Source organism: Palaemon carinicauda, chromosome 7 (genome assembly GCF_036898095.1).
Source record: "Palaemon carinicauda isolate YSFRI2023 chromosome 7, ASM3689809v2, whole genome shotgun sequence".
Taxonomy (NCBI): Eukaryota; Metazoa; Arthropoda; class Malacostraca; order Decapoda; family Palaemonidae; genus Palaemon; species Palaemon carinicauda.
In genome coordinates, this window is record NC_090731.1 from 173,730,079 (window position 1) to 173,791,102 (window position 61,024).

General features: G+C 39.4%; 1 protein-coding gene across 1 annotated transcript; it reads left to right on the forward strand.

Moving 5' to 3' along the window:
- The first annotated feature begins 1,520 nt into the window (after positions 1-1,520).
- LOC137644187 (uncharacterized) lies at positions 1,521-39,585 on the forward strand. Its single transcript, XM_068377188.1, has 7 exons — positions 1,521-1,613; positions 19,586-19,685; positions 23,259-28,695; positions 29,247-29,325; positions 32,501-32,621; positions 35,323-38,484; positions 38,733-39,585. The coding sequence occupies exons 2-7, from the start codon at positions 19,614-19,616 to the stop codon at positions 38,910-38,912; spliced, it is 9,051 nt and encodes a 3,016-aa protein (XP_068233289.1). The 5' UTR covers positions 1,521-1,613; positions 19,586-19,613; the 3' UTR covers positions 38,913-39,585.
- Positions 39,586-61,024: the final 21,439 nt, after the last annotated feature.

The window sequence follows — 61,024 nt, forward strand, 5'->3', positions numbered from 1 at the left end:
AAATTTAGACGATGATGATGATGATATTTTACATCATAGTTCATGATATGTACATCAATTAGTACATACTGCTTCATTATTAACACTATTATACATTTTACTATTGTAAGTCCAATGCTAAAGATCATGTTCTAAGAAAATTGAACATAAGAATAAAATAACTTTTAGTTCCCAACTTGAAAAAAATGGAGATAAATTGGTATCCATAGATATGAAGTGTGCACTATTTTCACCATAAATTAATAGAAAAACACAAGGCAAAATCAAACTACATAAGGCGCAACACTACATAGTATTCTAGAAGTTTTATTCCAGCTGTGATCAGATTGTGGAACGATCTTCATAACCAGTGGAACTTAAGAATTTCAAACTTCCAGCTAGATTTGAAGTTGATCAGGCTGACATAAGTCCCTCTTCATAGTTTATATACAACAGATCTATTTTAACGTTGTTACTTATCTTAATATACCGGTATTTTATATTCTTTATTAATTACTTTTCATATAGTTTACTTATTTTCAAGTTTCCTTTCCTCAATGGGGCCATTTTTCCCTATTGAAGCCCTTGGGCTTATAGCATCCTGTTTTTCCAACTTGGATTGTAGCCTAGAATAATAATAATAATAATAATAATAATAATAATAATAATAATAATAAAATATTTCCTTTCCTCACTGGGCTATTTTTCCCTGTTAGAGCCCTTGGGCTTATAGCATCCCGCTTTTTCAACTAGAATTGTAGCCTAGCTAGTAATAATAAATATTAACAACAACAACAACAACAACAACAACAATAATAATAATAACAATAATAATATATTTCCTTTTCTCACTGGGGTATTTTTCCATGTTGGAACCCTTGGCCTTATAGCATCCTGCTTTTCTAAATAGGATTGTGGCCTAGCTAATAATAATAATAATAATAATAATAATAATAATAATAATAATAATAATAATAATAATAATAATAATAAAGAAAATAATAATAATATTTCCTTTCCTCACAGGGCTTTTTTCCCCTTAGGCTTATAGCATCCTGCTTTTCCAACTAGGATTGTAGCCTGGCTAGTAATAATAAATAATATTAACAACAGCAACAACAGCTGCAGCAGCAACAACAACAACAACAACAACAACAACAACAATAATAATGATAATAATAATAATAAAATATTTCCTTTCCTCACTATGCTATTTTTCCCTATTGGAGCCCCTGGACTTATAGGATCCTGTTTTTCCAACTAGGATTGTAGCCTAGCTGCTAATAATAATAATAATAATAATAATAATAATAATAATAATAATAATAATAAACGTAGAAAATATTACATTATTGAGGGGCGTTTCTTTGTAATATTTACTACGTTAAGTGGTTTTATTATTATTATTATTATTATTATTATTATTATTATTATTATTATTATTATTAGCTAGGATGCTATAAGCCCAAGGGCTCCAAGAGAGAAAAAGTAGCCCAACGAGGAAAGGAAATGACCTAAATAAACGCAACCAAAGTCATGAGCAAAAGTAAACAAAACCTTCTGGTGCCTCTTCATGAAATTCAGCAATTTCAGCAATTTCTTCGAGATTTCCGGGAAAACAGTTCATGAAATGTGTATGTATCCATTATACACCAAGTTTGCGAGTAGCATGTGTATATATAAGTATATTTGTGTATATATACCATTATATACGTATATTGAGTCATTTATTGATATAGTCTTGTGTATTGTAGGGTGTAGTGCCTTGGCCAATATAGGTTTAGATGATCTGTGTGTTATAATAGCGTATTTAGCCGTGATTAAACCGTAATTTTAGCCTTTTAAGGCTTAATATATCTTTCATTAAACGTCCTTAAGGTGGAAGTGAAGATTACTTGTGGTCCTTAAATCCACAAATCGAGTAGGCTAGGCCAGGCCGGTGTGACGGTCTGAACGATCCCCCGGTCTCAGAATTCTCCTTGATAATCTGCGCATGCGCGAACATTACCGTTTGCCAGTGCATGCAAGGTTGATGTTTTATTTTCCTGTAATGTTAGCGTGCGCAGCTCAACATTACCGCTTGCCAGTACATACGAGCTTGATGTTTTATTTTCATGCGAGCGAAGCGAGCTAATGGCGGAAAAGAACCATTATACAATGTCAAGGAGAATTCTGAGACCGGGGGATCGTTCAGACCGTCACACCGGGCCATGAATGTCAAACAACGGTTTGTTATTCAATTAACTAAATGGGTCATTGAATTATTCAAAGCGTTCCATATTATTTTGAAGAATTGGACATAAATTTGTATGGGATGGTTCCTTTAGTCAATTAGTTTTAGTGAGACACATTTACACCGACTTGCAGAGGTGCCCTTTTCGCTCGGAAAAGTTTCCTAATCGGTAAATATTTCTAAGAAAACCATACGATTATTTGGGTATTATTGTACTTTATTACAGGGTAATATTACCTAGGGAAAAAACTACTTTTTTCTAAGGAAAAAGGTCTGTTCTCTTCGAAAACGACACTCATTCCTGGCAAAACTACCACTTTTAGCATTGAAAAAAAAAAAAAAAAACGCTGTAATTATCGGTGTTTTGAACGTTTTTAATGCTACCCGCGTCAGGGTGCAGATCAAAACCGGACTTAGAAAATTTCAGAGAGGTAGGCGAAACAACATTTTTTTTATTTTGACCAACCGCCTCTAATTTAATTGTGAAAACTAATGAACTAGTAGTGATTAATTGATATATGCTGATTAAAATCATGTGGGGAACATTTTGTTGTTGTAAAATAAAACCTGTCGAACAACCACTTGTTATTCTGATAGGTGATAACCCAATTAACTAAATGTGTCATTGAATTATTCAAAGCGTTCCATATTATTTTGAAGAATTGGACATTCATTTGTATGGGATGGTTCCTAGTTCCTAACTCAACGAAATAAATTTGCGTGCACTCCATCGCATTATAGCTTATTTTACCTGTACCATAAATAAATTAATGGGGTGTATGTATGATAGCGGCCACCTGTATGTATTATTATGGCTAACTTAAAATACGGCAGTGTAAGAGGGGTCGCAGCGGGGCGTTAAACACCCCCCCCCCCCCAGGTAAGTAGGTAAGGACACGGCTTATAGGTTAGGTTAGGGGGGGAAAGTTTAAGTTAGTTGATGTGCATTTTTAATCCACGCGGGAGGAACTGACCGCTGATATACAAAGGCTCCAAACAACCACTTGTTATTCTGATAGGTGGTAACCCAGTTAACTAAATGTGTCAATGAATTATTCAAAGTATTCCATATTATTTTGAAGAATTGTTCATTCATTTGTATGGGATGGTGCCTGGTTCCAAATTGCTCGCTCCGCAAAATAAGTTTGCGTGCATTTTATCGCATTATAGCTTATTTTACCTGTACCATAAATAAATTAATAATGAGGAAAGTGCTACTGGGTTACTAAGGGACCGTAGTTCTAGTCCGACGATCCAATAGCCGTGACGGAAAGTATTTTGATATGTTAATTATCTGGTAAATAACTTAGTTCAATTGGTGCTTCACTCGCAATTTAACATCATCTTTTTTCAATATTAAACTTACCCGATAATCATGTAGCTGTCAACTCCGTTGCCCGACAGAATTCTATGGAGGGATACGCCAGCTATCACAATACTAGAAGGGGGTGTATTTACCAGCGCCACCTGTGGCCAGGTACTCAAGTACTTCTTGTTGACACCTCCTCAATTATTCCTCTGTCGTGCTTCCGGCAAGACGTTCTGGGATACGCTTATGTTCTTGGAGTATTTTCACGACTTTGGTGAAGTATTTCTCTTTGATTTCGGCTGTCGCTTTACTGGAAACTTCTATATTAGCTTAGTTAGCTTTTGGAATTATTTTGATTAATTATGGTGACGAAGAGAGTATGAACTCTCGTTCACCTTTCAATGGCCGACCCTTCCCTTAGACGGAAGTGTTGGTGTCTAAGAGAGTATAGACTCTCTTTCTTAATTTTGCTTAACAAAAGTTATAGATTTATTTTATATCTCTCCGCCTCTTATAGGCCTCTTCGATTAACTTCCTTTTATTATAAACTTATTAAAATTAATTTTTATATTTGTTTATATTCGACCTTCCTAATAGTAGGCGGTCTTTTCTTGGTACCGAAGTTAATTAACATTGAGCCCGTCATTTCGGTTTTACCTGTTAACATATTATGCTATTTCCGCCACAGAGTTTGAAAGAATTTCTTTGATAGTCTCGTACTTTTTCAAAGTTGAACTAACGTTTTGTTTTGTCTCTGCAGTTGTTGACGTTCAGAACGTTCAACTTGCACTCTATCGTTACGATAGAGAAAGAATGTTCACGGTTTCACGTTGCAGTAAGAGTAACCGTGTCTAGCGTTTTGTTCATTCTTTCTTAACTTAATGGTTTTGATCCTAATAAAGGAACTTTTCATTTTGGGAAATATTTCAGTTTTTTCCTTTAACAATAATATGTTTTAACGATATATATGATTGGGCTCTTCTCTCAGGTTCTAAGTCAAGAGAGAGAGAGAGAGAGAGAGAGAGATAGAGACGGAGGGAGAAAAATAGGATAAACGTTTCTTTCAAGCCTGCCAGGCGTACGAGTAACGTCGTTATCGTTTTTGCTCTTCTCCCTAGTCTCTTTAGGGGAAGAAACTAAACGTTTCTAGAGTGATCTAGTGTTTAGTCTCTTTCCAGCCACTGAATTATCTTTCATTAGATTTTTCTGTTACATTGTAATTCTGTTTTCGCAATTACTAACTTTTGAGAAAGGATAGAATTGCGTGTTTCAGGTACAAACCACTTAAAGTTTCGAGTTCAGTGAAATAAGTGCAAACAGAAATCAAAGTGATAAGTGATTAGCGCAAAGTATGTCAGTGTTGTGCGTGAGGGTACTTCTGTGCGCGCCAGTCGTCCTCCCAGTCCGGGACCTCTTGCAAGCTCCCAAGCCCAGGGGAGAAGCAATGTCGAAGGGCATAAGGGTTCAGCAGGCCTTGATCGGCGCACAGAAGTATCCTCGGTGGTTGTGGGCGTGTCTTACCGAGACCGTCACTCCCACCCGCAGACGATTGTGTCCTTATTTTGCTCGTCTGCAGAAGAGATTTAGGGGAGAAAATAAAGGCAGAGTAACGCTGGTCTCAGGTCTCAAGACCTCTTAACGTAAAGTCCAGACCTATGCCAGACGTACGAAGTTAAAGTTCAACAACCCGGATGCAGTCATTGGGTTAGCTCTGACTCTCCTCAGTCATCAGTTGAATGCACTCCGCCTAAGAGGAGTAAGGTTCTGCCGCAACAGATCTCTGCTGTTAAGGCTTTACCTCAGCAGACCTTAGTGTCTGCCGACCCCAAGTTGACTCTACTGCAGTCCATGCAGTCACAACTTTCGGTCTTGATGCGTGAGTGTCGGGCTGAGAGTGTTGCGCCTCCGCCTCCGCCTACACTCCCTCCGCCTACGCTCGCTCCGCCTGATCGCAGTACCACCTGCCAGGCGTACGATGTTGTGGACTCTACTACAGTCCATGCAAGCACAGCTTTCGGACTTGATGCGTGAGTTTCGGGCTGAGAGTGTTGCTCCTCCGCCTCCGCCTACACTCGCTCCGCCTACGCTCGCTCCGCCTGATCGCAGTACCACCTGCCAGGCGTACGATGTTGAGCCACGTGCTGAGTTTGCTGTTCCCAGTGGTGTTCAGCCTCCGCCTTTCTTACTTATTATTATATATAAAATAAATAAGGTTTTCACAGAAACACTTTCGTAAGTTCTTAAGCCATATAATAAGTGAAAGTAATCAAAATAAACGTAATACACTGGAGGAGCTGTGAACAGTGGCGGGCTACGGGAAAGACTGCTTGCAATAATACCAGATAATTAGAATATGAAATGCATGCCACATGAGATAATATAAATGCTACATAGTATTCCCTAAGCTCCAATAAACAAGAATACTTGCATACATGTATTCCTAACACAACATATATGCTGAATGTGTATTAGCAATAAAGGTACATATAACAATGATACAGTAATCATATATATGGAAATAATTATAATGATAATCCATCACCTCCCCCTCCCCTTTGCGTTCAATGAGCTATATGAACGGGTATGGCGTCTCGGTGAACGCCGATACTCAGCTTGAGTGCCACTTTGCTGTTGTTGACTAGTAGCAGGGACAACATCCTTCTTCTTTGGAGATTGCTGTGTCTCGTCAGGCAAATGTGAAGGAGAATGAGGTACAGGGCGTAAGAAACGGCGGTTACGCCATAATATTCTTCCTGAGGGTAACTTCACATGGTAGTCTCGTGACCTACCGATGCCCATAATAATGCCAGTCTTATCCCATCGCTTGGAGATAGGGTCTTGGATACGGACATTATCATTGAGTTTGAGTGGTTCCAAAGGGTGTGCACGACTGTCGTACCTTATTTTGGCTGCTTCTGTACGTGATGCTACACGAAGGTCATATTCATTTGCTTTTTCTTGCCACTCCTGCTTGAATGATGATGCATGGGCTGGGATGCATGATCGAAGGGCTTGGCCATATAATATCTGCGCTGGAGAAAGGCCAGCATAGTTAGGAGTATTCCGTATTTCCAATAATCCTTTGTCGAAATCTTCGGTGTTGATGTTCCCAGAAGGTGCTACTTTTAGGATAAAATGTTTGACCTTCTTCACGGCTGCTTCGGCATGGCCATTACTTTGGGGATAGTAAGGTGTGGATATCACATGTTGAACACCCCATCGGGTAAGAAAATTCTTGAATTCTGAGCTGGTGAACTGAGGTCCACCATCTGTCCTCAGCCTTACTGGAACACCTAAGTCTCGGAAGATGTGACTGAAGTGTCGTGTTGTTACTTCCGCTGTAGTATTGGTACCAAATTTTACAACTACAGGCCATCCAGATAGTCTGTCTACATACACCAGGAAAGATTTCCCAGCAACACTGAAGAAATCAGCCGATACTGATTCGAAGGGGCGAGAGGGGTTTTCGTTGCATAATAGTGGTTCCTGCTGTTGGCTTGGCTGCATTATCTGACATGGCTCGCAGGCATGGACAGTATTTGCTATGTCTGAATTAATACCAGGCCAATATACAGTCTGCTTAGCCCGACGCTTAGTCGCCTCCACTCCACAATGGCTGTCATGAAGGCGTCTTAAAATGCTGCGTCGCATAGCTAAGGGAATTACTATTCGGCTACCATATAGGACAAGGTCATCATCGGTATATAAATCCTCCCTTATTTTCCAATAGGGTAGTAGGTCATTGTGGAGATTGTAACGGTGACTGGGGAATCCGTTGGCAACGTTCTGGAGGAGTCTTGTGTACGAGGGGTCCTCACGTGCTGCGGTGCGAATCTCTTCCAAGATAAGATCTTGTGTATCTAATGTCTTCGCTTCTGAAATTGCATCCACAGTCTTGGCTACAACACTCCTGAGGGAAAGATGGGTTTCACTATTTAACATATCATCTTCAGGCGTTGGGTGGCTCACCGGGGAACGTGAAAGGGCATCAGGGATGCAATGTTCCTTGCCTTTACGCCATACTGCAGTGAAGATATAGGGTGAAATTTTCTCTTTCAGACGCTGAATACGTGTGTTTTCTATTGCATCCAATGTATATGTATTCAAGATGGGTATCAGGGGTCTATGGTCAGTCACCAATGTGAAATGGGGCAATCCAAGTAAGTAATGGCGACATTTATTCATAGCCCAAACTGAAGCTAAACATTCTAGCTCAATGGTGGCCCACCTAGTTTCTGCATCAGCCAAAAATCTTGAACCACATTGGACCATGCGGAAACGGCCTTCTCCATGGTCTTGTAGAAGTGCGTATCCTAAACCATATAAACGAGAAGCATCCGTTTGTAGTACAGTGGGGCACGTCGGGTCGAAATGAGCCAGCACGGGTGGCTGAGAGAGAGCCTTTTTAACACTGGCAAAGGCGGCATCATGATCTGCTGTCCACGTGAAGGATCTCTTAGGGCTCATTAGCGGCCGAAGCGGATCTGCTGCAGCTGCAAGATTGGGTGAAAATTCTGTTAATAGGTTAGTAAGGCCCATGAATGACCTTAAATCTGTCAGATTTGCTGGCTTTGGAAACTCTGATATAGCTCGAACTTTCTCCTTGTCGGCTGCAATTCCATTTTCAGATAACGTATACCCACAAAAAGATACAGTAGGGCTAGCAATAACAAACTTTTCTGCATTTAAAGTGATACCATGAGTTCTACAGCGAGACAAAACTTTGTTGAGCCTGCATAAGTGAGAATAATAATCCTTATCATATACAAGGATATCATCCACAACCTTGACACAATGTTGGATGCCTTGAAGAGCGATATCACCTCTCCTGCAGTAGGCATCTCCTGAAGCGCTGAATCCCATGGGTGAACGACGATAGCGATACCGACCGTAGGGCGTGATGAATGTTGTAAGAGCTTGGTCTTCCTCTGCTAGTGGGATCTGCCAGTACCCACACAATGCATCCATAGTGGAGAAATACCTTGAATTAGGATCAATACTCCTAATTGCACCAAATGGTGATGGTGAAGGATGTGCAGGCCTTAAAACCTGTGAATTTAACTTGCTTAAATCTGTGGTGACACGAACACCACCTGTAGGTTTGGCCACGACCACTAAGGGGTGACACCATGGGGATGGCTGATCCCCAACAGGTTCAATGATGCCTTGTGCTACCATTGTCTCCAACTCGGTCTTGACGTCCTCTTGAAAGGCTAGTGGTATAAGACGTGGAGTGTAGATAGCAAAGGGTTTCACATCCTCTTTTAGGTGAATACGCATAGGTGGTCCAGTCATTGGCTTGAGTTGTGCTCCTTGATGAAACTGCTCCTTTGTCATTAGCACATCGCTATATTCCTTAAGAAAGTATCGCCTGGCTTCCTCAGGTGAGGATGTGGCTGGAGGTGGAGGAACAACGGACGTTTGATCACATGTATTAACCTGGCTGACTGGGACCTGACTGGTTCCTGCTGAAGTCCTGCTAAGTTTCCTCTCTTGCATTTGACGTGGGAAGTCCCAGGGAATGATCCTTAGGTGGCGGAGGGCATCATAACACAGTAATGGTGTTGGGAGAGAACTAAGAACATCAATATATCCCTTGTATGAGATATCACCATAAGTCATGACGGCCTCCATTGATCCCAAAACGTTACCTTCCATGGGTGATCCATCGGCGTTGGAAAACTGCAACTCAGGGGGCGGAGACAATTCCTTGACATCAATGCCCAATGCTTGTAAGTGTTGCACTCCAAAAACAGTGGTATCTGCACCAGTATCAGGGATAACATTGATCTTCCCTGATTTACTGCCATATGTGACATGTAAATTAATAGGTGGTGAGGGACAACTTAGGGGACGTAAATTAACTGAACGTATGGCTGGAGAAGATATCTTGACAGTGTTCAATTTGGTGTCCTTTAAATCTTTCGACTCCCTTGGTCCCTTTGACTTTCTCTGTGCACAACAAACATCATAGTGGCCAAATTTATGGCAAATTCGGCACTCCTTAGCCAATGCTGGGCATGCGGCAGTATATGGGAAATGGCCAGTTTTAGCACAGTTCCTGCACTTGTGGGATACTGCCTTACATGTGTCACTATTATGCTGTTGACCACAATTCTTGCATCTGCTACTTGAAGAAGGAGTTTTCTCTTGATGATAAATTTTCTTAGGTTGCTCCGGTTTAGCAAATGCCTTCTTTAACTTCTTGTAGTTTGACACGGCACGCACTGAAGTCTGTGGAGCTTTAAGCTCTGTCGTTGTCTTCTTTGCAGCCTCAAAAGCCCTGCAAGTCAGCTTCACTTCCTCAAGTGTTGTTGTTGTAGGCATGCTAATGAGCTTCTTGGTAAGTTCTTCATTCCTTATGCCAACCAAAATAGCATGTTTCATTTGGGCCTCCACACAGTTAACACCTTGACATAAATCAACCTCCTCTGAGAGCTGTTGTAAACGGACGAAAAAATCTGTTAATGACTCGCCTTCTGCTTGCTTGCATTGAGTAAAAGCTAACCGACGAAGTGCTTCATTCTGCTGACCCTTTATATAAGTTTCGATATGAGATAAAACATCATCCAAAAGCATAGTTGAGTCTGGTGGAATACCCAAATTGTGTTCTAATAAGCGTCTCATCTCGACACTGAGACATGCCCTTAGCTGTATCAACTGCTTAGGTTGAGGTAAATTATCCAAATCTACCATAACAGCATAATCCTTCCATCTCTGCTTCCATTCTGTGTATTGTCTATAAGTAACATCATGGGTTAATGGTGGAGGCAAATTTACTGTCACCTTAGGTGTCTGCACAGCTGAATTAGGCACTTGGAGAACACTTGCAGACGATGGTGCTGGGGTAGGGGGCCCTATACCACTTGCTTGGGGTAGGGTATGCCTGGGACCAGTCATAGCTTCAATTAATGCTTTGAATTCTTCCTGATGTCTGACATTGTCTTCTTTTCTTCTTTCTTCATCCTGTTTTCTTCTTTCTTCATCTTTTTTATCCATGTATTCAAACATTTTGCTGATTAAATCCATGGTTGAAGGGGTTGATGAAGGAGAAATAGATCTTGAATGCGTTGGAGATGACGTCATGTCAGTTGGGGTTGGGGATGATGGGGGAGAAACCTCAGAAGTCTTTGGTCTCCTTCCTTTATCGTGTTTCGGCGGCATAAATAGAAAAATCTCACGAAATCAAAGAGAAAATATCACTCAATGCCGTCAGTGGTAACGTCACAATGACGTCACAAACGGTAGCCAATCACCGAGTACAATAGCTCGAGGCAACAGAGCTATGCTGTATCTGGTAACACTGTGACTGCCGCGGCTGTTGCATGCACAGCGAGTGCCGTTAGTCTCCCCTCGAACGCAGCTGAGTATAAATGTGACGCTCTTGTTCCGGCCTCTACATATGGCCGACGCACATTAGCTCTAATCTCAGATTGCTAAAATAAACACAGCCCTATATAGAGTCACTGTAATCACAAAACAAAGTCACTGCCAGTGTATACATCCAAACAAAGTTATGGTTCACAACTGCTAACGAACTTGGTTACGATGAACACAAACACTTCTTGCATTGTCCAGGCCGGTTGGATAAGTTCACTAAATGATCAAAATTCACTTATGGCAAATCAATCACTGCGCCATCTTACTTATTATTATATATAAAATAAATAAGGTTTTCACAGAAACACTTTCGTAAGTTCTTAAGCCATATAATAAGTGAAAGTAATCAAAATAAACGTAATACACTGGAGGAGCTGTGAACAGTGGCGGGCTACGGGAAAGACTGCTTGCAATAATACCAGATAATTAGAATATGAAATGCATGCCACATGAGATAATATAAATGCTACATAGTATTCCCTAAGCTCCAATAAACAAGAATACTTGCATACATGTATTCCTAACACAACATATATGCTGAATGTGTATTAGTAATAAAGGTACATATAACAATGATACAGTAATCATATATATGGAAATAATTATAATGATAATCCATCAGCCTTCCTTAAGGCAACCTTTACAATGGGATCAGGAGGATTATACCTCTCTTCCTCCGCCTCCACTTGCTGCTCCACCAGTGATGCAACACTCGGTTGAGGTACAACAACCTCTCCCGTCCATGAGTCAGTCTCCTCAGCTCTCGCTGCAGCGAGCTCAACCCTCCACAAGGCAAGCACCACAACACCTTAGCCTTGCGCCTCAGGAGCCTCAGCTTGCGAGACATTTACCTTGTTCTGCGCAGCCTCTTCCTCATCGCGCTCCGCTCACACCACAGGAACTGGAACTTGCTACTCCGCTTCCGCCAACCGCTCAGCAAGCGCAACCCTTGGGTTCAACCACTCATGCTAGGAGTCAGCCTCCTCCACCCATGCGCCTTCCTTCTGCTTGTCTTTTATTCAGCCTTTGCAGACTGAGCCTCAGGTGTTCCCTCAACAGAGTCTTGAAGAGGAAACCACAACTATTGTTGTTCCAGCTCGTTCTGACTCTGCTGTTCAGCATACCTTACCTCCATTTTCAAACCATATGATAATGGAGGTTATTTGTATTTCTTATAAAAATATATTTGTATTCCTTGCAATATATTTTTAACAAGATCGCAAAATATGGCAAAAATATGAATCATGAGTTATGAATGTAAGGTAAATATTATGTTGATATTAAAACCCCATGCAAGCATGCATAAAGCACTCTAGCACTGGTCATGGAATTTCTGAGAAATGTTAAACGCCATGCACACGCTCTGCTTTCCTTACAGCAGGCTCTGCTTACAGCAGGCTCTGCTTACTACATGCTCTGCATACAGCATGCTCTGCATACAGCATGCTCTGCATACAACATGCTCTGCATACAGCATGCTCTGCATTCAGCATGCTCTGCATACAACATGCTCTACATACAGCATGCTCTGCAGACAGCATACTCTGCATACATCATGCTCTGCATACCTTACCGCATGCTTCTCAGTCACACATCTTTGGTTGTTGCCAACTCACTAGACTGTCAAGCAGTTTCATAACGTTGCCTTCTAGTCTGCTGCTTTTGCACCAGTGAACCCTCACTGAGAGAACTTAGCTTTTCTAGGATATGGTCCCTGTAGATGAGAAAGTTCTTTTCTCCCTCCTTCTGATATTCCCTTGAGGACTCTGTCATTTGGAGGGAGCCTTTAGCTGCATAACCTCTTATGGACTTTTATTTAAGCATAACATGCTTCCAGGGAAGGTAATGGTTCCACTTCAGTCGCTAATCCCGTCTGTTACCACACCTGCTCCCATAGACCTTGAACTGTGTTGCATGACATGCAGTCCAAGCTTAGTCCTTGTTAGAGGATTTTTTGTTTACGGAGTCAATGTGTCACGGGGAAGACGTTCAACAACCAACAGAAGTGACTTGTTGTGACGCAGTGCGGCAACCTCAGCAACCCGATAAGGAGTTGTCTGTACGACCCAGACAGTCTAGACAGATTCGGGTTGTCACTGTACTTCCTCGCTTGCCCATGATTGACAGTTCACAGACTGTGCAGCAGTATCATGATCTTGTGTCCGGCTCCGTCAGACGACTGGCTTTTAAGAGCTCCCACAAGTCGTCGCTGTCTGGAGATTTTCAAATGGACTATGGATCTGACCAAGGAACTGGGCCTCCTGGTCAATTTTGAGAAGTCTCAGCTCGTTCCATCCCAGACCATTGTCTCCTTGGGTATGGATCTTCAGAGTCGAGCTTTTCGGACTTTTCCGTCGGCCCCAAGGATCTTCCAAGCCCTAGAATGCATCCAGAGCATGCTGAGAAGGAACCGATGCTCAGTCAGGTAGTGGATGAGTCTAACAGGGACACTTTCATCGCTGGCCCTGTTCATCGTGTTAGGGAGACTCCACCTTCCCCCCCTTCAGTATCATCTAGCTGCTCACTGGATAAAGGACATGACGCTAGAGACGGTCTCAGTTCCTGTTTCCGAAGAGAGGAGGTCTTCTCTCACGTGGTGTAAGAACAGCTTTCTTCTCAAGGAAGTCTACCTTTGGCTGTTCAGAAACACGACCGCCGTCTCCTCTCGGACGCATCAGACATGGGCTGGGGTGCGACTTTGGACGGACAAGAATGCTCGGGAACATGGAATCAGGAGCAAAGGACACTTCACATCATTTGCAAGAAGTTGTTGGCGGTTATTCTGGCCTTGATAAACTTCAAGTCCCTCCAGCTTAACAAAGTGGTGGAGGTGGACTCTGACAACACCACAGCCCTGGCTTACATCTTCAAGCAGGGAGGGACTCTTTCGTGGAAGTTGTTCTAGATCGCAAGGGACCTACTCATCTGGTCTTAAGATCGAAAGCTAACTGGTAACGAGGTTCATTCAGGGCGGTATGAATGTCATGGCAGATCACCTCAGACGGAAGGGTCAGGTCATCCCCACAGAGTGGACCCTTCTCAAGAATGTTTGCAACAGACTTTGGGCCCTGTGGGGTCAGCCAACCATAGATCTGTTCACTACCTCGATAACCTAGAGACTCCTGTTGTATTGTTCTCCGATTCCAGACCCAGCAGCAGTTCACGTGGATGCTTTTCTGCTGGATTGGTTCCACCTCGACCTGTATGCATTCCCGCCGTTCAAGATTGTCAACAGGGTACTTCAGAAGTTCTCCTCTCACAAAGGGACACGGCTGACGTTGGTTGGCTCCGCTCTGGTCCGCGAGAGAATGGTTCTTAGAGGTACTGCATGGCTGGTCGACATTCCCAGGACTCTTCCTCTAGGAGTGAACCTTCTAAGTCTACCTCACGTAAAGAAGGTACACCCAATCCTCCACGCTCTTCGTCTGACTGCCTTCAGACTTTCGAAACACTCTCAAGAGCTAGGGGCTTTTCGAAGGAGGCAGCCAGAGCGATTGCCAAAGCAAGGAGAACATCCACTCTCAGAATCTATCAGTCTCAAGGGGAAGTCTTCCGTAGCTGGTACAAGACCAATGCAGTTTCCTCAACCAGTACCACTGTAACCCAGATTGCTGACTTCCTGTTATATCTAAGGAAAGTAAGATCCCTTTCAGCTCCTACGATCAAGGGTTACAGAAGTATGTTGGCAGCGGTTTTCCGCCACAGAGGCTTGGATCTTTCCACCAACAAAGATCTACAGGACCTCCCTAGGTCTTTTGAGACCTCAAAGGAACGTCGGTTGTCCACTCCAGGCTGGAATCTAGACGTGGTCCTAAGGTTCCTTATGTCATCAAGATTTGAACCTCTCCAATCAGCCTCTTTTTAGGACCTCACATTAAAAACACTTTTCCTCGTGTGCTTGACAACAGCTAAAAGAGTAAGTGAGATCCACGCCTTCAGCAGGATCATTGTTTTCACATCTGAAACGGCTACATGTTCCTTGCAGCTCGGTTTTTGCTAAACGAGCTTCCTTCACGTCCTTGGCCTAAGTCGTTCGAGATCCCAAGCCTGTCCAACTTGGTGGGGAATGATCTGAAGAGAGTACTTTGCCCAGTTAGAGCTCTTAGGTACTATCTAAAAAGGTCTTAACCTTTACAAGGACAATCAGAAGCCTTACAGTGTGCTATCAAGAAACCTTCTTTTCCAAGTTCTAAGAACTCAGTTTCTTACTATTCAGGCTTCTGATTAGAGAAACACATTCTCATCTGAAGGAAGAAGACCTTGCTTTGCTGAAGGTAAGGACACATGAAGTGGGAGCTGTGGCTACTTCAGTGGCCTTCAAACAGAACCATTCTCTGCAGAGTGTTATGGATGCAACCTATTGGAGAAGCAAGTCAGTGTTCGCATCATTCTATCTCAAAGATGTCCAGTCTCTTTACGAGTACTGCTACACCCTGGGATCATTCGTAGCAACGAATGCAGTAGTAGGCGAGGGCTCAGCCACTACATTCCCATAATCCCATAACCTTTTAACCTTTCTCTTGAATACTTTTTATGGGTTGTACGGTCGGCTAAGAAGCCTTCCACATCCTTGTTGATTTGGCGGGTGGTCAATTCTTTCTTGAGAAGCGCCGAGGTTAAAGGTTGTGATGAGGTCCTTTAGTATGGGTTGCAGCCCTGTATACTTTAGCACCTTTGAGTTGATTCAGCCTCCCAAGAGGAACGCTGCGCTCAGTAAGGAAGACGATCTTATTAAAGGCAGAGTAACGGTTCAAGTCGACTTCCTTACCAGGTACTTATTATTTCATTGTTATTGTGGATAACTGATTATATGAAATACGGGATACTTAGCTATCCTTTAGTCTTGTACACTGGTTTTTCACCCACCCCCCTGGGTGTGAATCAGCTACATGATTATCGGGTAAGTTTAATATTGAAAAATGTTATTTTTATTAGTAAAATAAATTTTTGAATATACTTACCCGATAATCATGATTTAATCGACCCTCCCTTCCTCCCCATAGAGAACCAGTGGACCGAGGAATAATTGAGGAGGTGTCAACAAGAAGTACTTGAGTACCTGGCCACAGGTGGCGCTGGTAAATACACCCCCTTCTAGTATTGTGATAGCTGGCGTATCCCTCCATAGAATTCTGTCGGGCAACGGAGTTGACAGCTACATGATTATCGGGTAAGTATATTCAAAAATTTATTTTACTAATAAAAATAACATATTGCTCCCGTGTTATGGTAAGCGGTACAGGGATGTGCTGTACACACTAGCCTCGTGGACAAATATTTTGACTTTCGGACTAAAGAGGTGTTGGACTCTCACGCGGAAACTGGTTATAAACCCTCCTTTCCCTAAATATAATTAGGAATAATCAAGGTTACCAAGGAATTTTGGGTGTGGGAAACAGACAAGAGAAACTGTAGAAGGGTGGACGGATTCTACTACAGCTTTGGTAATAAGCCGAAAACCTCTAAAAATTTATGTCTTTGAGTTTCGTTTGGTGAAGTAGAATTTTAAATATAGTGTAAATCTGCATTAATAATTTAAAATAGAAAATATAGCAATTGCTATTGCCTAATAAATGATGTTGGCTAGCTATTCCATAAAAAAAAAAAAAAAAAAAGCACTTTTTCGGCGGTAGGAAAAAAACAAGTAAGAGAAACTTGAAGGAATTTCTCATTTTTTATGCAAATCATTGCGTAATGTTTCCATATACTGTACTAGCTTGAACACAATCTGACCTGTTGTTCTGCAATGATATGTCTATCTTATTAGACATGTGCCTGAACCCAGACTTCATTACAAAATCGTCCAATCCAGATTATTCTAACCTAACCTCAATATCATGCTTAAGTAGTCAGGACGGAGTTCCTAGCTAGGTCTTTTGCCCGGGACTTCCATAAACTGTGACCAATTATTGTAACAATGAAACATTTGGTTTGAACACATGCATCGACCACGTACAACCCACCCTAATCGGACAATCCTGATGTAACCCAACCTTGTCAACATACTCAGTGGGGGGCTAAGTGCCAAATGCCTTTTAAATACAATGCATAACTAAAAAGAGTGCATTACTGATTTTATTTAGTCTCTGTAGTCAAAGTCATCAGGGCAGAAAATCTTTCCCCTCATAGTATGTTGTTGCTTTGGTCCATGAGATAGATGAAGAGGAGATGCACAATCTTGATTAGATCTCATTGACTTAAATTCTAACCAGTTACCTTGCTATTCATCATTTCAGAACATAGTACAAACTATCTCATCATTATCATCCCCTCCCATGATTTCACCAGTCGTCTCTGTCTTGAGCTTTTAAATCAATACTTCGCCATTCATCATCTCCAACTTCACACTTCATAGTCCTCAGCCATGTAAGCCTGGGTCTTCCAACTCATCTAGTGCTTTGTGGAGCCCAGCTGAAAATTTGGTGAACTATCTAAATGAGTGAAATTCATGCTGTACTTTAAATATGTACCAGTATCTGTGCCTGTGATCCTATAAATTTTGTTTGGATAGAAGAATTGCCTATGATTTGGCCTAGTTTGATTGAAAATCGAATTGATTAGTTTTAAAATAATTGCGGCTCAACTCGCCGTGATCAGCAATCTATTTTTTTTCCATTTAAATACTATGGGACAGAGCAGTCTATGGTCATAAGAAAGACCTTGAGAGAACCTAGTAATTTTTTGTACATCTAGAAAATTGGTACTATTCAAAAATTGAAAAGTCAATGGGGTAAGACCATAGTTGGAGGTTTAAGTACTGTAAATACTAATTGAATTTTACTGTTGTTTATGTACAAGATTTTCCAATAAAACAAATACCTCATGAGATATGGGTCATGTTTTCCACTCCACAAAATACCCCACAGAAATCTGTGGCATATAGTGATGATTCTTAATCTAACTTTCTTCACCTAAATTAACTCAGGATGTCACATCCTACTTGGTTGTGAGGTGGGCAGCAGAACCTAACCATTACCGAACTTGAACATGGTGGCCATATCAGACATTTGGTTACATACTTTTGTTTTTGTCCTCGTATTCAGTATCACCAATTCTTGTACATAGCCTAATAGACAAGCTAGTGTTAACTGGGAAAAATGATGTCACTCTTACCACAAGGTACTTGTATAGAAATTGGTCCAGCCAGATCGAGACTGACAAGATTAACTTCTGGTTACTACCTATACTAGGGTACTTGACATAGTTAGCTAGATATTAATACAGTGATACCTCTGGATACGAAAGTTTCTGCTTACGAAAAATTCAGGATACGAAAAGCGATACAAAGATTTTTATGCCCCAGTATACGAAAAAATTTTCAGGATACGAAAAGCTTACGAGATCCCAACTCGTCACCGAGAATACAGTACCTTTTTTTTCAGGGTGTCAACCCTTAATTTAGGTGTACAGGTAACAATACACCTTCACTGATCCAAATGCTTTACATACAGTACCGTAACTTTTATACAGTAGTAAAGAAAATGGACCGTTTTCTTAGGGCTTGGAGGGGATAACTAGGCTATAACTACATTATTGAATAATCTCATGGTGGTTTCTGGAATGAATTAGGCTGTTTTTAACGGTTGGGTTAATTATTGAATGATAGAAATGGCTGCATTGCATGTTTATTACTACAGTTTAGCGTGTTTATGAAAGAAAAGGTGACTTTTTGTAAGGCTTGGAACGGATTAGGCTATTTACATGTAAAACGCGACTCAGGATACGAAAAAATCAGGATACGAAACCGTATCCTGAACGGATTACTTTCGTATCCTGAGGCATCACTGTACAGTATAGTGTAACTGATTCTTACTTCCGTAATCTAGAATAGCATTCTATAGTCGCAATTATTCATAATTGAAAAAAAGTACCACTTATGTTTGAAAGTCTGAGAAAATTAGCTGTTAACATCTTTACAGTAACAGTTAAGTGATTCATTATTGAGACTGCAAAATCTTCATTCTTTATTTAAGAATATTCTCTTGTACCAGCAAGAATGGGTCCCTGAAAGCTTGTAATCAAGATCAAATAGCAGCAGCAGATAGGTGAAGGGTAGCAGGTACTCCCTATTAACTTTCCATTTTACTTCAGCCATTACAAATAGTGATCTCCCTACAGCTGATAAACTACATTACTGTTTGTTTAAACATGGATGCAAATCACTGTCTTTTATGTACGGAGTATGTTTTCAGCTAGGAAAAATAAATAACTTTAAAAAATTGTGATTTTTGTTATTTAGAAGTACAGTATGGTATTCATATGATTGCACATAAACATTTTTATTTTCTATTTTGTCCATATCATTGTGTTCATCAGCAAATCAGGTTATTGGGCTTTGTAGTAGATAGAACAGTATGAACACTGCTTTCATGGTCACTGGAATTCCATTACCAATCTCTGCGTTAAGTCTTATCACTTCAAGTTCAAGTGCTTGGGCTTCTCTGCATCTTGTATTAAGCTCTGTATCTTGCTGTTCTTTAAGAAACAATGTTTGACACATTAACATAGTGTAAAACACTACTAAATCTCAGTTGGTTTGTACAGTATATAAAGTTATTCATTAGTAAAATAAAATTGTTCAAATTAATTCAATATCATTTGAAATGAAATGCGCATCCTCTTCCGTTTTTTGTCTTAGCTTTTGAAAGGGTTGAACTTCATACTTATCTTTTTTTTCCCAACAGATGACACATAGCAGTTCAAGTTAGGATCATGAATGGCACTATGAACACTTACAGGCCAGTCATAAAGTACCTTTTCCAAAATCAAGAGAGGATTTGCAAGGTAAGTTATGAACTATCAAGAAGGTTTTGTTCCTACATGTATATAAACCCTCGTCCTTTAATTGAAGTATAATTCAGTGCCGCTGGAATGCGGTTTTTGAAAGTTTAAAACAAGGTGTCGGTAGTTCCTGGCAAGTGGCGAGGAAGCCCTGGCCCCTCCTATCAGCACAATGAGTAACTACTTTGATTTCAGCTACAGGGAAGTAGTATACCTTACATGTATTCTCTTCGGTTTGCAGAGCTTGACTGTTATTAGGTTACAGTTTTTCTTCACTTCTTTTCAGTGTATCAGTGTGATTGTTATGAAGGTGCAATGTGTAGGCATGCAGTCATGCCCCAGTAAACCTGGCTGTAATTATAGCAGGTTTATGTCCCGGCAGGAGGTAGACCTCATTCTTTATGCCCCTGTTTCTTGGAGTTATGACTATTCACAGTCATCCCTGTGATGAGTGTAGGGTCTCGCCGTCTTTGCAATGATCAGCAAAAGGAAGAAGTAGTCATAGTAATATTCTTTGCCTTCAGGGTCTTCCCCCTTGCCAAAAAAGTCCTTGGGCTCTTTTTCACCCAACGGGGATCAGACTTTTGCTTTCCCTACAGGAGAAAGACAGAAGAAGGAAGGCGACCCCGCTCTTCCCTCGTGGCAAGCTTCAGGAGAGCCAGACTTCTCCCATTGGAGGTGAGGGGCCCCACCCTACTGATCCTGAAATCGTTGATGCTAAAGACGACCCCTCTAGGGACCAGGCACCTTGTACCTTATAACCTTCATTTGGGTATTGAAGGCATTCCTTCTACATAGAATCTCCTTGAGGCCTTAGCTGGTTCTGCAGTGGCCAAGCCTGCCACTGCAGAAGAGGCCCTTGATATCAAGGCTGCCACCCCCTTCACAGCCCAAGGTAGCCACTATTGATGTTTTATTCTTGACCTCCCTAGGTCACCTACATCAGTGGTAATTTCACCGACAGAGACCTCATCCTCCTTCCCCTTCTAGACGTGTTCTGTACGGTCGTACTTAACATCTGATGCTGACCCTTTGACTGTTTCACTCGCTTCAGTCCCTCTTCATGTAAGCGTGAAAGAGTTGAACCTCCTAATGAAGACATCAGCTTTCCTACAGAAAGCGCTAGAAAGACACTCCCTTCTTCAGACAGCAACCCTCATACAGTACATCCAGATGTAGAAAATGGAAAGAATCATCTCCGAGGAAGAATCGTCATGCGAGACCTTTGCCATCTGACTTCACCGTCGTTTTCGCACTCGCCAAGTGCACGTTCGTACATACGCAAATAAGATCTTTTCAGAAGAATTCAGCTGAGGGTTCTAGGAAATCACTTGAGGTGTCCCCATGCGTAGGATCCTCACAAACAAGGGATGAACATGATCGGTCTTCACAAAGGAGAACTTCATATTCAGAGTACTGTATGTGTAGACTGAGAGTTAACAAGACCATGAGGAACTCTTAGGGAGGTTAAGCCATAAGGAACCTTTCTCAAGCTCACAGGCATCTCAAGCGATTCTCGCTCGAACCCGCAGGACTGATGGCAAATAAGGCTTCGACCCTCGGGACTGTCCTTGGCTAGCCTGATTCTGACAATGCAAATAGGAAACGGCATAAGTATTCCTGTGTTACAAGCCATTTTGAAGGTTAGAGAATCTCTATCATCTTGATTCATGAGTTCGCGTTCAGGACCTTAAACCCAGCCATTCATGACTTGAAAATTAAAAACCTTCTTCATGTCTTCCCTACTAGTAGTGACTAGCAAAGACCATATGACTTGCCTTCCTGTTTTGGGAGGATACTAAAATTCCTGATACAGCAATGGAAGGAATAAAGAAAAGATGCTTAAACACCCTTTCTTTCTGGCTTCGTAAGACAATCAAATGTCCTTTTAGTGCAGATGAGGAGATGAAAGGACCATCCCCGATTTGTGCACAGGAAGTCAGACATATCAGATCTATCCCAGCCTTTAGGAAGAACCTTTCAGGGGTGCAATTCTTGAAGACATGAGTCAGGTAACGACAGATCTTCTATACCCATTATCTTTGGGAGTATACTCACATGTCTTTGGATATCAGCATCCTTGACCTAGCAGTAGTTGCTCTACAGATGCGCAGCAAACCTAGCTCCTTCAAGACAAAAAACATCTCACCTAAGATTGCAGTTGCGATGTAAGTAAAAATCAGTGGTGAGATCGACTGGCCCTTCTACCTATTCATTTTCCCCTTCCTTAGGGTACAGCAGTTGCTCCGTTATTTGCTGGATTGGATACTAGATGTAGTGGAGCCACACGAAATAGAGCAAATATTTGTAACAATTAAGTTTTACTTACTTTACTTTAAGGGCTGCTTATCCGGCACTGTACAGCAGGGGAATCCTACTCTCTACAGGACCTCCACAGTTGTTTTATGATGTTCATTCAAGATCATTCAGCATTTCACATCGCATATTGCTCGCTCACTGTTAAATCAAAATTGTCGAACCACTCACAGAATAAGAAAGCCTTCAATTTCCTCATGAAAGCTTTAATATCTTCAATCATTCGGATGTCTCGTGGGAGTTTTGTTAGAATTTTCTTCCCAATCCTCCCAGTCAAGAGGGAGGATAGTCAAATGCATGCAAGCAAACACATTACTCATAATGAACATAAATTCTGACAACATAACCTCCATACGGATACTGTACTGGATAAGATTTTCCTTTACTGTCTGTCAGTTCCTGTTGGTGACTGCCTATTGCCGCATCTTCCTACCCAGTTAGTTCGGATGTTGATAAAAGTCATCACTTTTGCTCTTGTACAGAATCAACTGCTTTGACATTTCCCAGAATGGTAAACTAGCCTGTTTGATGGTAGGGGCTTCTTCTCCCTTTAGCCCTTTAGGGTAAGTATCCTATTAAAGGACAAAGATTTTTATTCATTTAGGAACAAATCACAAATTTCATGAAATAATTTATAATTTTCTTAAATTTACAAACCTGGGTCCTTCAAGTTTTTCTTCCAAGGTAAAGGTCAAAGTGGCTTTAAAGTGGCTACTGAGTGGGGTGCCAAGGATAAGTGGCTTTCCATCCAACCGCCAGTAACTGCTGACCTCTTTATAAATCATTAACAGCTGATTTCAAGTTTTGCTGATAATATTCTCCAAGTAAAGGCTTTGGTTTGTATACAGGTAGTTTATGGTGATGATGATGAAAGAACATCCATCCATTGTCATGTAAAAATTTGGTTTTTGTGTTTTAATATTAGCAAAATTTTAGTTGCTCTTACATTTTTGTGTTGCCTAAGATTAAAACTATCAGTGCTACTCTTGTATATCATTATATAATAATTTTCGTAGGCCTCATGATACCTGTGTCTGTAAAAGATAAACCCTAGAAGTACAGTAAACTACCAAATCATAATTTCAAACAGAGGTAGCGGTTGCATTATTTAGTTGCACAGTGTAGTTTATGACAGATGGCCATTATAAATTAATAAATAAGAGAAAGTTGTTAGATTAAATAACACTAACTGTAACCAATGTCATTGTTTAGTAAAATATAATAACAGCATGTATGTACTGTACTATATTTTATTTGCAGGAATTGGAGAAATGTGTTCGAGAAGATCTCACGACAAGAAAAATTGGGCTTAAATTATCCAACGAAGCCTGCGCTGCACTCCGTGACAAACTCTTGTCACATCCGCTTGAAACAGCAGAGCTACTACATCTGTTGCTCGTCAGTGGAAGGAGATCAAATTCTAAAGATGGAAGTAACACTAGTACAAAAGTCATTGCTAAGGTGGCTAGTGGAGAAATCAGAGATGGTGGAATGGACGATATGTCCCGGCTAAATGAAAGTTATTCCAAACTTGAGAATATTTTCATAGAGTGTTTAGACCATCTGATGAGGAGAATTGAAGATCTGGATGAAAAACTATTGCTACTGGAAAGAGAACTACAAGTGTTGTTGGAAAGGTACGGAAATAACGGTTCACCGAGAAGAACAAATTTTGGAAATGGGTCGGAATCTATTGAGGTTGTGAGGATGAAGGAGAGGATTCAATTATCATGTTCTGAGAAACAAAGAAGTATTAATCTGTTTTATCTGTTGATTGCAATTTCAAGTGATGTTAACATTGACATTTTGAAAGACCTTTATCTCAGAATGGTTACAATTTGCCATGATAAGGCCTTAATAAACACAGAGCAACTTTATTTTTCCAACTTATCCTGCTCTGATGAAGGATTCCAGTCATTTTGTGATGTGGAAGCTGAATATTTGGTAAGAAGACCTATCAAGACATCCAACAACATCGAACGTTTGAGTTCAACAGTTTTGAATGTTAGAGACTTATATTTTGATTGCACTAGTAACTCTCGACATGTTTTGCAAGTCATATTTGAAATGCTAGTTCATGATCCTGTTGAAAGTATAAAATCCTTGCAAAGGGAAGAGGAGGGATCCAGTTGGTTAGTGCCTTTTTGTCCTGTGATATTTTTAAATTCATGGTCAACCTCCTTGGATAAGTTAGAAAGCTTACTGGCAGTTGCCAAGGTTTGGGAAGGACAACCAAAAGCTGTCGACCCTCTGATGTTGAATACTTGTAACGAGTTGAAACGGGATTTAAATTTTGTTAATTGGTGTGTGGCGCGAAACACAAATGTGAAAATGCTACCCCTTTTGCTGTTGATAAGGGATCACTCGCCATTGTACACCCTATACAGATCTCTCCCGTTGCACGACCTAAAGCCCGAGGAAGTGAATCAGCTCCTAAATGAGCACTGTCAAGTTAGAGATCCAAGTGGACAACTGTTATCTTCCTGCACTAGTACTTACCAAGCCTTTTGCATACTAAATGAAATGTTTCAGATAATTGCTGCTGGTATGCAATTGGATAATTCTGTTGCTGGGTGGAAAGCGAGATGCAAGTTGCTTGGTGATAAAATATCATTGGAGGCTAAAAATTTCGATTTGACAAATAGTGATAGCAGTGATTATCGCAACAAGCAGTCTTTAGTGTCCTTTTATCAGAAGAACATTGTGGAAAAGTTATTGGGCGTCAAGAAAAAGATTGATGAATTACATCCTTTGGAAAATAGAATGGAAATTATGGAAAATATATTTTCTTTGCTGTTTGTTAGACATAGCGATATGAGTGATGAAAGCCACAGTGAATCAGGCGGCGAAGAGGCTGATTTGGAAAGATCCATTCTATTTCATCAGAATGGCTCGGGGAGTCCAACGAGTACCGTCGCTACTTCTAATCCTATCATAGAATCGGGTAACATTTCTGAAAGACAAGAAGAACCTTCCAAAGTCAAGAAAGTTTTATTACTTGATTTTGTTGAGGAAGCCCTAGCTAGTGACCAGATTTCAAATACAGAGCCTCTTTTTCAAGAAGATCTGTGTTATTCAGAGGATGATTCAAGTAACAACGCAAGTAATGGATCACCTATGTCGGTCTCCCCAGATACGCCCGCCCAGTCATGGAAGGCCTCTTGGCACGCTACGGCACCTGGGCAGTTGCAAGCAGAGAGTCATCACTGCTCATCGCAGAGTGGAACAGCACCACAGCATCAGAGTAGTTGCACAGTGAGTGGTAAAAGCACTGCCTCAAGTGTGGGAGAGCTGCCTCGAACAGGTTACATAATAAATTCCTTAGTTGCTTGGGACATTCTGATATTATTGCATGAGTCTTTGTTGGCAACATCTGCTGAAAGGTATTCTCAAAAGGCAAATCAGTCAAGTCTCTGTGAAGATGGTGTATTAGGACAAGTCATGCATAGTCGAATTTCTCATTTGTCCCGCCACGTCAGTGAAGGCCTTTGGCGACTTCAGGTGTTGGTTCCTTGTCATCGCAAGATTGGATCTTTAGAACATTTTGGTGAATATGTGGAGGGAAAGTTGTTTCTGAGAGATGTGAATGAGACTGAATATGAAACTAATGCTCAAAAAATTTTGGAAAGAGCAAATGCTTCTCTACCAGTGAAGAAAAGGCATGAAACCTCTGAAGGAAGGCTGTCATTAGTTGATGATACCAGTGTCATAAATTATCTTTTAGCACCTCCACCTTGTTTAGTAACCTTGGCTCTTACTAATGGGAACTTGACACAGGCAGAACAAGTCATAAAGATGTATAAAATTGGAGACACCACTGAATGTCGAGAAGTTTGCCTTGTAGCTCGGCTTAATCAACTAAAACCTCGATTATTAAGTGCAAGTCAGCGAGCACACAAGGGTAAAGGAAATAAGGTTACGCATTCGAAAGGGAGCACTGAACAGGGATTGCTAACCCTTGGACTTGTTGCAAGAGAGGCATCAGCACAAGCGGCGGCTGCGAGTTTGGTTCACGAGCTTTTGAGTACTTTGTCACCCCCAATACCAACTGGCATTTCTGTCATTGCATCTAATACAAAGTGCCCTGTTATTGCCTCCTTCCTGAATCCACAGTCTATGGTGCTGAGTGATCTGGCTCTTACAATCGATTTAAATGAGAGTTCATCATCATCTTTGCTGGAGCAAGCTCTTCAGAGGCACAGGGCTCATGTTGAAAGTAATATGACATTACCTGAGCAGTCCAAGACAGGCACTGATGCTATAGGGTTTATTTCTTTTACACAACAATTGGCAGCTACATGTAATACTATCATCACCCTTAGAAATTCAGAAGTAAAAATAAGTAGTAACTGTGGTACTCAGGAAGTATCATTGGATATCTGTGAAAGAATAGGCCCATCTTTTGCAAGTCCATTGTCCTTGCTGTTGTCATCGTATCCAGTGAATGAACTTCCCATGAAAAATTACATTCTGAGTTGGTCAAGAGTTCTTCACAGCATGTCAACCCTCCAGGGTGTATTGCTCAGTCCTAAGGAAGAAGAGGAAGATTTTGATGAACCGAGTATTCACAGTAAAAACAATAAGGTTCACTTAGCGTATAAGGAGGTTTTAAGAATCATGAGTGAAGAAGCTTCATATTTGTACCCAGACAACCTGAAAATGAAGGAGTCTTCTAAATTTGGGGCCTACGTGCGGTCTTTTTATCAGTATTTGCAGCTCATGTCTCTCATGATAACAAATTATGCTAACACAGGGTTTAAAAGGGGCTTGTCTAGCTATTTCAGCATATTGTCAATTAGACCAGTTCATATTCTTGGGTCACTGATGTTTCAGGATGGTGTTGATCCTGGTAAACTGGAGCATACAGCAAGAAAAATGAAACTCAACCTGACAACAATGATTTTACAGTATTGTTGTCCTACTATTGGAATATCGAGGCCGAAGTCTTGGATACAAAATGGAAAACTGGACAAAGACGAGAGTAGCAAGTTAGGATTTTTGGTGAATGACGGTGGTATCATAATGAACGCTGGATCCATGACTTGTCGATCAGGTGTTTATGGTGAAGTAGTTGTCCGAGACGTACTTACTACACTCCTGAGTGGACTCCGTGAAAGCATTCCAGCTGTTCCAGTGTCTCAGAGTGTTAATCATAAGGCAGTTTTATTGAACGATATAACTGCAGCAACAGCTTTGAAGTCCTTGGAGGTAGTGACAGTGCTGAGAGATACTTCAGATTTAGCTTCTGTAGATTTTAGGAAGATATCTGCTGGAGATGAAGGTGTAGTTTTTTTCATCAACCTTGCAAATCTCATGTTTATCCATGCTGGATTATTAAATCACATCTTTTATCCTTGTGATACTAAGTGCAAAAACCCCCGTGGTATTTTTTCAGATTATCAACTTGAGCGTATAATGGCCATGAAGAGAGTTGGATACACAGTTGGACAATTAGGGTTTGTCTCTTTGTACGATGTTCTATATGAAATACTCCGCCTACCTAATCCCTTGTCCAGTATACTAATTCAGAATGATTCAAGAAGCAGATTTACTCTGTGTAAAAGTGATTTGTTGAACAACAATTTTAGCATAACAGAAAAAGAGGATTATCATCATATTTTGTCTCTCTTAGAGTCCATATCTCCAAAAGTGAATTTTTGCATTACACAGGGGACGCCCATGTCTCCATGTGTAGAAGTGCTCTACAGTGATCGAATGGCAGAACAGCTTGAAAGAGCTGCATCTGAGCACTTGAATTTGTTTCTTATTGTAGAAAATAAAGTTTTAGACTGTAAAACCCCTAGTGTTGAAAAAAATGGTCAATGTTGCATTGCAACTTCCAGAACTATTTTGAATTACCTTGCTAGTCACCCAGATGGTGTTTCTGGAGGTATTCAGTCGCTTGAAAATGATGTTCCTGAGGATATCGCATCCATTTTGAGAAGTTTCACGAGAACTTTCGACCAATCTGAGGTAGAATTCCGTGTTCTAGACAGAGACGAGAAAAGAGGAATTGCTCTGGAATTCATTGAAAGCTTTGATACAGATAAGTTGAATGTTTCAAGCAGTAAATCTGAAAGCAGTACGTTTAGTGATATATCTGACTATATACCTGAGGATTTACTTAAATTCTCGGGTAAAGATGATCAGGAATTAGAGGACGTGGAACCAATTGATTGGTCGAGTGTGCGTGTACCAGTTGCAGTTTTAAGCCATTTGAGGAAACAATGTCCTTTGCTGGCATTTATAGTTCAAGCGATTCACAGCACTTTAGAAGCGAGCAAAAAAGGTTCTGTTGGCTGTGATGACGAAATATCAGACACATGGCTGAATATTCTATACCCACCTTCAATAGGAATGAAACCACCCCCGGAAGAAACAGCTCTGTTCCGCGCAACTAGGAATCTCTTCTCAAGTAGGAAACACAAGTCCCTAGCAGGTATTGCTCAGGGAAATCGGGTCGTCTCCTCTCTCATGCATGAACCAGAGGTGTCTTGTGTATGGCAGTATGCTGATGAATTTCTTGGAAGCAATACTATCACCAAGGATGGCTTTCATCTCCTCTTGTCACATGTACCAAGAGTCATTTGTGTTCTGCAGTTTCTCTCTACGTCTATGCTCAACACTCATCCAGACATCCTACTGTTGAGAGATCATCTTCTGGCTTTCATGGTGCAAGTAGTACCTATTTCAGAAGGTAAGTTTCCCTGATACTTTTATTTTTAATAAACTAACATTGAGAGTTCATCATCATCATCTCCTCCTACGCCTATTGACGCAAAGGGCCTCGGTTAGATTTCACCAATCGTCTCTCTCTTGCGCTTTTAATTCAATACTTCTCCATTCATCATCTCTTACTTTGAGCTTTATAGTCCTAAGCCATGTAGCCCTGGGTCTTCCAATTCTTCTAGTGCCTTGTGGAGCCCAGTTAAAGATTTCGTGATAACTGTTAATTATTCATTACAAAGTCTTTACTCAAAATTAGCCTTTTACATGTGGCTTTAAAGGAGTCCCAGTCACTCAAGTCCCTGATAAAAAGAATTAGAAGAGAAAATGGCAGTCAACTGGTAGCTATGCTTGCCTTTAAGTAGACTTTTCATGAATGACTTTAGAGGTCAAAAGGTTCAGGATGATTCAGTACTCTTACTAAAGAATGTTTCTGTCTTAATTAAGTTTTATTTATTTAAATTTTAGGAAACAATTAATTGAAACCTTTTTGTATCTGAACATTTCTTTTTCATTTTTTAGGTAATCCAACCCCTTGGGAATATGCTCATGAAATATCAAACAGCCAAATGAGGTTTTCAGTAGTACAAAAGTCACACAGGTAAGTAATCTTAGTGATTATATACAAGAAGTTCGTAAAGTCTGATTTCTGATGCTGTGTGTGTTTCATGTATGTGCAATGAAGCCCCACTACTTGTTTGATAGCTTCCCCTCCAAAATGTTTTTGATTGGTTAAATCTTAAAAGAGAGAGAATGATGTTACACTTCTAACGCGTCCAAATGATTATGAGTGTTTGATTAGGCTCCATCAAATGATGTTCACTCTGTGCATGATAATAACGCAGATTGTCTGTCCTAAAGTTGGGAAGTTTACAATCACCTCTCATAAAATATACATGAATTACATTATAATTATACTGATCTTGAATTATTGTCATACTGCATTTTTTTTTTTTTTTTACAAGAACAGCCTTCAGTAAACTCCAGTGGAATATTGTTTTAATATGAGTAGGAACATATTTGAAGTGAAGGAAAATCTTGAACAGTCAGTTACTAAGTTTGGAAATAATTCTATTAGTTCATTATGCATGTTACATAAGATTTTTCATAACTCTGACCATCCTTTACATTCAGATCTCCCTGGACAATTCTATCCTGTTCGTAATACTAGACAGGCAGTTAATTCCAATAGCCAGGCCTTCTCCATCATAGTTTATATATGACACATCTGTTTTGACGTTGTTACTGTTTTTAGAATGATTTATTGTTAATTTGTTCTCATTATTTAGTTATTTCCTTATTTCCTTTCCTCACTGGGCTACTTTTCCCTATAGGAGCTCTTGGGCTTATAGCATCTAGCTTTTCCAACTAGGGTTGTAGCTTGGCTAGTAATAATAATAATAATAGGCTTACATACCAAATATTTATATCAATGTGAGAATTGACAAACATATCAAATTCTAATGTTTTGAAGTAATAACAGGTTGGTAGGTCAACACAAATTTCATAGGTTACCACTGTTTCTCTAATATTATGCAAAATATGTGATTATATCATCTTGGAGACCTCCTTACAGCAAAGTGTGAAGGAGTCATCGTCTGATTCCATCATATCACTGTGGAAAGGAAACTCGTTAGACAGTGGTTAAACAGATAGGCTTGTATTTTGGTCAAAGTAGTTGAGTGCATATGTAGAGAAACGAAAGAAGAGCTTGCAATCCAGCCAAAGGGTAAGCAGTAGAAGTAGGTGACTGTAGTGTCATAGTTGTAATCAGGTAACCAGGTACCATGATTAGTTATCAAAGCACTTAGCATATGGAGTGGAAATGGCTGAGGGGGGGGGGGGATTGCATAGACAAAGCTGGTAAGCACTAGCCATGTCTGGTAGTGAGCCATCATACAGGTGAGACAGGTGAAAATGAAGCATGCAGTGTATCAAATTACCTAGGGGTTTTCAACTAGGAGAGGTGTGTTGAAGGTCAGTACAAATGACAAGAAGGAAGGAAAGATTGGCTCTGACGAAACCTTATCACTTGGCTGATGTTCTCTCACTATCATATCACCATTGAAATTGAGAATTCAATTGTAAGTCTTAAAGCTGACAATTTAAAGGCAAAGTACAGTAGCTGGAGCATTAACCATCCGACATAATAACTGGTATATCCTCTAATCATCACTCATCTGACACTGAATAATACGTATGTTCAAGGGAAATCCTTGGGTAACCAGCAAATTAAGGAATGTCTCACAGGTAAGGGACAGCTAATCCTCCTGCTTGCGAGCCTGTCGAGGGAGGGAATTAAAGTGTCAAGGCCTACTTGGGACACCTTAGCAGGTATGCTAAGGTACATTGAAGGTTACAGAGCATAGTAGTTACATAGTACACAAAGCATGACACTTTCACTTAAACACTACGCCAAAAAAAACTTACAAAAAGATATATTGGTCACAGAATATTAATGGTATGCAAGTAAAAAGTAATTACTGTATCAATTAAAACACCAGAAGCATCAATGGCTATAAAACAAATGGATATACAGTATGTACTGTATGACATTAAGCAAGTTGCATGCAGAAATTGATGAAAACATTAAGTACCTAGCTAGAGTAATATAACAAGTAGATTGATGAATTTAGAAAAGTTGCCCAAAAATTAGAATAAGGCTAGTAAAAGGTAAATTATCCAAATTACCAAAAAACCTTAAGGATTTAACATAGCAAAATAAAATAGTTCTTACTCTCATGGGTCGTTAAAAGTAAGGGGAAACGAAATGTAGGATAAATTAATCACCTTTTAAGAGCCTTTTTACACACCAAGAACAATTATTACTGTATTGGAATTCTTGACATGGCTGTTGTTTACGTTGATAAGTATACCTAGACACTCGCTCAAGTTGATAGCAATCAGCAGACTGAAACATTGAAAAAATGAGGTTGAAATTGTTGGTCGTTAAAATGTGAAGAAAATTGAAAAATAGAATGTAGATTACTATTTTGATTAACCCTTTTACCCCCAGGCTATTTGGAACTTTCCAACCCTTAACCCCCAAGGGTTATTTTTTTTCAAGCACAATTTTCAGTATTTTTTTTTAAAATTGCTCTAACAGCCTTAATTTTTGTCATAGAGAGGTCAGGTTGGTCTCATTCTCTTGGAAAATGCCTGAAGTTTCTCAAAAAATTATCAAAAATATGCAAAAAAAAAAATGTAAATAGCAGTTTTTTGCAAGGACGTACCGGTACGTCCACGGGGGTAAAGGGATGAGTTTCGTGAAACGTACCAGTACGTCCTTTGGGGGTAAAAGGGTTAATATCAAAATGCAGAAATGTCTTATATTCATAGCTTAGTTAGCTAACAATAGCAGGATCATCTGATGGAAAACAGTGGCAGGTTGAGAGTTGGGAGGTGATTTACGTAATTCTAACTCTGATAATACTGTATTGAATTATTGGACTTTCCAGTTTCCAAATACACTCTTGGAATGTATCTGGTTCGCATGGTGGATATTTACTGTATCGGTTTCATATAGTGTATTTTAGTGTCCAGGATTATATTGAGACGAGGAATAGAAATTAAATAATACAGTATAGGACTGACACCTTTTCTTTGGCTGGGTGGAATGTAGAGAGGAGAGGTCCCCTTTTTTTTTAATTTGTTTGATATCAGCTACCCCCCAAAATTGGGGGAAGTACCTTGGTATATGGATGGATGGAGGACTGACACCCTTTCTTTGTACTGTGTACTTATTATTTCTGTAACTGCATTTTTTTCTATTTCAGTCAATGGCCAGTTTCTCCAGCAATAAAGCTCCTAAAAGTGCTGGGATGCGATACACAACTTATGGGCCAGAGGCGAAAATGGGCAGAGAACCGGGCTGTACAAATAAAAGTTTATGCAGAGGTTAGAATTTGATGTCCTTTGTTTAATAAGGGCTATTTTTATATTTTTAGACTTGATATTAGCCTGAGTTTTGTTTTTGAAAAAAGGGTGGTATACCACTGAAATATTGCAGAAACATTTATAATACAGTAGTACCTGGGTTTAAGAGTTATGCATACGTAAGTGAGCTCGCAATCCAAAATTCTCGTAATCCAAAACAATTTTTCCCATAAGAAATGAAGGAAATTCACACAACGCATTCCACACATTCATAAATACACATATACTCATTTTGAAAGGTTTGTAATATTATTTAAACAATTACTGTATAACTCCTGACATCAGAAATTAATGCAAATTAATAATTCACATTAAAAAAAGAAATATATGGACCAATGAATGCAAATTAATAATTCACATTAAAAAAAATATATATTGACCGATTAACTTGCACTTTACCTTTGAGGAGAGTTGTGCTGACGTAAAGATGAGAGAGGAAGAGGTGGGTTATTGCTTGTTGGGAGAATCTCCCTCCAAGAGAACTTCGAGTAAAATATTGAGAGTTCTCTCTGTTGAACGACGTTCACTATCACTAACTGAATCCCTTAATTTATGCTTTTTGGATACTTTGTTGTCTTTCACTTACACTCCTACATTCAACTTTTGCAAGGAACCTATTAAAAGATGACTGCTTTTTTCTTTTCTTCAAAATTGTATCAAATGCAACATTGCCTTATTGGTAAATAGATTTACTGCTAAAGTCTTATCTGGGTGATGTGTTTCTACAAAATTTTGCAGGGTTTTCCACATTCTTAACATCTGCTTAATTTCACGTGAAAGCGAGAGTTTGTCACTCTTCCTCATATGAAATCTCCTCCACAACCTCTTGTTACTGTTCCTTATGCAACTCCACCAGCTCTAAGATTGTCAGCTGCTCGCTATGTTTGTATAGAAGACTGTTGATGCCCTTCTACACCTTTAACCCAACTGTCTTGCCCAAGGACACAGTATCATCTCCAACTGATTCCTCCTGGATTGGCTCAAATCCCTTGAAATTGCATTCAGAAAGGCATTTAGGCCACAGTTTCCACCATATAGAATTGAGGCTTATCAAGGCCCTTACCAGGATTTATCAATCATTTTGTGGAAGTTGACAGTGTGGAAATTTTTTTTCCAAATCTCTTGGAGGGTTAGATTGGTCCCTTTAGTGATCTTGAAGCATTGCTGGAACATTGCCTTTGTGTAAAACTTCTTGAAATTCGAGATTGCAAGATGATTCATGAGTTGGAGTATTGGGTTGGTGTTGGGCAGCAGGAACTTTATTTGGGTAAATTTGAATTCCTCCATTAGGTCGTCTTCAAAGGCTGGCGGATGGGCCGCAGCATTATCCCTAAGTAACAAGGCTTAAAGCAGAAGGTTCTTCTCCATAAGGTACTTTTTTACCTCAGGAAAAAAACCCCTTACTAATCTATTCCCACAAACAAAATTCAAGTCACCCAAGCATTGCTGTTTGACCTTCACATAATGTTCTGTTGCTTCTTCTGCACCTTATACTATTTAAAGGGTTGTGGGTTCTACGAGTGATAAACCCAGAGGAGAGATTTGATTTTGTAGGGTTAGACGGTTTTTCTTGGGCATGTAACCAGAAATTGTCTTTTCTTCTGCAGTAATGAAGGTCCTCCTCTGTACCTCGCATAAAAGACCAGTCTTGTCGCAATTCAACACTTGCTGTGATATGCAGGGCACAGAAGCCACAAAACTTTTAAATTCAGAAATGAATGCCTCTACTACCTCAACATCACAACTTACAGCCTCACCATGTTACACTACACTATGGACGCCAGTTCTTCTCTTGAAATTTTCAAACCATGGCTCACTTTGAATGTTTCTTTTCTTTGTCTGCTGATATACCTGGCTCCTTTTTAACAAGGTCTGCATACAATACTTTTGCATTTTCACAAATAATGTTTTTAGTAATCTTATAACCTGCTAACTGCTTCTCATTGATCCAGAGGATTTTTCAATGTTATCAAGAACACATGGCATGGTGTTGTTTTACAGCATCAATTGCTTTGATTTCTTTTTCAGAATTGTACAAATCTTCAATGTATGATTCTACATTTTTGTTGGGTCTGCCACATCTCCTTACCATCCTTCTTAATTATCTTGAGGGTCCATTATCTAGATGTTGTACCGTACTGTTACTGTCAACTTGACGGTAAACAATAGTTATCAAAATTCGATAAAGAACACTTGCAAAGATAGTCGCAAAATAACTATACAGTAGCTTAAAGAATTATGATTTAAGCAAGGGACGAAAGTTAAGTAAGGCAAAATTATGGCATAAAATAATGTGAACATTATGTGGGTAGGGTATGGGTACTGCGCGGGTGCTTTCTGTGTATTGCATACTAGTCTCAAAACTTTTGCACAAAAAAAATGTACATACATAGGGAACTTTTAGCTCACAGACCGATATAATGCTCATAAACTTATTTGTAAACTTCTTTAAGATTTGTAAGTCGTCTTAAAGAAGTTGGGAAAAGATGAAAACTTGATCATATGTAAACCTATTTGTATTTTTATGCATATATTGATTTGCTTGCATTCAGTCACTCGTAAACCGAAGTACTACTGTATCGTTAGGTCAGCAATTAAAATTTTTTTTTTCTTATTAAATAGAATATGATATCAATTACTTTCAATTATTTATATCTTTCAGATTCTTAATGTAGGAAATCCTACGTTGGAGACATGGCAAGAAGTGGAACATCTATCCTCAGCTGACCCTTCAACTCTGCTTTTAATGCTTATTCAAAAGAAATTATTCAAACTTGGCGTTCAGTGGGCAGAACATCATAATGTTGATTCCAAGTTGCGACAGTTAGTTGACCAGAGTTACTTAATGTCCATCCTCGATATGACAACTCCTGATTATGGAGTTGCAACAAGTGCTCTTGAATCCTTGAGCTTACGGGACCTAAGTGTTGTTACTGAAGCACTTTTACTAAAGTTATCAAGTATTCCAACTCGTCGTTTCCTACTAGAGTTTTTACTAAAAACTTCAAGTCCTAAAGAGCCTTCCTCAGTGCCCCCTGAAAGTTTTGCAGCGTGTGTAGGATCTAAAGAGCATGAACGAATGCCTACAAAAGAAAACCCAGAAACTTGTGAGGTACAAGCAACTAATGAACACCTGAATATAGATCCACTGAGGCAAGAACTAATGGGTCTGATACTTGTTGAAGAAGTTGCTCCGGTTACAGATGATCGTTATCAGTTGAGCCATTTGGCATCACATCCACACTTGATTATTGAGCAGTGGCTTATGAATATCAAACTCGAGGCTGTAGAGAAAGCTGTGAAAGTGCTGGGAAAACATATGGACATGATTGGGCCAAGGTACTCTAAGAATGTTGATGATGAGAATCTGGGAATTTCATGGTCACATGAGGAATCAAGTTCAAGGAAACTGGAACCAAACTCATTAAGTTGGAATACATTTAACTGGATTATTGAAGCTTATGCTGCTAAATCTCTTGATACCACAGGTGTGCAGTTTACCCTTAAACCAAAGCAGCGAGTGGATAGGATGCCAAAAAAATTTATAATGCCTCCCCAACCCCCTGATAGAAAAGAATGGGTGCCCGATAGTGAAGTCAGTGAGTGCGTAGTTTGTAACGTGGCGGTTTTTTCAATGTTTTGCCGCCGTCATCACTGTCGTCGCTGCGGTAGAGTTGTTTGCGGTGCCTGTTCGAAGTCACGCATGGTAGTTCAAGGCTATGGTGATTTGCTTGTAAGAGTTTGTCAAGAATGTTTCCAGCAAACGAAAGACATTAACCTGGTGGACTACGATCAAATACGTCCCCTCGGGGAAGGGAATTATGATAGCCAGTCAGAAATATCAGATGTTTTAAGCACAAGAGGAAGTTCATCGTGGTCCAGTGACGCCGAAGGAGGGTGGTATCTCTCAACTGACACGGTACACAATAATTTAGTACGTCAGGAGTTCGGTTATGATTATGCTCCCTCACTCAGTTTATGTCTTGCTATATTAGCTCACCATCAAGACGACAGAAAAGCAGCCATATGTATCATTAAGTTGTGTCATCATTTGTTTTCTTTAATTGTATCTGCTGTTATTTGTACAAGCCCAGAAGTTGATCATAATTTTGTACTGTCAATGATACAGACCCTTCTTACGTCATCCAAAGTTCGCTTTGGCAACGTTAGCGAACATCAAGGCATCGCTATCTGTGAATATTACTCTCAGTGGGTAGATTTGCTGTCTCTCTTATTGAAAGCTAATTGCGGTGATGTAATCCCTCAAAGGGCCCTGCAAAATATGCTAGAAATAGGAATTCTGCACCAGAAACTATTGCAGAAGGAAGAGAATTGTAAAAGACAACTTGAAAAATGTCTGCAACAGGAATTTGTGTATATGCGGCATATAAGAGATTCACTGGTGAAAAAACAGTTATGGGAACTGTCCCTGAATGTCTCGACAAAAGCTGGTTTAGAAGTGACTGGTGTTTGGGGTGCATGGGCAATGGCATCACTCAAAGCAGGAGATTTCCCAGGCGCTAGGGAGAGATTTGCACGAGTTTTAGAGAGGCCTTTAGATAAAAACAGACCATGTAAGACTTCACTATTGCCTGAAATTATTAAGTTTTTGGAGAGTAGTCCATTCATTGTCAATGAAAAAGTGTTAGATCATGCTGAGAGAACTCGTATTTTGCTTAGTGAGCAAACAAGGCTTCCGCCTTCACAAGCTCTTGTGGTACTTCATACACTTCAGAACTTGAAAAATATCTCGGAAGGTAATTTGAGAATTCTACCTGGTGCTACTCAGTCCACACACAGTGCGAGGTCAAAGAAAAGTAAAAGTTCTTACAAAATGGATACCTTGTTCCAGAATGAGTGTAAGTATTATCTTCAGTTATATGGAGATCATAGCATGACCATTCAGTTCTGTATGAGGCATCGTCAGTTGCAAGAATGTGCGGAATACCTATTAGCTAATGAAGTAAGGGAGGATATTTTTATCTCCGACGTCTTACTGCCATGCCTGAGATTAGGAAAACTTGATCAACTTTTGAAAAGTTTTAGAACTGAGGATCCGCAGCAGACAAAGTGGTACAAGTATATGTTGCGAGGGTGTCGCTGGCTTGAACACAATAAGTGGTGGAACTCTTTGTTAATGGTTCAGGAGGCTTTAGGAGATAGACTTAGAGCAGTTATGACACTGCTAAAAATGTATAACCATGAAATTTGCAATTATTACCAGCTATCAAATAGAGTTCACATTCTTACTTCTGCACAGCATCATCTTCAAACTTACCTTAACACACAAATTCTGCATGGATCTTTTGCCAAAAGTAAGATCATCCTCAATATGTCAGGATGGCAAGTTAACCAGTACATTAATATGCTAGCTCTGCAGGCTGATGCCACCAAGTTTTTAGCAGGATATGAAGCAAATTCCGATATAATTAGAAAACTCCTGCAAAATTTAGTTCAGATGAAAATTATTGGAGAACGATCTCTTCCAACACTACTGGGAGATGAAAATGAACGTTTAGCAGTTGGGGCATTGATTGTATCAGGAGCGCAAGTCATTGAAGAGAGCCTAGGTTTAGCTTATAGGATTGTTGAAAGTATGGGAGTTCCCCTTGAGAAACTGCTCTCGGTTGGCTGTCAGTTACTTGTAGAGATGGAGATGTATGAGAATATAGGCTCTCTTGTAAAGGGTATGAAAGATTTCGGAATCCTAACACCGAGCCAGGTGGATTCTGCCTTAGAACCAGCATTATTGAAGATGTCTTCAAGTACAACCAGTGTTAATTTGGATGTCATTGTGAAACTCTTTTCTTCTGAAAATGCTAAGGTAAAGGTTGTTAAAGATTTTGGTTCATGATTCTATCTTGTTGCTTATATTGAAATTATTTTTTTATGTACTGCGTTATGTTTCACTGTAACGATTATTTTGATAAGGTTTTTACAAACATACATATACCAAGGCATTTCGCCCAATTGCGGGGGGTAGCCAACATCAAACAAATGAATAAAAAAAGGGGATCTCTCCTCTCTACGTTCCTCATAAGGTTTTTATGACATTTTAATTATTTTTCACAGATTGAAGCATACATCAAGTGTGGCAGATTAAAATCGGCCTACCTAACAGCAGTTCATCGTGGCAAGTATGATGATGTGATTCTTGTGCATCAGGCAGCAAAGCGAAGTGGCCAAGCTCACGTTGCTACAATGTGTACGAAGTGGCTTGCCAATCACAAAAGTTTTGTTGGTGCTCCTTAGTGTTGCATTGTTGAAGTAATAATGATTATTACTAAATTCTCAGGGATTTAAGAATTAAAATTTAACGTTTTCTGATGTTTATAAGATGTATATTATCAATGTCTGGAGCCTAGGTCATTGAATTATAGTATGGAAGACTGAATGTATTGCTTTTATATCAATTGAAGTTCAAGATTAGAAAAATCCCAAATGATTTTGAAACCTTCAACTACAATTATCAACTTTGCAACATTATTACACTGATATGTTTTTATTCCCAATATTTTGTTAATAGCATCGAAAGCCATTAGGTTTTAAAAATGGTCCCTTTTTTCTGATAAGGTATAAGGATCTAGTCAAGTCTGTATTTTTTACTTTGTATCCTTCATTTGCTTTGTTTTTTATGTAGTTGTATACACATGCGGAATGGAATTCCAGGGAGGTTGATTTCTTCTTTTAAATTTTACTTCATAATTATGGTTTTGGTATTTTGCCTAGAGATGTTATAAAATGTATATAAAAATTTTTTTTGGAAGTAAGGCCAGACATAATCCTCTTTATATTTGTTTTCTCCTTTTTTCTAATTGAATTTTGGAACTTGAGTGTATTGCAAATGTTAATTAAATAGTGGTGGCTGATTCGGTAATGTCCCTGACTGGTGAACACCAGACTGGGGTTTGAGTCCCGCTCAAACTCGGTACAGTAGTTCCTTTTGTCGCTGCAACCTCACCATCCTTGTGAGCTAAGGGAGGGGGGGGGGTTTGGGAGAGCCTGTAGGTCTATCTGCTGGGTCATCATCAGCCATTGCCTGGCCCTACTTGGTCCTAGCTTGGGTGGAAAAGGGGCTTGGGCGCTAATCGTATGTACATATGGTTAGTCTCTAGGGCATTGTCCTGTTTGATAGAGCAATGTCACTGTCCCTTGCCTCTGCCATTCATAAGCGGCTTTTAAAACCTTTAAAGGATTGCATTTATTCAGATAAATGTCTGTTTAGAAATAAGTTAATGCACTCCTTTGACTAAAAAAAAAATATTAAGGAATTAAATTTTTAGTGGGTAATGCACATTAATACAGTACTCCTTTTTACAAGAGCTAGTTTTTCTTGTTTATTGATGATTTTTGGAGACTTGGTACACCATGTAAGAGCACAGAAATGAGTAGACTAGGACTCATTATGCAATTTCTTAATTACGTATTATTACTTGAAACTATACTTCAATTGAACTTTCTTCTTCAAGCCTTGCTAGTGATTTATGTGGAGGTTAGGGAAGAGATTAGAGCATTATAAACTATATGCTATATCTGCTTCAGTCTTTGCTGACAAACTTTAAAATTTTAACCCTTTGAGGCTCCAGTGATGTCACGTCACTTGACATCGTTACATTCCCAAACGTTGAAACTCCGTCGTCCCATTTTATGAAATGCTAATATAAAAATATATAAATCTTTATGAACCTCTTCTGCAGTTCATATTGCTTCTAATCTATAAGCTCAGTTTATCGACATTTAACCCCTAAAATTTGTAAAATTTTCCATTTCGTTTCAATAGACATGCCTGTAATAAAATAAAAATACACAATAGCGGTTAATGGCAAGTAGGAAAACATTGACGCACCAGAGGCTCTTTGTTATCTCGGTTTCTCTGTCGCATCGGTTTGATACATTCCTTCCAGACTGTGAAAAGTTTTAGTACATTTCAAGTTTTCTTCTGGATTTGTTAATAATTACTGCACAGAGATAGTACAGGGATTTATATAATCATTGCGAGGTTTGCAAGTACTTCTCTATTCCTTTCATTGAAAAATATTTTTTAAATTCAAGGTGCTAATGAAACTTGCTTTTAGTTCAGCGGGAAATCCAGACAAGACTAGGCTAGTTGTTTATGGCGGTGATCATGACGATAATGACATGCCAGCGCCGCTCTCTAATACACACTTAATCAACCTAGTTTTATAGTAATGAGCTTCAAAAGCTCTCAACTTATTTAGCTTTCTTTGTTTAATCTTAGAGGGCCAGTGAGTATTCACTTGAAGGCGGCAAAGCTCGATGAACTAAGCTTCTAGAGAAGAAGTAATATGATATTCAGGTGAATATAGAAATAAATTTTACAATCAAAATTCCATTACTCTATTGTAGACATTTTGGCTCACTTCTACGCATAATTTTTCTCTAAATTTAGTATTTTTTAAATTTTTTATTTGCTTCAATGAAGTACAAGTGTCCAGTTTCACCATAAACAGCATTATATCATGAAAAACAGATTCGTACAGTGAAAGAAAAATATTTCCATGTTCATGATCAATTGAAAATTTTAGCTGTCACAGACAAAGAGTTTTTGGGCCCAAGAATCTCAAATGGCTAAGGCAGATTAGTTTCCTTAAGTAATTTAAAGTAGAAATAATATTTGACATAACTTTGTTGTATGGTATAGATGATTTTGCCCCTCATCCAGTAAGTCCAAGTTGTTGATGATGTAGTTGATCCCTCTAATACAAGATTTCGACAAAACACATGAATTATGATGTAAAACATGAAACTAACACAAACTACAAATAGTATTTCCTGTATCTAAAATTTCTGTTGGTTACTACTGTATAGTATACAGTACCTAAAAGCCGGTTTACACGGGGATAGTTCACTGGCGCCATTAGCTAGCGGCAAGTAAACTTTCCAGGATAATAAGCGTTTGCACGAGGACACTTTGCCTTCGTACGGGGATAGTTTGCTGACGCCACTAAACTATCCCCATGTAAACCAGCCTTAAGCATTGGTTATCTTGGTACATTAACACCTCCCTCATCCAATCAATTATAGCTACTGGTTTTTTAATATCTGTAATTGTGGGATAGTTTACATATCCAGTCTTTAGCCAATGCTAGTTAATTCCAGACTTGACATAACCCTGCCCAGTGCATAGCCTACCTGATTCTAACGTACTAAATGTCAATACCACCCATAATATACAGGAAAAATAGTACTACTGTATATAGGAAAATAGTTTGGATTGAGTCTACCCTTTTAATAGGAAATGTGGCAGTAGTGAAATATATTGTTTACTTGTTTTCCATCTAGTGAAAAATATAATTATGTAAGTGTTGTTGAATTTATCTATGTCAAGAGCACAGGATCAAACAAAATGTGTTAAGTTTACCTTGTGAACTATAGTGATCTTTTCGCTCTAATAACGTAACTTTAAAAACGGTAAACTATGTTTAGCACGATTGTCCTCGCCAATATAATGAAGAATTAGGGCAGCTCTGTAAGAGCAGAGCTCAACTCATAGGGCTGGATAATGACCCCCCCCCCCTTTTGATTATAATATCCCAAAGATTACTAATATAAATATTCCCAGGAACTCACTTTACAGGACAGAATTTTTGGTTAGTGCTTGAAAAGTCATACTTGGCATAAAGAGGTTTAACTGGTTGGGTGAACAGAATTCTTAATTATTAAGGACTGTGTACAGAATTAGGGCTTTCACTGTAATAACACCTGATATTTACAAATATTTACAAAACATTTGTTGTCTACTATAGCACGGATTGATAGCCTGTAATACTGAGTTGGTGTGGAATTGGAATGGAAGTCAGATTCACTCCACAAATGGATTAGATTGAATTATTCAATTTAGGAAAGAGGCTAAGTACTGTGCATTCACTAAAGTTTGTCCACACATAAAGATCCATCACAATTTTTAAAACTTGGGTATATTTGAAGCTTTCCTTGTCCATTACCGAAAGAATTGAAGCTATCACTTAGAATCTAATGTCTGTTTACCTTATGTAAAAGGGCGATATACAAAAAGTGTAGCGTTAAAATCCCACGGTATCATTCATGTCATTAAATCAAGCAGTATAAACATGTCACTTTCAAGTTCCACAATTGTCTGATTTTAAATATTTAACTTAGCCGGTGAATATATATAGCTGCAACTCTGTTGCTCGACAGACAAAAAACTGTAAAAACTCGCCAGCGATCGCTATACAGGTTGTGGGTGTGCCCATCAGCGCCAACTGTCGGCCAGATACCATACTCAATGTAAACAAAGACTCAATTTCTTCTCTGTCGACGTGTCGACAAGACGTACTTTACTCGCTGTTGAAACCTGGAGTTTTTCCCATCATATTTGGTGAAGTACTTTAATTTGGTTTTGAGCTTTCGCTGTGCAGGGTTTTTCTTCAAATAAATCCTTGAACTCTTTTTTGTATCGGATTCATTGTTGATGACTTAGATCGTTTTTTTGAATTTTCCCTTGACCAATTCAAAATGGCTGACCTTTCACAAGTTCCCAAGTTTAGAAAATGCAATGCTAGGGACTGTTCTAGGCGTCTTCCAAAGGCTTCTCTCGACCCTCACACTGTTTGTTCCAATTGTCGGGGTAAAACCTGTCAATTGGAAGATCGGTGTGAGGAATGCGTGGGCCTTTCGGAATTCGATTTTATCGAATTTGAGAAGTACACACACAGACTAGAGAGAGATAGGGTAAGGAGAAGTTCTTCTAGGTCGGTAGATTTTTCCTCTCCTCATGCCCCTCTACCTATTCCTTCCCCTGTAGTGGTTGTTCCTAACCCCCCTCCTAGCACTCAGGAACCATCGATGGCTGACATGATACGTGCTATCCATGCCTTGGGGGAGAGAGTTGAGTCCCTTGCAAGTGACCGCAATCAACTCATGGCGGATGTTAAGGAGCTAAAGTGCCAAAGTGCCGCGGGAAGTGATAAAGTGCCTAGTGTTTCTCAAAGTGTTGTGAACAGTGTTGCGCTTGAGGGTTCGTCTGTTCATGCCTGTCGTCCTCCTAGTCCGGGACCTCTTGCAAGCTCCCAAGCCCAGGGGAGAAGCAATGTCGTACGACGCATGGGTTCGAGAGGCCTTGATCAGCGAACAGACGTTCCCTCCATGGTATCAGGCGTATCTCCCCAAGATCGCCCCTACCTACGTAAGACGAGAGAGCCCGTTTTTACCTCGTCGTCCGAAGGTGTTTCTCGTAAGAAACTTTGGACCAAGGTCTCACGACCTTTAAAACGTAAGTCGGTCCCTTCAGGACAAGTCTAACGTCCCGGTTGTAGCCACTGGGTCAGTTCGGACTCGTTGCCGTCATTTGATGACTGCTCGCCGCCTAAGAGAGGCAAAGTGGTACCGCCTCAGTCGCTCACCCCGTCTGTTGCCGCACCTGCTCCCGTAGACCCTAAATGGGCTTTGCTGCAGGACATGTAGTCCAAGCTTGCGTCCTTGATGGAGGACTTTAATGCGGAGAAGGTTGCTGCTGAACCTTCTGGACAACAACCATCCAAGCGGTCTGTTGTGCGTCCTGTTGACGCTGAGGTTACTTTCTCGCGTCTACCAGTTGAGGTGGTACCTCCACCGATGCGACCCAGTGTGGGTTGCCAGCCGCACGTTGACGTTAGGCGACACACGGAGGTGGTTGTTGACGTTCAGGACGTTCAGCAACCTTCAGAGGTGACTTGTTTTGACGCGGTGCGTCAACCTCCGCAACCCGGTATGGTGTTGACTGCACAACCCAGACGGTCTAAACAGTCTCGGGTGGACGCTGTGCGTCCTCGCGCACCCATGGTTGTTGACAGTTCACAGACTGTGCAGCAGTTCCATGACGTTGCGTCCGGCTCCGTCACGCATGCACCAGTGCGACCGGACTCAGCGAGCCAGACGTTGCCCACTCCGTTGCCGTTTCCTCATCAGTTTTCGGATGAGGAACTATCAGATGAGGACGTTGCTGAACCACAAGACGATCAACCTTCAGAACTGGACGAGCCTAAGGCAACTCAACCATCATTGAACTTTAGAAAAGTCATGGCTGTATTCAAGGAGTTGTTTCCTGACCACTTTGTTTCTGTGGCTCCTCGTTCGCCGCCGTCAGAGTTTGTATTAGGCGTGCCTGCTACCACACCTGCCTTTACTAAACTCGTTCTCTCACGCTCATCCAAGAGAGCTTTGCGGCTGTTGGGAGACTGGTTAGAGTAAGAAGAGTTTAGGGAAGACAGCATTTGCCTTTCCCCCATCTAAACTCTCTTCTAGATCGAGCGTCTGGTATGCCACGGGAGAAGTTCTCGGCTTGGGAGTTCCTGCCTCTGCCCAGGGCGACTTCTCAAGTCTTTTAGACTCTCCCCGCCGCCTTGCCATGAGACGCTCGAAGATTTGTTGGTCACCATCGGACCTGGATCACCTTCTTAAAGGGATATTTAGGGCTTTCGAAGTCTTTAACTTCTTAGACTGGTGCTTAGGAGCCCTGAGCAGGAAAATCTCTTCTGCAGATAAGGATATTTCCTTGCTCATTATGTCCTGCATGGACAAGGCCGTCCGTGATGGGTCCAATGAGCTAGCCGCCTCATTCACGTCCGGAGTCCTGAAGAAGCGAGAGTCTCTCTGTTCTTTCCTGTCTGCTGGAGTTACGCCATGCCAGAGATCTGAGCTTCTCTTTGCTCCCCTTTCCAAGTGCCTGTTTCCTGAAGGCTTGGTAAAGGAAATTGCCTCTTCTTTAGTTCAGAAGGACACCCACGATCTAGTTGCGTCCTCGGCTCGCAAAGCTCCCCCTTTGCCTACATTATCTGCTAGACCAAGGATAGACACTCCAGCGTCTAGCTTTATTCCGCCCTTTCGTGGCAGAGCCTCCAGCAGAGGAGGTGCTCATGCCGAAGGGAAGCGAGGGAAGAGGAAAGGACCCAAGTCCTCCAAGGGCAGAGTCTGACTGCCCGCAACTTCAGACAGCAGTGGGAGCCAGACTCAAGAACTTCTGGCAAGCCTGGGAGAAGAGAGGCGCAGATCAACAATCTGTGAAGTTACTCAGAGAGGGGTACAAAATCCCTTTTGTACGCAAACCCCTCTAGCGACGTCCCCCATCGATCTCTCTCCCAGGTACAGAGAGGAAGAAAAGAGACAAGCCCTGAAACTGGGAGTGTCTCTTTTGCTAGAGAAGGGAGCGGTGGTCAAAGTCTCGGACCTTCGATCACCGGGATTTTACAACCGTCTCTTCCTAGTTTCAAAGACGACAGGAGGTTGGAGACCGGTGCTAGACGTCAGTGCTCTGAATGTCTTTGTCACAAAGACGAAGTTCTCCATGGAGACCACAAAGTCAGTCTTAGCAGTGGTCAGAAAGGAAGACTGGATGGTCTCGCTAGACCTAAGGGACGCCTACTTCCACATCCCCATTCACTCAGACTCCCAACCTTTTCTGAGATTCGTCTTCGAAGATGTGGTTTACCAGTTTCGGGCCCTGTGCTTTGGCCTAAGCACAGCTCCTCTCGTGTTTACGAGGCTGATGAGGAATGTGGCCAAATTCCTCCACTTATCGGACATCCGAGCCTCCCTTTATTTGGACGACTGGCTTCTCAGAGCCTCTTCCAGTCGTCGCTGTCTGAAGGATCTCAAGTGGACTCTAGATCTGACCAAGGAATTGGGACTCCTAGTCAATTTGGAAAAGTCGCAGCTGGTCCCATCCCAAACTATTCTGTATTTAGGGATGGAGATTCACAGTCTAGCTTTTCAGGCTTTTCCGTCGGCCCCCAGAATAGATCAAGCCCTGCTATCCATCCAGAAGATGCTGAAGAAGGAACGCTGCTCAGTCAGGCTGTGGATGAGTCTGGTAGGGACGCTGTCATCCCTGGAACAATTTGTATCACTAGGAAGACTACACCTCCGTCCTCTTCAATTCCATCTGGCTTTTCACTGGAAAAAGGACAAGACGCTAGAGGCGGTCTCGATCCCGATTTCCGGAAAGATAAAGTCTTGTCTGACTTGGTGGAAGGACAATATCAACCTAAGAGAGGGTCTTCCCCTGGCTGTTCAGACTCCCAACCACGTTCTCTTCTCGGACGCATCGGACTTGGGCTGGGGCGCGACACTGGACGGTCGGGAATGCTCAGGTCTGTGGAACTCGAGTCAGAGGAGCATGCATATCAACTGCAAGGAGCTGTTGGCAGTTCATCTGGCCTTGAAAAGCTTCGGGTATCTCCTTCGAGGCAAAGTGGTGGAAGTAAACTCGGACAACACCACGGCCTTGGCGTACATCTCCAAACAAGGAGGTACCCACTCACTGACGTTGTACGAGATCGCAAGGGACCTGCTCATCTGGTCAAAAGGTCAAGACATCTCCCTAGTAACGAGGTTCATCCAAGGCGACTTGAACGTCATAGCAGATTGTCTCAGTCGGAAAGGGGCAAGTAATTCCAACCGAATGGACCCTCCACAAGGATGTGTGCAAGAGACTTTGGGCCACTTGGGGTCAACCAACCATAGATCTCTTTGCAACCTCGCTGACCAAGAGGCTTCCAATCTATTGCTCCCCAGTCCTGGACCCAGCAGCAATACATATAGATGCCTTCCTCCTAGATTGGTCACATCTGGATCTCTACGCATTCCCACCGTTCAAGATTGTCAACAAGGTACTGCAGAAGTTCGCCTCTCACGAAGGGACAAGGTTGACGTTAGTTGCTCCCCTCTGGCCCGCGAGAGAATGGTTCACCGAGGTACTTCGATGGTTAGTAGACGTTCCCAGAAGTCTTCCTCTAAGAGTAGACCTTCTACGTCAGCCACACGTAAAGAAGGTACACCAAAGCCTCCACGCTCTTCGTCTGACTGCCTTCAGACTATCGAAAGACTCTCGAGAGCTAGAGGCTTTTCGAAGGAGGCAGCCAGTGCGATTGCTAGAGCAAGGAGAGCGTCTACCATTAGAGTCTACCAATCGAAGTGGGAAGTCTTCCGAGATTGGTGCAAGTCAGTTTCTGTATCCTCGACCAGTACCTCTGTAGCTCAAATAGCTGATTTTCTCTTATACCTGAGAAAAGGACGATCCCTTTCAGCTCCCACTATCAAGGGCTACAGAAGCATGTTGGCATCGGTCTTCCGGCATAGAGGCTTAGATCTTTCCAACAATAAAGATCTGCAAGACCTCCTTAAGTCTTTTGAGACCACCAAGGAGCGTCGTTTGGCTACCCCTGGATGGAATTTAGACGTGGTACTAAGATTCCTCATGTCAGACAGGTTTGAGCCGTTACAATCAGCCTCCCTGAAAGATCTCACTCTTAAGACTCTTTTCCTGGTATGCTTAGCCTCGGCTAAAAGAGTCAGCGAGATTCATGCCTTCAGCAAGAACATCGGATTTTCGTCGGAAAAAGCAACTTGTTCGCTGCAACTTGGTTTTCTAGCCAAAAATGAACTACCTTCTCGGCCTTGGCCTAAATCTTTCGATATTCCCAGCTTATCGGAGATCGTAGGCAATGAACTAGAAAGAGTCTTATGCCCTGTTAGAGCTCTTAAGTTCTATTTAAATCGTACTAAACCTTTACGAGGCCAATCTGAAGCTTTATGGTGTTCAGTTAAGAAACCATCCTTGCCTATGTCAAAGAATGCTTTGTCATACTTTATCAGATTGTTAATACGAGAAGCTCATTCACATCTGAGTGAGGAAGACCGAGCTTTGCTTAAGGTTAAGACGCACGAAGTTAGAGCTGTAGCAACTTCCGTGGCCTTTAAGCAAAATAGATCTCTGCAAAGTATAATGGACGCAACCTATTGGAGAAGCAAGTCAGTGTTCGCGTCATTTTACTTGAAAGATGTCCAGTCTCTTTACGAGAACTGCTACACACTGGGACCATTCGTAGCAGCGAGTGCAGTAGTGGGTGAGGGCTCAACCACTACAATTCCCTAATTCCATATCCTTTTAATCTGTCTCTTGAAATGTTTTTAATGTTGTTTTTTATGGGTTGTCCGGAAGGCTAAGAAGCCTTTCGCATCCTGGTTGATTTGGCGGGTGGTCAAAGTCATTTCTTGAGAGCGCCCAGATTAGGGGTTTTATGAGGTCCTGTTGTATGGGTTGCAGCCCTTGATACTTCAGCTCCTAGGGGTCTGTCAGCATCCTAAGAGGATCGCGAGGCTCCGTAAGGAAGACGTACTTACAAGGCAGAGTAATCGTCTAAGTCTACTTCCTTACCAGGTACCTATTTATTTTGTTTTTGTTATATTGATAACTTCTAAAATGAAATAAAAACTCTTAGCTTATATGATGTAAATATATTTAACTGGTCTCTACCCACCACCCTGGGTGTGAATCAGCTATATATATTCACCAGCTAAGTTAAATATTTAAAAATGATATTTTAATTATAAAATAAATTTTTTAATATACTTACCCGGTGAATATATAAATTAAACGACCCTCCCTTCTTCCCCAATAGAGACGCAGTGGGATGAGAAGAAATTGAGTCTTTGTTTACATTGAGTATGGTATCTGGCCGACAGTTGGCGCTGATGGGCACACCCGCAACCTGTATAGCGATCGCTGGCGAGTTTTTACAGTTTTTTGCCTGTCGAGCAACAGAGTTGCAGCTATATATATTCACCGGGTAAGTATATTCAAAAATTTATTTTATAATTAAAATATCATTTTTATATTTTATATACTTTTAAATACTATTGTTTGAGCTTTGATAAAATAAGTTCCCCGATTTCATGCTGAAGAGAGGGAGAAGCCAGTCGATGTATATCTTACTATGAAAGTTCATATCAAATGATATGAAGCAAGTGGTGAAGTGATACAACAGATGTAAGAGCAGACTGCAGTTTATGTTTGAACATATTTTAAAAAGGAAACAATAAGTTAAGTTTTTCCCTTATCGTGTGTTACTTTTTATTACTTGAAAAGTGCATTTTCTATCAACTATTTAGTGTGTGAGAAGATATAGTTTAGATATAAGCTCTGAAATTTTACAGTACTACAGTCCTACACTTTGTAGATATTTAGAAGATTCATAAAATATGCTTCTGTAATTTGAAAGAAATTATACCTTACTTGTAAAGCTTCTGTAAGAAATTTATCGTAAATGGATGGTATATATACAGTAACTTATAAAGTGAATTTTCTCTCCATCTCACTTAAAAGTTCTATGAACAGTGCTTTTAGGATGCAAGTGGGTCTAGTTTGCTAAACTCATCAAGGATATAGTCTAAGCTGAAAATTACCAGTAAGGCAATGAATTATACATAAAAATTCTGTATGAGGGATATTTTAAAGATATTGTAGTAGTGTCCTTTTCTTAACATACACTACATGTATTTTCAATGCTTTATTTACTTTGAAAATGTTGTTGCACTGACCATTACTAATTTTATTTTCATTTTGAATTAATAATCACATCTTTTATATATACTGTAATTGGATCTCTCTATATTATAAGTTGATTATTTTCTACTTTAAATGGTATGAGTTTTAATGTTTATAGTTTTACTTATACATAATACATTTATCATTCATTCCTACTTGTATATAAGCCTTCCGTCTTTTAAAATAAGGAATGTCTTCAGCGGAGGTGGAATGGCTGTTTAAATCGTTATCGAGGCAGTTAATGACAGATGGTGAACACAGGCAAGTAGCCCTGTCAACCCGCCTGTCAAAGACTATTCACTTTTGTCTTTGTCTGTAACAAGTATGGACTTAGTGTCACGTCCTATCTAAAACTATTTAATCTTCTTATACAGTACACTACTTTTCAGTTTTGAATGGCGATAGATGGAACGAAGCAGGACTGCAAGTGTATACTGTATTGGACACTCCTTTGGTTTATAATAAACTGACGATAGGGCCAACCACTACTTAGGGGCACAATTATTTACAATCTTTCCATTCTTATAGCGTAGATTGTGGCCTCCTGTCGGTAGGTGTTTGCGTTAAGGAGCGATAAGGTTATGTCTTCCATGATGTTATTGCCCTTATTGCCAGAGACTGTTTAGCACTTTGTGCTACTCATGAAGAAGACATAACTGAAGCCTCTGGGTATACGCTCCTGGCTTAGCCGGGAGAACTCGGATCTACATCGGGAAGTTTTTCCAGAGTAGTGGAGGGAGAATGGATCACCGCACTCCAACATATGCTGGAAGCTCTGGCATGCAGACTGCTGACAATGAATGACCTATTTAAGCCCTACGTGGTTTTGTTCTGGGGTCACGGGCCCCAAGGATGAGACCCGGGTTCCCCTGGCTACCAAATATTCAGGTGAGACAGAGCTGCACAGCCCCATGTCCACCATTTCGGGCTGTGTTGGATAAACTGGGATGCTATCCTTCACCTTCCTTCTTGGTCTATGGACTCCTCTCGCTTCTCTGATGGGGTACTGCTGTGCCATGTGTTGAGAAGAGGGCTCCTGTTGATGGTCACTTAGACCTTGACTTCTTTGCTTATAGAACCTAAGGAGAAAGTTGGTAAGCAGAAGCAGCAATTCGTTCCCCTTTCTCTTCCGGTTCCAAAGCTTCTAGAAGATGAAGAAGATTCCAATAAGATCAGTTCTAGTCACAAGAATAGGGCAGATAGGAGGTTGTTAGAGTCATCTCCTTCACTCTTTTACGTGACCAAGGAGACTGGCATTTCCAGAGAATAAAAAGAGCCAACCAGTTCAGTTCTAGAACTTCCTACCTACAAGTACATGAGTCTCTTTATTTTAAAGGACAAAACGTTTGTATACGCTTAGGAACAAATGACAGATTTTGAAAGTAATCTGTATTGTTCCCAGCTATAAAAACACGAGTTCTTTGAAGTTGAGCTAAAGGTCAAAAGGGAAGAATCATTGATAGGCAGGTGGCTGCTACTCGCTCGAGCTCACCACTACCTCACAATGATTTGAAGAGTTGTTCCATCTCCGCTAAAGACATTCCCTATTGTAAAAGACTCAGGTATGTATAGCTAGGAAAATTAAAAATTATTTTTATTTGTTATATTGGTGCTGTTTATAATGTACTGTAAATGGTATGAGTTATAATTAGTATTGATTTAAATAAATATATATTTATTATATTATGTAGTGTTTACGTTGTACAAAACATGTACAGTTATCTAACATATGTCATTATTGTTAGACTTAAATTTAGGTTTACTTAGACAGTATGGTACAATATTAGGAGTTTGGGGAGTTGTGTCACTACAAAGAAAATCGTAGTACTGTATTTACTATAATCTGGGGGACATATAGGTTTCATCAAAGTTGAGTAATCATTAAGTGAAAGTCTTAAAAATAGAAAAAAAGTAAGTGATTATTGTTTTATATCTCATTAAAGGGTTTTTTGTATCCCTTTCAACTTAAGGACGCAGCTATGGCATTTGTGACAGAAACTATAGTCAATTCTTTTTAGTTAGGCAGATTTGCACCGACTCGCAAGGGTGCCCTTTTAGCTCGGAAAATTTTCCTGATCGCTGATTGGTTGGACAATATAATTCTGACCCATCAGAAAGCAGGAAACTTTTCCGAGCTAAAAGGGCACCGCTGAGAGTAAGTGCAAATGCGCCTCATTAAAAACAATTGAGTATAGGTACTCAAAGGATTGGGGTTTATACAAAAGTCACAAGTTTTTAGTAATCACAGAGACCCTTGAAATATTGAACTTCAATGATCACCTAGTTTTTTTTTAAAAACTTCATGATCACCTTTTTTATTCCACTATCATATTTTAAAATTGAAGATCTGCAACATCATATCCTTACTAATTAGCAGTTCATCTTAAGCAAAATAAAGGGTTTGTGTATTTTTCAGATTCATTAATAGTTGTTTCAATCACTTCTGCTTTGGAGTGCATGAGCAGTAAATGTTATTTATGATGTAGATACTACCGTATAGCCTCTTGTGGTAGGACGGTACCTAAAGGATGAACTCCAGGTTTCTTTTGTTTGTGATGAATCAATTAAACTCTGCTCGATATATCTTAACTGGTCTTAATAGTAAAAGATCTATTACGGGGCATGGATGGGCTGAACTTTCTTTGTACTTGTCCTTAAAATTTATGCTACACCAATATCTTGGTGCATAGCATAAGTGCAGTGGTCAGAATACTGCTGTTTAGTATGTCATTTAAAAACATTTCACAATTCAGAACAGTTTTAGCGTACAGGGAGTATCTTTGTGCACTCATAGATTTATGAAGTGATTTTATATAATAGTGTGGTTTTTAATAGATTATTATCAAGGTTGTGTTAGCAGCTTATGTGAAACTCCTGGCAGTGATGTGAAATATCTTTTAAATTATGAGGTACTTCTTATCTTCATTTGGACAGCATGATGAAACCCTAAGAAAAGGTATTTTAATGATTTAAGCTGTTATAGGCATCAACAGTGGTCAGAATATGAAAACTTAGGACTTCATTCATACTTTAAACTCTTCAATTCATGAAAGGTACATGAAATGCAAGCTTGTAATAGATTGATATAGGATTGATGCAAATAAAATTATCATCTGGGTAAGGGTAACTGTGGCCTGATTGGTAACGTCTCTGACTGGTGTTTGCCAGTCGGGGGTTCGAGTCCGCTCAGACATGTTTGTGCCATTAGTGTCTGCAACCTTACCATCCTTGTGAGCTAAGGTTTTGGGGGTTTGGGGGAGCCTATAGGTCTATCTGCTGAGTCATCAGCAGCCACTGCCTGGCCCTCCCTGGTCCTAGCTTGGGTGGAGAGGAGGCTTGGGCGCTGATCATATAATATATGGTCAGTTTCTAGGGCATTGTCCTGATTGCTAGGGCAATGTCACTGTCCCATGCCTCTGCCATTCATGAGCGACCTTTAAACCTTTAAACTGGGAAGAGATTCCAGAAAAAAGTACATGAAGGGAAAGGTCCTTCGATTGCCCATCCATCCTTACCCTGTCTTGTTTTGTATATATTGCACTGCTCTTTTCATATTCCCGCATGCTTCAAGTTAGTTAATTTTACTGGGACATTCCTAATATTGATCATATCTATGTTTTGTACACTATTTCATTGAACCTTCCCTGATGTTCATATTGCTTCTTCACCAGAAGCTCAGTTTAATCGACATTTATATGTAAATTTTTTTAAATATTTTAAATGTTCTCATTTTCTGTCCTTTCAATAAACACATGCCCTTAGTAAAGGAATAGAACATTTTAGCAATAATTGGTAAGAAGTCCAGAACTGACGCACCATTCTCTCTTTGTCCCTTCAGTTTTTCAGTCGACATGGTTTATTTCAGACGTCCGCCAGATTGTTTACCTATTACAGTACTGTACTGCATGTTAAGATGTCTCTCCTTGGATTTATTAGCAATTACTGTGTAGTGTGATCAAAGGAATAGTTTCTAAGAGATCAGGTCTGCATTCTCTTTGTGTATCGTGTCGAGGGCTTACTGTGATTTAAATATCCGTTGTGAAGATTTGCGTCACAGTCCTTCTCATGGAAAATTAGTACTAGACTAAGAGGTGAGCTTCAGGTGCTAGATAGGTTTATTATTCTAAGGCTACATTTCCTATCTCTCCTTCATTGACACACCTCCATTAGAGTTTCATAGAAAAAATGGAAATTTGCTAAGAAAATTTATTAGAAAATTTATTATTCATATACTCGTCTGATGTTCATATACAGTACAGTACATGTGCCCCTTCTCCCACTGACGAGTGATGTCGAAAGAAGAGAATAGTAATTTAGTTTTGACTTCTAGACTAAAAAGACAAAGGATCTATGGCATACCTAGTGCCATTAACCTCCAAATTGTCTCAATACTTTACTAGCGGCCTGAGCTTATTGAAAGGAAAGAAAACAATAATTTTAAAGTTTTAAGGTAAATGTCGGTATTAAACAAAGCTTTGAGAGAGACGCATAATGAACGTTAGGCAAGTATAAAATATATATTTTATCAAAATTCTGTTTTTACCTTTGTCCTCACTGAGCATTCCTTAGAAAATTGAGATGTTAAATTGATCACTGATCATATAAATATCGTCAAGTGCCTATGTTAAATTTATGGTGTTGTTATAGTTTGTGTACAGCCTTTATACTACTACATGCTAGAGATTAAGTTTTGATATTCTTATGGCGAAGAAATTTTTTTGCTATAATTATCTATAAACTAAATAGATACAGAATTATAGTTAAATCATTATGCAACTTGATTCTTTATTTTGTATTGAATCTACATTAAAGTTTTTTCATGCACAAATCATTTACTATTATAATGTTTATTAAGCTAATTGATCTAATTTAACATACTTTCTTTTATTGTAGGTTTGCTATGAGACGTGTAATACCTATTTCACTATAGAAATGTAAATGATTATTGTAAATATGTTATCTTATGCAAAACAACTGTTTTGTAGTCCATAGAAATTTTGCTTTTATAGTGTATTGGCCTTACTATTCGATAGTCTTATTCTATGTTGTCTAGTCTATAGCAAAGGTAATGTTATACTTTTTAAATTATCTGAGTCAATTCTTTAAAATATATATTTTAAGTTGTTGATTGTTTAAAATTGTCGGAAGAAAAGGACAGTACATGTAATTATCTTGTGAGTTGTTTCTTTGTATGTATACAGGTGGACAAGAATTACGGGCACACCTCACGCTGAGGAAGTACGCCCTGTCACACTCTTACTGTGTGGGGAATTCCTGCATTTAGCCCCACCCTACTGTTATCTCTCCCTAAAGCATCTGTTTAGTTACTGCACAGTAAGGGTGTGACTGCATTTTCTCAGAGCGATATGTGCCATGAATTCCCGTGTTCAACTGTGCTTTGTAGATCTCTTTACAGTACTTTACTTGAGGTTTTGTATCACTACTGTATATTTTGATTATCAAATCTGTTGTGTGTACAACTATAAAGGCAGAACTTGGCTGTGCTGCTGTGCTCTAGTTTTATGTGTTTAAAAAAAGACAAGAAAAGACTGGAGTTGTTGTCTTGTAAATACGATTGACCACAAGAGGTAAGCCATCATTTTAGAAGTAAATTTGGCCTCAATTAGGCTTATGGAGTGAAAGTGAGCTAAACAGCTTTTCCCTTCATTTTTCTCACGTGGAATAGTGATTTGAAATAAGCAGTGGGAAGGAAGAATTGTGCAGTGAGTGGTGAAAACTTTTAAAAAAGCCTTACCTAATCAGTTTTACTCGTGTTTAGGTTACTTGACGATTAGAGCAACATTTTTATTTTGCTGTATAATTCCCTAAAATTTTATTTTACAAACTATTATTTTCCTGTTTTACTTAGCTTTATATTCAATATTGCCTGACTGTAAGTTTAGCAGTGTTGGAGAGTTGTGTTTTGCACCTCTGCTTTTTCTGCAAAAATAAATTATTTTTGCAATGTTTTATCTTCATGATTTTTTTCTTCTTTTCATTACTATCGATAATGTGACAAGTGTTAAAAGACATTAGATAACTAATGTAATGAAAGAATTAATTGCTGTGTTTTCACAGAGCTGAAAGTAGCAACATACTGACAAATAGTAGTTTAAGGCCAACACACAAGTGCAACAAATGTATGAATCTACAGCATTTGAGAAATATAAACTACTTTATGTACAATAAAACAGCAATGTAGTACCATCTGTAAACCAATAACGGCTAGCTCAAGCTCGATTGTTTCCAGTAGTGTCCGCAACTTCACTATCCTTGTGAGCTAGAGCTGGGTGGTTTTGGGGAGCCTATAGGTCTATCTGCTGAAGCATCAGCAGCCATTGCTGGTCTTCGCTTGATGGAGAAGGGGCTTGAGCACTGATCATATGTATATATGGTTCGTCTCTGGGGCATTGTCCTGTCCCATACCTCTGAGCAACCTTTAAACCTTTAAAAATTGGTAAACAGCGATCCCACATCTATAGAAGCTCTAACCTTAGAGATCAACTCCAGTCATTTATTACTTAAATTCGAACCTTATGGCCAGGCTAATTTAATTATATTTTATGTGTTTGTATTTATTTAGAATTAAAAGTACAATATAGTAAGGTACATTTTTTTTTATATATGCAGATATGAAATTATGGATGCATGAAAATAGCTAGGTGATTTTCTAAGATTTCTTTCTTATGCTTTGTCAAATACTGTCCTGCAGTTCTTTTCTGTAAATGACCCTTTTTTTATTAGATTAGTGTGAATCCCACAAAAGAAACTGTAATAAACTGTATACTGTACTTTATTAATTTGTGAGATTATTTGGTGAATGTATAAATTGGTCACCATATTTACTACCCTAGACTATCCTATGTTTATTACAGCAGCTTTGTATAATTGCCGGAAGTGTAAGTTACTTTAGGGTAGAATATGCTGCGAATGCTCATGTCTAGAGGAAGTCACACAAAGAAAATGAGTTGATCAACCTACTATCGTTACCAATACAGTAACAGTGTTTGTGGTAATTTTTATGGCAGCATATGATATAAATACTTCATTTCATTATTTTGATGTTCTGTTATGTGATGAGTGGTCACATCAAAGTAAAGGATAAGCATCCACTATAATATTTTTGTATATAATCTCATGTAAACGTTTACAATATCTTCAAATGGTAAAGAGGTTTATGTATAATGTTTATGGTAAATCTCGAGATGTGTTTTATATAGAATGGTAAACTACATTTTGGGAATTACATGCATGAGGCTATCCTAGCGATTTATTACGTATTGCAAAAATTATTATTTCTTTTAAATATGTACATTATGCCGAAAGAACTAGTGTGATTAGATTATCAGTAACGGAATCTTCTTATTTGAAGGATAAATTTCAATAATTTCACTTTAGAAGTAACTGTCGTAGAATAATCATTCTAACTACTGGCTTCCAAGTTTGGTAACTTTAATCTTATAGGATTTAAAAAGCTACGTCGTTATGTTTAGTCTTTTTGTGAATGAGGAATGTCATGCTATTTGAATTAGTTTTGATGTAAAAGTTCATAGTTACTATGAATGAAATGTATATATTTTCTTATGTGAAGTGTTGTAACTTCCCTATATCTTGAATTATCTTTCATCCTGCATTCAATTATTCTGTGCTTAGTTTTATGTGATCATTAGATTGAATTCATGCTTTCCATCAACCTGGAGAATCTTATTGCTCTTAGTGATATATTACGTGACTACGCTTCTTTAGCTGTATAATGAGAAAAAATAAATTCTACTGTAGTTATAGTCTTTATGATAATACAGCAAAACATTTTTGTCTTTTTATATAGAGGGTGTTCAAAAAAGTCTCTCCTCAGTAGGTATTTGGAACGATAATTGACTTTTGCGTGGTGTGACAAGGCTAATATAATCCAGCGAAACATTTTTGTCTTTTTATATACACGGTGTTGAAAAAGTCTCTTAAGTAATTATTTAGAACGATAATCGACTTTTGTGTGGTGTGACAACGCTTGAGTGATGGGCCTCGAATGCTCACTACGGAGAGACTTTTTGAACGCCCTGTACCTTAGATAAAGATTACATTACAGTATACTGTAATTTTATATAGAAGTCCATTTTTGCTAATTTTGTGAGGATCTTGCTGTTCTGCGAAACATTAAAGATTCTGTTTCATAACTTGTAATTATGTAAATTTGTAATTGAAATTATCACACCAGTGATAGTGTTTTGTACAGTCATTTGTAGATTTTATTGTTAATGGTGAGATAACTTGTCAATAGTAGAACATAGAATTAATTTGAGAATGCTTGGGGAATTTTTTTAGCTTTACAGGTTACAATTAAACTTTACAGTTGCAAAGACGTTGAAATACACAGGTTTATAGTCATTTCAATAATAAGTTACTGGCTTTATTAAAGGAGTCATAAATCAGTTTTTCAAGTAATGAAATTAACCTACACTCTAATGGAAAGGAAATTTATTTTGAGCTTTCAAAGGGACCATCTCCATTTCTCTTCAGAAAACAAATAGTTATTAGTTTTCTGAAGAGGAAGGGAGATGGTCCCCTAGAAACCTCAAAATAAATTTCCCTTTTCATAGATTGTGGGTTGATTTTATCAGACATACACAAAAAAATTTGTACTTTAATGTAAGTTTTTCAATTATTTGAAAGACCTTGAAAATTAAGGCATTTTCGGTGTTCTGTCATCTCATTAACCCAATGTTATGAATCCTTGAAGCTAAGTGTTCTGAACATACTTAGGAATTGTGATTATAATAATAAAGTTGGAAAGTTTTCCATTGATAATAGGAGTTTAACGTCCGAAAATTGTCAGTCTACACGAGTCGAGAAGCCAAAATGTTATATTATACTGTACTGTTTGTGCCATTTAATAGAGCTTAGTTGTGATTCTTGTCTGAAGCCTGTGATAACACTTATATTGTCTTAATCCTTTGAGTATGCATGTTATATTTAAATTGATATTTTATATACTAATTTTTACTGAAATAAAGTTATTTATATGGAATATTAGCATTTCTGTGAGTCTCCTTTAAATTTTTAACAGTTAATTTCTCGGTAAAAAGCTATCAATTGCTTCAATCGCACAAAGCAAGCGTTAAGATAATGAACATGCTGAGACAGCAGCAAAGGCTGCATCTACTGGACAGTGCCATAGTCTCTGTGCCATGGTCTTTCACTGTCTTGGGGTAGAGTTCTCTTGCTTAAGGGTGCACTTGGGCACACTATTTTATCTTATTTCTGTTCCTCTTATTTTTTAAAGTTTTTATAGCTTATATATGAAATATTTATTCTATTGCTGTTACTGTTCTTAAAATATTTTATTTAAATCTTTAATTACTTTTCTTATAGTTTCATTATTTCCCTTCCTTGCTAGGCTATTTTCCCTGTTGGAGCCCTCAGGCTTATAGCATTCTACTTTTCCCACTAGGGATGTAGCTTAGCAAGTAATAATAATAATAATAGTAATACCCATCTGTACACCTTCATGTCCTTAACTAAATGTTCAACCTGTAAATGCAGTTGGTGCTATGGCAATTTATTCATTCCCTTGAATTCGTGAACGCTAAAACATTTTCTTCACAAATAATTCCTACATTTCTGGGACGTTATTTAATACGGGTGTTGTAAAACCTGTAAATTGATACAGATTTCATGATGAGAAATAGATCAGAACAACGATTGGAAGCCATATTGAATTTTTCATTCAAGAAGTTTGGAAGCCATCTTGAATTTTTCATCCAAGAAGGTTGGAAGCCATCTTGAATTTTCATTCGAGAAGTTTGGAAGCCATCTTGAATTTTTCATTCAAGAAGTTTGGAAGCCATCTTGAATTTTTCATTCGAGAAGTTTGGAAGCCATATTGAATTTTTCATTCAAGAAGTTTGGAAGCCATCTTGAATTTTTCATCCAAGAAGGTTGGAAGCCATCTTGAATTTTTCATTCGAGAAGTTTGGAAGCCATCTTGAATTTTTCATTCAAGAAGTTTGGAAGCCATCTTGAATTTTTCATCCAAGAAGGTTGGAAGCCATCTTGAATTTTTCATTCGAGAAGTTTGGAAGCCATCTTGAATTTTTCATTCGAGAAGTTTGGAAGCCATCTTGAATTTTTCATTCGAGAAGTTTGGAAGCCATCTTCAATTTTTCATCCAAGAAGGTTGGAAGCCATCTTCAATTTTTCATTTGAGAAAATTGGAAGCCATCTTGAATTTTTCATTTGATAAGATTGGAAGCCATCTTGAATTTTTCATTCAAGAAGGTTGGAAGCCATCTTGAATTTTTCATTCAAGACAGTTGGAAGCCATCTTGAATTTTTCATTCGAGTAGAGTTAAAAGCCGAAAACATCCAAATAAGGATTATTATCATTACTATTATTATTACTATTATTATTAATATTATTTTTATTGTTATTACTACTTGCTAAGCTACAACCTTAGTTAGAAAAGCAGGATGCTATGTAGCCAGGGGCACCAACAGGGAAAATAGCCCAGTGAGGAAGAGAAACAAGGAAAAAGTAAAATATCTCTAGAAGAACTGTTAACAACATTAAATTAAATATCTATATAAAGTATAAAAAACTTTAATAAAACAAGAGGAAGAGAAATAAGATTCAATACTAAATTAGATTTGTCATTCATAAGGATTCAATACTCTATAAGATTTATGAATCAGCCTCCTATTGCTCTTATCAGTTTAAAACAAAATTAGACGGGCTTCTAAGAGATTTAAATACTTAACACCTATCTTTTATCAAGCAGATTCTAGGTATCCTTATTTCAAAATAATGTAAACTTCACTGAAAGATTACATTTACACGAACTAGTTTATTAGAAATTTCAGTTTCTGCTTTCTTGTCTTAGCAATCAAAATACAATGAAGCTATATGAAAACCAAGTGTTAAAAAAATCTTGATAACTATTTCGAGGAATCTCGGTCATCTGTCCTTAACATAGAAATTCCACACAATTATATACACTATATATATATATATATATATATATAT

Bases quoted from the DNA above. Each gene is read 5' to 3' on its own strand.
- LOC137644187 (XM_068377188.1), top strand. From the start codon at position 19,614: ATGAATGGCACTATGAACACTTACAGGCCAGTCATAAAGTACCTTTTC. The intron at 28,696-29,246 runs GTAAGTTTCCCT...TTCATTTTTTAG, and splicing joins AGTAGTACCTATTTCAGAAG to GTAATCCAACCCCTTGGGAA. The intron at 38,485-38,732 runs GTAAAGGTTGTT...TATTTTTCACAG, and splicing joins TTTCTTCTGAAAATGCTAAG to ATTGAAGCATACATCAAGTG.